A 72089-nucleotide genomic window follows, 5' to 3' on the forward strand; every position below is an offset into this window, starting at 1 on the left:
ATATTACTCCATAGTATTTTTCCAGTGTAGGAGCCAATTACTTTATTTGCCTGTTATTATTTAGAATACATATAAGAACATAAGAACATAAGAAAGTTTACAAACGAGAGGAGGCCATTCGAACCCATTCATGTCCATTAATATCTAAGTGATCCAAGGATATATTTTTATATTTTATTCTATGTATTTGTCTATTATTACGCATTTATATGTATTGCATAATAATATCTCTTTAAGAAAGCAAGCTTTTTTGTGTATGTTCTGTGGCTCGTGCGCCTCTGTATATGTTTAGAAAATAACTGACACTTTTAATACAGTTATTAGTTTACCTATGGAGTTTAGCTATTGAGTCACCTTCATTAATTTTGGAAATCAACCTGTTAATAACTTTCTTAGTTTACTACGAAAATCCTTAAAAATAGCTTTAAATGCTGACCTGTGGAACCTATGGAATACAATTTCGATTGGCTTTATTTCACTTTGGAGTCGGTGGAGTGGATAAGTGATGCGTGTCAACCACACCAGCCCAAGCTAAACTGTCTTTGCTGCTTTGGAGCTCAGCTGTTGTGCTAGTTTATGACCTGCTTTCTTGCTTTATACAGACGGAGAACATGACTGCAGAACCCCCAGCAGGGCCCGGATAGGGTGGCCAAGAAAGTTGTACCCTACACCCCCACTAACTGGCAAAGAAGACATCCCCTTCAGCTCAGCCAACCCGATGGACCGGGTATTTAAACTCTTGGTCTTCTAGCTCAGAGTTCAACCTCTTTCTTGTTGTCTCAACACACAGCTTCACTTTCAGCACATCGGTCTTGAGATTCCTTCAGCAGTCACACTAGGGTCTTCACGAAATTTAGAATGTGTTGAAATGTGTCTGCTATTGTCATTATTATAAATATCATTATCATCATCATTAATATCAACTTTGTTATGCTATCTAATGCATTGGACCTCCTGTGTGAAGATAAATGTCTTTGAAAAGTACATTTTGAACATTTGTATTTGTAAATAGACAGCTACACTTTAAGGTTCTAATAAGAACCTTTTAGGGTTCCTGGGGTTGATACTGTGGAGGCAAGCAAGCAAGGATCCTTAAAGAACCTTAAATGTATCTTGAATCAGCTGTGATCATGATAAAAAATTATCCCTTAAATGATACCTTGTGTTTACAATGGACCTCACGGTTCTTAAATAAACCTTTTAATGAAAATAAACTCACGAAGAACCCATAGAATAGAATATTAGAATAGAATATTTAGAGTGTATATAGATAGATTCCTTCATTCATCATATATGGCCTTCACCCAGCAGTGGATCAATATAGGCGGCTGATGAGATATAAATATAAAAATATATAGTTTCCTTTATCCATCTTTGATCTGTGCGTCTCACAATGTGTCCGGCCCATTGCAATTTTAACACAATTCTTTCTATTGTCACATTTTGGTTTGTTCTCGGATCTATTTGTGCATCCATCCATCTCTTCTAGTTATTCCAAGCATACAACTTTCCATTTTCTTAATTCTTTGTGAAGTGTTTGTAATGTGACTGCTCACTGTGCTTCATGTTTCATCTGTTAATGCTTTCCTCTCGTGTAGTCCCTGTTTTGTCTAAGGAAAATGGAAAAAATGACTTCCAACAATTGTCATGCTCACCCCATGTGTGTGTGCTCTGAGAATGTAAGAAAAAAAAGTAGTGTGTCCTTATGAATTAAAAGAATTTGATTTAGTAAGGATGATAACCATTTCTAATTGGCTATTATTCTGAACAGACATGTTAAGGTCAGTAGGGAAAATCAACAAAGCAGAGATCCTCACTGCTGGGCAGACACCCAAACCACAAGCTTGTCACCCTTACAGATTCATGGCCATGGTTATAAGGGCTTAAGCATTAGACCATGTAATTACTTTGTCATGATTGCTTTGTATGTTCTTTATTTTCTCGCAGAAAAACTATTAAAAAACAAAATTGAATACGTAGTAAGGACCGTACTCTGGGGATAGTCACCAGAATCACCAGAGATTTAAAAATGGAGAAAGGAAGCTTGCACTTTAAAATGGAAATATTGCAAAAACAAATTGAAAATGCATAAAGCCCTATTGAGGATATCAGATCCCAATACCTATGTCAAAGAGTCCAACTTACACACTGCCTTCTGTAACCTTCATGCTTTTCCGTTGTCCGTGGAAACCTTTGCTGTCTTCTGATTACTATACAATCAATATAGATGTTTGTCTTTGTTTAAATAACAGAAATAGTCTTTTAACCTTGTTCAGTTGGGTCAGACTTTTTTTTAAATATTAGGTCTAGAGAAGAACGATTTTATAAGTGCATGTTAGCCTTCGTGTCATACAACAGACTGCAGCACAAATTAAAAACATGGGAGTGGGGGGGGGGGGGGGATTTACGTTTTCACGTCTGTAAATACAACTTCGTTTTCTGATGAGAAACCACTGTTGTGACTGATGGTGAAGGGGCTTAATGCTTGAAACACTAGCCGTCAGGAATTGGCTCGGGTCAGACTGAGACGGCCAAAGTGGAATGAGTCACTCTTCCCTGTTGTAACCACGGCTAAATGCGTGCTACTATAACAATCAGTCACCTAACAATGTGCACGAATTATAAGCTAACCATGAACGAGACGTGTGAATGAGTTACAAAGCAATTTACACCAGCAAACATAAAAACTGTCCCACTCCATTGACAAGAGAATTGATATATTAAACAGTTCAAGTTCTGTGAAGTGGAATCCCATTGACAGGACCTCAGGACTGCGGTGTATTTGCAAGAATGTAGCTGAGAAAAGGAAACTGTTCGCTCGTAAAACTGGGTCTGAGCCAGGCTGCCTTTGTAAAATTAATTACTTGTTTATTTTTTGGTAAAATCTTTTTGGAACTAAAATATAAATAAAAAACACATATCATAGTTTCCTAGTGCATTTTCTGGATGACTTTACTTTTTCTCAAGTTACCCCCCCCTCCCACGAGAACCACTATGAATTAATTTCCGTATATAAATAAATACATCACAATGAAAGTGTTTGCATATGATGTTACGTAACCTCTGTCTGTTTTTTGATTGTTTTTAAATCTGCTACAGAAGCTCTCACGTAACCTCCTTTACACTGACTTATATTATTTCTGCGCATCTGTTCACTAATACCGTGGGGAAGGTCTTTAGGAGCTGCATGTCCTACCGTGTGACTACAAAGACGAAGAATAAAAGGACAGGATGGTTGGATGCACACTTTTGCCACAAAATGTAGTTGTTGTGCCTTGTCATCGGTATAAAAAATTCCATTGTGTCACCTACCTTGCAGTTTTATTTTGGTTAACTTAATCATATTTTCCTGATTGATTTTACTACAGCACTTATAGATTAAACACTACCACGTCAATATTCAGTGTTTACTAAATATGACTTCAGTTTTTAAGGTTTTATGACTTTAAGGGCTGGTTTCACAGACCAAGATTAATCACAGGTCCTTGACTACCCAATGTTATTTTAGGTAGGGTAATCCCAGACTAATGCTCATCATGGTCTGTGAAACCTGCTGTCTGTTTGTTCTGTATTTTTATCATACTGTACTAATGAATTACCAAATGGTATATCTTAGTGATAGATATGAATAATGTATTAATGTATACATTCGACTTTCAAATATAGCTTAAATGTTGTGCTGCTTTAGTATTTTTGTTGTTAAAGGTGTGTTTATAACTGGAAAACATAAGTATCTCTTTTTTCCCCTGTAATGCTGCCAAATCCCTTTTCTGTTGTAAACATTCCTGAACATTAAACCCTTAGCACACTCCCTGTCAGAGGTTTCTTTCCTCTCCGTCAGTGAAAGATGCTATAAATAAGCTACCCAGCAACTTTTTCTTGCAGATCAAGCATATGTGTTCCAAAAGTTAAGCGACCCAAAATAACAATCAGACAACAAATTTGTCCCATTTGATGATGCCTTTCAGTCGCATTCCATTTTCTCTCTCAACTTTTGGAATGGCGTTTGGAAAGACAGGTGAAACTTTTACAGCTTTGATTTCAGAATGTCTGTGTTTGTGTTTGAAATGTGTTTACGTGAATAAAAATGGGCATGAAACTGCAAAACAAAAAAAAGTTAAATGACCAAAACTGTCCAGATGCAAACTTATTAAGGTCATGCAAATAACCTCATGAACAGACCTTCAAAATGCTATATATTCCCTCAGAAAATGTTCTTTTCCAGTCTCTTATGGGCTTTTCATCTTAAACCCTCTGGTTCCATGTGCTTTCTGAGTCTAATGCCCTTCAACACTACAATAACTTCTGCTGTGTGCCCCCCATACGTCAGTTTCTCAACGCTTTCACTGTCTACCTGCAGCGCTTTAGATTTGAATAGATTGCTACGTAATCCACAGTGCACTTCCATGGCATTACACGTTGCATGACTTTCGCTCCAAATAAAGACTTCAATGCAGTGGCTGGAGGATGCACTAAGGAACTACCTTATGCATAACTACTGTGCAGTCTTGCATGAACCTATTGTTAATTCATCTTTTCTTTTTTTTTCCTTTCATCACATGAATTTCTTCAAGTCGACGACTTGTGTCTTCAGGATGAATGTTCTATTAATAATGCATCACAAAAGTATTCAATTCATTCAAAATCTAAGAGCTGCTTAGAGCCACAGCTATTTAACCTGGCAGCGCCTTATACTTGAGTTATCAATGCACAATGCATTATTGGCCAAGCCATACAGCATAAGACATGGAAGACATTGCACCTTTTTCTAACATTTCTATGGTATGAAGAAGCATATTAATACCCAGTTCAGAGCTGGCTAGGATTTATAACTTTATTATATGTGCCGATCAATAAAATCATGCACATCATCACATTTCCAGTGTACTGCTACAATGACACAACCAAACAAGATAACAGCGCAGAGTACAGTACAATAACTGCCTCCCACGAGAAGTAGGAAAAAATAGAGTAACACTCGACGGCAGGGAATTCACGCTGTTGTAGTCAAATTACGAATCGCTTCTGTTTTTAAATATTTTGTTTCTATAATAGAACGCTACTCCTGCTTCAGCCGGTCTGTGGAGTTGGGTGGTCGAATGGAAAAATAGCGCCGTGCGATGCAAGCTCAGTGTCCTGATTTTCCATGTGTGCCAGTAATTACTATAAATTGTCACATAAAGGTATAGGCTTTACAGTGCATGTGCTTCTTATTTTGTTTCTCAATGTTAACAGGGTTTAAGCTTTTATTTCCAAGGCCGTGGCTATAAATGTGAGGGCTGGATCATGCCGTTTTAGAGGCAGGGGAACATTTGCTGTGGGTTAAACCCCGTCATTGGGTTCCTGTTGCACAGACCAGCTGTGAGTGTTGTCTGATCAAGGTCAAGTTAGCATTTGCCAGGATTGCCTGTATTAATAAACATGGGGTTTTTGTAGGACGTGCTTTTTTTTTAAAACAACAATACAAATTTGATAAGAGGGATAAAAGTTGACCTCAAGATAGTGGCGTATAAAAAAAAGAGGTTTTGAAAATCTTTTTTGAGTTCTCTGCTGGGGGTGCAGTGGCAAACCCTCATCCTTTGTTTATGTTCACTGATTTTATGAATCACGTGACATTGGAAAATGTTAAGTGCAAGAATTGTCCAGGTCTATTTTGTACCTGTTTTTCTTAATATGTAGGAGTTCTTCTTTTAACATGATCTTCTTGAAATGTAACAGATCTGAGGAAACCTCAAACAAGGTCTGCAAAACAGGCAGAACCCCATTTAACCCCTGCAGTACCTTTGTGTCTCAGGTCCGGGATGTTGGTGAGAGGGAGCGTGTTAATGAGCACACTGAATCTGACACAGCAGCACTCAACAATCAAGCAGCCTCTTAACACCTGACTCAGGGTGTTTGACTCTCTGCCCATCAGCCCCTGGAGGCATCATTCTGCCTCTTTGATTACGGGGTTAAATTGTTCACATCAGCTGTCAGGGCGATGGGCCTGTGTTGTGTGTTAGGTGTGTTAAATTGTTACTAATCCACTCAGGTTCTCACTCGGGAACGACCTGTGAAAGGTGAACTTGACACATATTCTCTTAAAGATCAACTGAAGAGTTTGAAGCAGTGGTTTATTTATTTTTTGGGTGGGTATGGTTTCATGTCTGTTGTGGGCTGCTGTGAATATAAATACATTACAAGCCTAATTGTGACAAAATAAGACTTATTTAAAAAATGTGACTTGAAAATAGAGGTTTCTCCACATTAATGGATTCGTTTTATTTAAATGGTGTTCTTTTCCTTTTGATATAGTCTTAGGCAGAACACTTCACGGTCATCGAAACCACTGGAATTCCATTAAGATGCCAATTTAATTTGTATACAACATCTTTCATGAAGGTGGATTTTCTCAGAAGAATAAGGAGTTGAGATGTCATTGACTCAATTGAATGGGGGGGACGTGTAATGTGGTTTCAGTTAGAACGCAGCACCTGGTTCAACAAGTTCCCAAATCCACAGGAGTCATATCTGTAGCCTTGGGCGAGAGCCAAGCAGCAGATGGAGGAAGCAGAGAGACTTCTTTTGGGGCAGAGCTTTGAATGCAAGTTCTCAGTGCAAAAAGCTTGGCCTTATTACGGCAAAGAAGGTTAAATCTGCAGTACCACATGGTTACATAGAGATCAGGGGAATTCTTCCTTAACTTATAAATAGCACAAATTTTATTTAAAGATGGTTAATTTTAACAGCAAAATAATTGTATTGGATAACATTAGTTAGAGCTGAAATACATTTGGTTTTACAGCAACCACAGGTGGTATTTATCTTCACTGCTGTGAATGTATTTCACCCTTTCATGTATGAATGAATGGTTCCATGAATAACTGCACGAATCCATAAATTAACCAGGTTTTAGGTGTCCACAGAGGGTCAGTTATCTAACCTCAATCATTTCAGAACAAATTCCTATATATCCTTTCCTCCATTCACAAATTTGTCATGGAAAATTCCAGCTGTGTTTCAGTGTTGTTTTATATTCAGAACCAATATAATGGATGTGTTCAATAAATGCTGTAGAGAGTATACATCAAAAACATGTATTTTAAAGTCAAAGTATGTATTGATGCCAGCAAAATACGTCATGCAATATCCCCTTTTGTCTTCTTGTGCTTTCCCAAATGATCACTGAGCATTGAATTCCAAAGAACAGAGGAAGTGGGGCACAGGGGAAAAGCATGGAAAAAACTTCTAAAAAAACTGCAGAAGGACAAAAGCCCTTTCACCTTTGAGCTGGGTGGTCAAGAGGGGATATGATCAAAAATAAAAATGCATAATGCAGGCCTGTTAAATATTTCTCAGGCTACAGCTCAATTGCATACTGAAAGAAGAGTAGATCTCTTAATACTCGCTCATTCCCCGTAGTCTCTAGTGCCATTTCAGAGTGAGCAAGAGGCCAGGACTGCTTTTAATCTCCACAAAAGGGACAGAGGCTGCACTCGGGGTAGGTCCTGGCTTTTGAAGTGCTCCTCCTGGGGAAGGTCCATGGAACATTCCTCCCCCCGATCGGGTAACAGCGCTCAATTACCGCTGTCTTCTGCTGGTGAAGGTCGGGCCGAGCATGCTCCTTCTCCGCTGCACTGTATCTTAATGTCCTGCTGAGGGACAGCTGTTCACTGGCTGTACGGGGACATAAAATGAGGCCTGGGGTAGTTCTCCTTGCACCGCCATCCCTTTGAATGAATTAGTGCACACATACCTGCACACGGCAGATGTCATCAGATGCTGCTCATCTGAAAGAGGGGAGACTTGCTTAGTAGTTAAAAGAAATCGGAAACTCAATTATTAACGTGTCCAGCTGCTGTGCCAGTGAAAACGGACATTGCAATTAAGGCTGTCTTTGTCAGTAATTGTCTGTGTGAAGGAAACCGTGTTGGGCAGCATCCTGTAGCTAATTGCCAGTATTTGGCTTATCTTACTATATAGGCCTCCTTTGGCTAACTTGTTGTATTTTGTTACATTGTATTCTATATTGATTAGTCATCAGTTTACCACATTGTAATGTTTCTTAAGGTAGATCACAAAAAGTGATTCCAAATGTTACATATTGCTTTTCAACATTTTAAAATTAATTTTATCCAAATACTTGTCATGTTTACTGTTTTGATTGGTTCTGGCAATTGTCACTTATTAGTATTATATAGATCAGCAGTTCCCTAGCCTTTTCACCCTGCAGCCCGGCTGTTTGTGGTGTTAAAGTATCACGGTCCACCACAATATGAACTATACAACCAACAAACCTTGTACTGCATTCAAAACATACATCTATGCACTCATAGAAAGGAAAACAATGCCATCACCAATAGAAAGACAATACAAAGACAGAATCATTGAACTTTTTTGTATTATTTACATAATATTGATGCATTTGTTTGTTTATAAATGTGTGATTCAAGATGAGTGTGATAGGGGGAAGGATGAAACGTGCCACAGACTGGCAATGGACTGGCAACCAGTGTTTGATGGCCCCTTCCTCAGTCCAGAACAAAGGGCAGGCTTGCTGTGCCATGACCTGTTGACAGCATGGAGCAGGAAAACGTGATACCAGAAGCAGACACAATAGAGCAGATTTCAAAGTTGACATTAAGCAAAAGTCTGCGGCTGACGTTCCCAGACAGTAGGAATCAATGGCATGTTCCGGCAACAGTATCAGTATTGTTCTTGCCCTTCTTCCATGGTGGGAATTTCTTTGTGGTTTAATCTTTTTTTATTTATTTGGGAATTGAAACTTGTTGCACCCGCATTAATTCAAATCAGTAAATTGCATGTTTCAGACAGTGTTAAGTAGTGAAACAGACTTTATTTTAATCCACACATTAATCTGATCTAGGATAAATCAACTCACTTTTACTCTCAAACGGATGGATACATTTTCCAAATTTGAAATCCTCCCCTTAGTTATTTAAGTGAAGGCGATACAAAACTCATTTGGGATCTCCTGGCTGTATTAGGCAGATTATGTCCTTGGCCTGTAGAGAAAGGTCAGTAATGGGCTGGGCTTTATGCTTGGGACTGTCACTGCTAGGCTTGTGAATGATTAAACTTTACTAATTGTCTATTTCTTTCAGGCAGTCTGTCATCAGATTATTAGTACATTTAAAAGCAGTTTAGAGTATCAGTGAAATTAAATGACGTGTCGGATCAGATTACTTTAAACTTTTATTTTTAACACGAAGGTCCCAATTCAATTGTCAAACTGTCTCTCATTTTTTTTTATCAGCATGGAAATAGCTGACTGTTTAAACCCCCACAGATTAAGATATCTAAAATTAAATCAAACATTTATTTTAGTCTTTCGTTGGAGTTATTCTTGTAAAATTGGATTGGACTGGATTATCACTTTTCTTTGTACATTTTCCAGTATTCTGACTTAATATATTTCTGTTGCTTTATTTTTATTTTTTTACCTAGGCAGGGGAGCTTTTGTTTTGTGTACCCATCTCTGTATTTTGAGATCTAGCAATATAAGCAAATATAGAGAGATAGAATATTGATTCCCGCCCAAGTATTAACGGTATATTAATTCCATTTATAATTCACAGATGGGTACTAACTAGCCCTCACATTCAGCTCTGCTGCTTTACAAACGTCTCAGCAGGGACCGTAGCCGTACATCGTAGTGTGCTGCTAACAATGCAAACATATTCTTCCTTTACAACAGGAAGAAAAGTCTCAATGTGCCTTTCCTGGTGAGCCCGTAAATTAATAAATTCAATAAATACATGCAGTATTAAATGGTGTGACCGGAAAACTGGATTCTGTATTCGCACTTTCCCACAAATTCAGTGGTCAGGGTTCTGTAGTCACATGCCCTGAAGCCCAGATCCCACACCCTGATAATGCTACGCAGTGCCACAAGAACGCCTGCCTGAGGTGCCGAATGAAATGAGTCGCCAGAGCCCAGGGGAACTCTTGTCATGTTTTTTTAAATATATGTACAGTTAGGTCCATAAATATTTGGACAGTGACACAATTGTCGTCATTTTGGCTCTGTACGCCACCACAATGGATTTGAAAGGAAATAATCAAGAAGTGCTTTAAGTGTAGACTTAAACACCGTTCACCCAATTGGATGTAACTACCCTCAAATTAAAGATGAAGGTCTACACTTGATTGTTTCCTTTCAAATCCATTGTGGTGGTGTACAGAGCCAAAATGATGACAATTGTGTCACGTCACTGTCCAAATATGTATGGACCTAACTGTATAAATATATATATATATATACACACACACATGTATATATGTATATGTGTACATGTATCTGCATATATTTTTTCATTGTGATATTCTGAGGAAAAGTGAAAGACTATAAAATTGCTGTCAAAATAAGAAAGGACCAGTAAGTGAAAGGTTGTGTATATAAGTTTTACATTCACTACCTGTCTGTCTAACCATTCAATAACAGATTTAACCACAAATAAATACCTCTGTGGTGAGAGAGTGGAGATAATGGATAAAAGATTGGATGCAGCCCGGCCTCTCGTGCTTTGTGTCCCTGCTCAGAGTGGGCAGCAGTGGCAGCCTTAGGGCTCCCTGTGTAACTGACGCAGTTGCAGTGCCTGGTCGATACAGGGGTTGATGATATTCTGAATGATCAGCTTTCCATCGGAATATACTAGATCGGGTAGTGTCAGGGCTGTGTCACGGCAGCATCACAGCTACGTTATGGGAAGAAATGAGGGATGGCTGATGCATTTACCGGTTGTCGATATTTAACGTTGGCTGCAGACATGGACAACACCTCTTTTGGAAAACAAGCTGCTGTGCACGTATCCTAATTGAACCCAGAAATCTGTGGAAGCTTTTAAGGGTGACTTTACCCATGCATTGAATTACATTAACATAGCAATATCCATTGACTAGACTATTCCAAACTGGAAGAAAGTGAAAGGAAGAATCCTTTTGTTTTTAAATGTCCCAATCAGAAGACGGGTCCCGGCAGTGACTCTGTGTCATGTTGCTGTCTAACCCCCCATATGCCAGAGTTGACTTTTGCCACCGGCCTTCCCATTTTGCATGCTCCCCTGTGACTCCTGGAATGGTCTGGTGGCGCACATTGAGTGGAAAATGGAATGAGACTTAGGCATTCTTTGGCTAAGATTAATTGTACAGTGATATTTTGGCTTTGTTAAAAAACCTTCTTTATTATCTTGTGTTTGTCCTTTGAGCTTCTTATTAAAACAAAGAGTGGTTATCGGAACAAAATGGTGATGCCAGATGTTCTAGTCCACATAGAAACACACAACTGTAGAGCAGAATGAAATGAAACCGTGCTGGTAATTAGTCCCTGTAAATGTTTCACTCGTACACTGTGTGAGTCAGGTACACACCACATATCTCTCATGATCTCTCACAACCCACATGTTCACGGGGTTTGGACAGAAGCACCAGAAGACAGATCAGATATAACCCTAACCCTATGAATGTCAGTGCATTCATATTGGCTGTTTCTCTGACACCACACAGGAAACACATTTTCATTGGATAATGTGGAAAACTCCTTGGGGCTCTCAGTGGGCTAAAAGTAGAACAAAATCAAAACTGTTCGTTGCATCGTCTCTCTGATCAATTCCGATGCCTGTGCTTACTGTGTGCAGTAATGTTGTCCAAAGTTATCCTCGTGCATTTCTCTGAAGTGTTCGCAACACATTTGGTCAGTGACCTCATAACTCTTAGAGTTTCCAGTGTTCTTTACAGCGGCATTAACACAGATTTAATGATGCCGCAGTTTAAAGCTGAAGCAAAATTAAAGTGGAAATTAGCTTATCAGTGTTTTAAAGTCACTGGTGCTGTTGGAGCCATGAATAACCGCCTTTCTGTACCTCCTAACAACGAACAAAAGGAAAGTTAGGCATCGGCGGGAGTGCCTTATCAATGTACAGTATTTTCTTGTGGGCCAGCATCACAGGAGCAGAATCAGATGACTATTAGCATGCCTACCAGATGGCACTGCCTACAGAACCACAAGTCACGTCCTCATGCTGTCCTATTGCATTTACAGTACACTCACAGTTTCAAGGAGAGGCAGATGAAGAATGGAGCGATCAGGGCATAAAATGGGTGGGGAGGAATAAATCTGGCGACCGCTGTATAATTAATATATTTTATTATGCCGCCAAATTATTCCATTCTGGTTCAGTTCTGTGCTGTTCCACCACACTCTTTTTAGTGTTCTTCAGACATGGGATAATGAAACTAAAAAGGCATATTTACTGTGACAGAAAACATACAATTTGGCAAGGAATGGAATGGTTTAATGAATGGAATTACTGTGTCCCAGAAAACGTTTCTCAAATGAACCATCATCTCATCGTATATCTTGTATTTTGATATACAGACTAACAGCATTGAAAAACGTGAACATGCATCAATAAATACAAAATGCAGATCCAATTACGATCAGATTTTTAGATTTGCATGGATTGTATCCACGGACCTGAAAGATGTCTAGGAATTTCCGTTATGGTCTTCTTAGCTGAGGCCCTAAATTCATTCCTGTCATCCGGAGAAACGATTGTCGTCATCCTTTTCAAAAATATACGTTTCTCTCCTCATACTGGGTTTTCTCAGTGTGACTGAGTGACAGAGTAAATGGTATCCTTGTTCACTGTCCTGCATTCCTCTTTTATTGAGGTCATTATTCTTGCAAATATTTAGATAGAAAATAATAATTTTTCATTCCTCTGTTTATTGATGCTGATGGATGTCTTCGGCTGTTTAATCATTGTCACTGACGGGTGAAAAATGGTATTGCTAGGGAGAAGGACACAAAGGGATCTAGTGAGACACTGATTGTGTTAATAAGGTTCGCCATTATGAGATGAAGCCTGCTGCCATGGGTAATTTAGTTTTACATTTGAATAATCCTCACTTTGGTTTGTAATGGTAATATAGTTTACCAAGTTTTTTTCTTTACATTCTATTCTAATCATGGATTTGTTTATATTATTTCTCTCTAAGCAAAATTAATCAAGAGTTTTGAATAATCTGCATACAATTTACATGATTCCACATAATAGTTTATTATTAAGCACATCTTGGGTTTGTCATAATAGCCAGACATAGTTTGCAGAAGACCACTGGCAAAGGTGATTGCTGGTTGTAGAATAACAAAAACTGATCAATTTTCAAATGGTCACTTATGGCTAAATGGCTACAAGGTGGGTTTTTTGTTTTGTAGCAGTAAGAGGTTTGTTTTACTGAGGAGCAGAACAGTGGGTGTTCTGAAAGGCATTTATTTTATGCAAATCTAGCACTGGGATTTCTCTTTCAGGATGAAATTCTGATTAGGAATAAACCCCCCAAGATGTGGCAATTAAATAATAACCAAATACAATAGCCTACAGGTCAAGCTATCATGCACAGTGGGAATTGGCAGGTTTTATAAACCCCTGTTAAAAAGGCCAGATCCATAGTCTTTACACGTCATTGATCTAGGTTTAAAGACTGTGACCCCTATCCATCATACATGATTTGGGTCTTTTAACATGTATTAATCCATTCAAGAAAAGAGAATTCAGCACTTGACTGGTAGATAGTTTAGGCTACAAATCAAAAGCCAAGTTTTGCATTAGTATTAAGCCTGTAATGATAACATGAAGAGAGGTTCTTATTCTCAGGTCTGCAAATGAGGCTTTAGTGAGGGGACTGCTTTCTGTCACAGCCGAGCCGTGCTGGAACTTCGGCCCCTGTAAGGAAGTGCTTTCGAAGGAATGGCAGCTGCTGCTTTAAATGCAATCTCGCAGAGTTTCTTTTTTTTTTTTAAATGTCTGTTTGAGAAATTCTGTGACAGTCTTTGCTTAGAACTGCATCTTTTCATTAGTTTTACACCGATTATTGCTTTTTTTGTGTATCCACTGAACTTGTGTGCCCCATTGCAAAGGTAATTTGAGAGATCAGGTGCAGTATAGTAAATAGCTGGATTGAGGTAAAGGTGATTAATAATTTTTAAGAGATTATGACCTTCTTAATTTCAAATTGCATCAAAAGATCTGTAATATGCTGGTTATGAATATGTACGTTTCGTAGACATTAGACACAACATCTGTCATTGTGCTTTCTCTGAATGTTAATCAAGTGAAAAATGTTCATGTTTTGTTGTATTTGTTTAATATTGAAACTTTAGATGGATTTAATGTGGAGACTGAAGCACACTTGATACAAGTTGATAAAGTTGTTTGGTTATAGTATTTAATATACTAATGACACATTCTTCCTCAATAATACAATTGTTTGCCTAAACCTCTCCAAGGGTGTTTACTACAGGTGTGCATTTTGTCATCTGAGCCGAAACTGATGTAATGACCTGTAAAGGCTGTTTTGTAAAAGATGTGTTTAGTGTAGCCATCCATACTGAGTATCCATTGTTATCTTACCTTATTGTTCAGCTGATTATTGCATTTACCAAAGCTGAGAAATGTGTCCAAGAACTGTTTTAAAATTAATCTGCCGTTCCCAGAAAAAACTCAAACCTTGCAATATATTTCCAGCTGCTCCACCCACACAACAAGTTAAAATGCTCAAGGGATCGTTGGACAAAAGATTAGTTAATCTTCATGCAAGCTCTTTATTTATCTGAGAAACCCTTGGATATTAAACACTGCTGTTGGATTATAAATATGTATAAATTCAGTGTCGGTGCACAATCTGAAATGTATATATTTTTAAAGGTGGTCATTTCAAAACCAACAGACCTTTTAATAATCCATTTTTGTTTTATTCAAAAATCAATAAAATAAGACATACAATAATAATAACAATAATAATATTAATAATATAAAAATCTATACATTCCATTGATTTTGAAGTACAATAGGAAGACTCTGATACAAAAAGACTGCAATTGGGAGGATTTATTTACAGAGACGGGGGGCAGGGGGAAATGCTGCCAAGGGCTGCCAGTCATTGATACAAAACAGGAGAATCATTTTGACAGCAATCTTCAATGCGTCACTACATTAAAACCCTAATGGCTCCAATAAGCCATAGAGTGAGAAGAGTACAGTACTTTTGGCTTTTAACCTTGTTGCCCCCAAAGTAACCCTAATGCAGAATAAAAATAAAAGGCTAGGTCATCCTGTGTCCTCATGCCGGACAGAATATCTAGAAAGCAAAGGGAAATGTAAACAGCTCATGTTGAACAACATTTTCAAATATGTCTTTAAACTAGAATCTTTGTACCCTGGTACAATTTATAAAATCAAAATCACCTTTTTCTTTTTTCTTCCCTTACAAAGCAGGTCATGTTAAGATGTTACTTGATAAAGTATTACTCCATTTTACTGTCTCCCAACATTCAAGGGGCCACTAGAGAATGTGGTGTCAGATACTTTCCGTTATAAGACTGAAATGTTTTAGCTGGATTTCTCAGAGCATCAATTGGTGAAAGACTGATCTGATATTTAATAAGTGAAACCCTGTATGTGTGCATAGTGCCCACACACACTTGGTTTGTCTCAACACACAAACATTGTCTGTAGCATCTGATTTGCCTTGCAGGTCTTCCAACCACTAGATCTCCATTCCTTTCCAGTTCTCACAAGATTCGGCTGTATGCTTTACCATGGTTACCTACACTTTACACTCGTCACCATTTACCTTTCATATTTATTGTTTAGTTCCTGGCATATGGCTCCTAGTGGAACTGGAATGGCCGTTTCCAGATAAGAGTGCAAAACTATTTCATACAAGACACGCATGATTGAGGGAGAGTGTAGGTGATGTGGAAACGAGAGTCAAATGGTGTATTGCAATGTAAAATACTGCCAAACCCTGTTCGGCTCTGCTCAGTCCCAGAGATTGGTTTGTAACGGAGTAATTTTAAATATCAGATGTAGCCTGTAGTGTTTGCCACCTTGTACAGGTCTGCAGCACTGTGGGGAGGAATAAGGATTTTCTGAAAGGTTTGGTACACAGGGATTTGCATTTTGCTCGCAAATAATGTTTTTCCACAACATTATTACAAATCCTTTTCATCTAGTCAATTTGAATATGAAAGTCATGCGTAGATAATAAATAAAGTCCATAGCAATAGGGTTTCTATAAGGCTTGAGAGGAGAGGGTGAAAAGTGTGCTAACCTGTAGCAACAATGATTTGCCTATATTAGGGTTGCAGAGCCCAAAGGCATTTTATCTTACAGTCTTATTTACATTTGGCTTTAAATATGAAAATATTTGATCAACTTATACATGTATTTAAAAAAAAAAAACTTTGTGAAACTAGTTTTCTCACTTTAAAAATAATGTGCACCATTTGGTTTTGTGGACTGAAAACTTTCAGCATGCTTTTTGATTGTAATAGTCTCCACTCTTTGTTAGTTCTTTTTTTTTTGTCTATGTGTGCGAGACAATGAATACTCTTTGGCTTTTTTTTAATCCTTACAATATGCAGTGTAGCAGCATTTCATAACATTCATTTGCTCAATTGTTTGTGACCAAGAAAGTTTGATTTACATCCTCCTAAAACATTCCTCATTTCACGGCTTCATGTGTTTTTGTTTTTCCTCAATAGAAGCAGACACGCTCTTTATACCCTTTGAAAACGTCATAGGCAACCATAAGACCAGGCTTGGATATCACTCTAGGAGCCAATGCTTATGTTAAAACAAATTCCACTGGGTTTTTTTGGAAGGAGGGTCTGAGACGGGGGTGGAGGCTCATGTTGCGAAAAGATGCTATACTTAGACAAGAACAAGATGGATTCGGCAGCATATAATGTGCACACGCTCATATGTTTTGCCTCTCTGAACATGCATATTTCTTGCTACTGCTTAAAACTGAACAAGACCATCTGTTTTCAAGCTGCAGCAATGCCACACATTGTGCAGCTTTCTTCAAAAGAATGACACAAGTGTTAACCAGACAGATTCTGCAGTTGAACAAAGAAAAGACCCTCTGTCTTAGAGACCTGCTCATCAACAGAGGAAGAGGATACACCTAGCCTACATTTAGGTTCAAAGCACAACTATAGGCAAAGGAATATATACATGCAGTGTTTATTGGCATATCGTAGTGCTGCTCTATCGCCTGCATAGAGGTGTTACTTCTTGGTAACAAATGTTTTGAAACTACAAAGGCGTTTGTTTATTTTTTCCCACATTCTTTTTCTTCAGTACTGGCCAAACAATTCCTATCATTTGGGAAAGGTTATGAAACATCTTCCCTGGACAGGACTCATTTAGTATGCACATTGGCCCAGCCCAGCCCAGCCCAGTCCTCGGAGTGAAACAGCTGAGCGTAGACAACAGGTGCAAGACCAAGTGTGCATTCATTGGAAAACGTGGTAGAAATTCCCCACTCTTAAAACCTCTTCTTACAGACAGCAGCTATGTAGTGTTGTTTTTTCTTTTTCTTTTTAAATAGAAAGGACTTCGGCTACTGCTTTCTAGTCTGGGATCTATTTTATGTGCAAAATAGCAAATTTCTTTGGTTTGAGCTGCAAAAGTTAGAGACGGCAAAATATGAGAATCTCTGAACGCAACCTCACAGTCTGAAGTGCTATATATCTCTCTCCTTTCATTAAGCATAAAATGCCTGAATTAAATATCTGCCTTTACTGTGAAAAAACATGTATCTTTTAATAGCAGCATTAAAAAACAATAAGGCAGATAAAAACCAGTAACATGCTACGTAACCCATCTTGTTCTTCTTGCGATTCTACTAGATAGATAACCAGAGACATGCCTGCTATTTTCAAGTTTTGAAAACATACCATCCCTTCCCCCTTAAGTCACAAGCAGAACCATTACCACTCTGTGTACTTTAAACAGTGTCACTCTCTCACTGGGCAGCCATTCAGATTTGTATTCATATACCTCATCACTTCATATCTGTGCTGTTTGTAAGAAAATAAATCCTATTCTAGTCCTTAATGCAAACCACTCACAGCAGTACCGTTGGCTGAAAACTGACTTCCCTTTTGGGCCCAGTTCAGCTCAGTGTGCCTTTTGAACAAGAGATTTCCGCAGACCTTTTCCCAAAGGTCATACAGTCATATTTCCGATTCTCGTCTCAAAGGCCTTGGCTCTAGAGGCACGGTGGCCTGAGTGTGGTCTGTGTCTGAGTTTGTGTCTGTGTTGGTGCCCTCGGGCCCTAAGCTGCTCCCAATGTCCTCCATGTCCTCCTTACTCAGGAGGGCAACCTCATTCTCGTAGCAGAAGGAGTTGGAGTTAGGTAGGATGTACTTCTTCTCAGCAAGGTCCCTGGCACTGCAGAGAGGGGTGCTCGGCACCTCGTAGGTTTTGTGGAAGCGTGAGTAGTCTACTTTGTAGTAGTTCTTCTCCTCAAACAAGACTGGCTCAAAGCGGTGACCCCAGAGGATCTCTCCTGCCAGGTAGGAACTGCGGCACTGGGTCGTCATGGCAGTGGCTTCCACCATACCCTCAAGGATGACCACAATCTCAAATTCAGAGGCCTCGAAATCCTGCTTGCTCATGCCATAGAAGGGGCTATCCTCATCGATCTCATGCACAATGGTGATTGGTGACACCAGGAAGATGCGGTCGATGCCGCTGTCGAAGCCAACGTCGATATCTATCTGGTCCAGAGGGATATATTCCCCCTCGGCAGTGGTCCTGGACTTGAGAAGCTGCGCCCTTACGTGGGCCTCCACCAGGTGACTCTTGCGCAGATTCCCCACGCGCCACATCAGGCACAGCTTGTTGTCTCGCATTGCCACCGTGGCATTGTGGCTGAAGATCAGGGTCTCATTCCTTTTCTTGGGCTTGGCCATTTTGGCCATCACGGCACCGATAATAAATGCGTCGATGATGCAGCCTACGATGCTCTGGAAAACCACCATGAATACGGCAACGGGGCACTCGTCCGTTACGTAGCGGAAACCGTATCCAATGGTGGTTTGCGTCTCGATGGAGAAAAGGAAGGCCGCCGTGAAGCTGCTGACGTTGGAGACACATTTCTGTGTGGTGTTATTCAGGTCCCCATGGAAGAGAGCCACCAGCCAGAAGACACAGCCAAAGAAAAGCCAGGAAAGCACGAAGGCCAGGCAGAAGATGACCAGCATCCAGCGCCAACGGATGTCCACGCAAGTCGTGAAGATGTCGGCCAGGTATCGCTGACCCTTCTCGCTCACATTGATGAACTGCACGTTGCAGTGGCCGTCCTTCTTGACAAAGCGACTCTGGCTCTGGTGCCGCGTGTGCACTTTGCCTTTGCCGTTCCCATAGCCATTGGGCACTGCCATCGTGGCCAGCTTCATTCCGTCTTCCTCGGATGACACGATGCTGTAGCGGTTAGCTCGCACGCTTCCCATCGCTTCTGCTTGGGACGGCTGTGCTTCTGCTTTGGAAAACAGTCTGAGTTTCTGGAAAAACCTTTGGAGAAACAGTTTTGAACGCTCTTGGGACCACACACGCAGGAAACAGGGTGAACTTTACAAAGGTGCTCTGCCCTCTGCTGCCCTTGGCTCCACCAAGGAAGGTCTGTGGAGTGAGGAGGGAGTTGATCAGTCCTCTCTCATTTGGTGTTTGGACCTCATCGGTGACGTGTCCTGTGAGAATGAGAAACAAAAAGAAATTATGTTAGACTAATTGGCATGAACAAGAAAAAACATCTGGTATTTTGTGTGTGACGCCCAAAATATTTGGATCGTTAAGAAACCATGCCAATTTATAAAACTGTCTTTATTCTCAAACATTAGGATTTACCCTTCTGTTGTCTTTTATCTTAAATAAACCCACTTCGTTTTAGTGCATCATAATTATTTAATTATGTGCAATTTTTGTTTTCTTTAACCTCTTTTTTTATTAAAAGGTTCGTCACTGAGCTCAGAGGTTGCAATATATACTTTTGAGCTGAAGCACTTTTGTTTGTTTGCAGAAAGAATTACATTTGCTGAAGCAGTCTCTGTTTCTTTCAGTTTTTCAGTACTGCATCAATGGAAGCTGACTCACTTAAAGTAGTTCATTAGACCCTTGTAACAAAGGGGGGGCATTTAAATTTCTGCTGAATAAACAGTAGCCTACATTCACAGGGTGCAGATATTTGGAGGACTTTAACCCTTCAAGAGAATATCCAGGAGAATGTGCACCTTCGTGGTTCATTGTAATCTTTTGGAAAATAAAAAATAAAAGCAATGTGTTTTGTTACTGTGAAATCATGCCAGTTCAGTTTTGTTTGTCATTCAATCTGAGAATTGTTTGTTCTCTCCCATTATTTATAGAATGTTTTTCTCAATGTTTTTTCATGTTCACAATACATAATTGCAACTCTCAGAGAAGGTTTGGTTGTTAATTTCGGCTAGGAAAGGTTAAGGAACTTAAAAGTAAAATGTGTCTTAAATAGAGATAAAGTTTAAACTCGCTATGATTGTTCCATGGGATTACTATTAAAAGGACTCGACTAATGAGAGAAATAATAAATACAATATTTACAGATTGTTATATGTGAACACAACAGAGTTTCAAAGCACTACACTGACTGTGTGCTGTATTTGTTTAGAATGTAAGAAGGACATTCAATTAACAATTGAATGGTTGACAAGTCCCATAGCCTGAGAAAACCTTTAGATGTACAGCAGGGTAAAAATAATCAAACCTGCTACAATATTTTATGTTGTGCCAAAATAACAGTGTGTAATCTACCCCTGTTCTGCCCAAATGTCTCCGACAGAGGTCACAGAGTCTGTGGGATATGTTCCAGCCGATTGGTGGCTCTAAAAAGCATATTTATTTTTGTTGGCTTTATTGGATAGAGCAGATAATATTACTGGGTTTGATGGTTATTCTCATTAGCAACACTCATAAGTCTTGCGGTTGTGTTTCCAAGGCCTGTGAAAATGTTACTTTCTGTCATTAGTTCAGTACGGTGATGTTAAAATACAAAACTGTGAAGAACAATACAATTGACCTTCATTTTAAACAGCACTGAATTCATAATACATCACATCATCTGACTCACTCCAGGATCCGGAGATTTGAAAGGTGGAGAAAAAAAAAAAAGAAAATCTGCCAGCTAGCTACAGTACACTTGTATATAAATGGTAACACTTACATCTTGCTTATGAAAAAGATTCCACTAACAGACTTAATATAAATACAAGAACGGCCTCTTGAAAATAATAATAATAATAATTAAAAAAACAATGTACATTGACAGCCAAGCATTTAACATGCAGTGTTTCATTGCTCACTGATGCATGCTTAATTTGCCATTTTACATGCCTTGTTTAATTATAGCCTGGAGAGACAGTCGAAAGTATTAGGCCAGAGATTTCTCAAACCCTCTGTGAACTGCGCACCAAAGAAAAGAAGGAATATACTTTATTTTTTGGTATTGAACAGTATGATCCATTATGATTTTGTATAATACAACATTTTCTACAAGCGTTTATCCCTTGGTCAACACAAAAAAAAAGATTATCCAATGATGCAATACACATAACCTACAAAGAAAATGTATTTATATTTAGAAATGTCAAGGTATAAGCATGATTAAAATCCCTGCGGCATCATACACTGTCCTTCCAATATTCATCTATTAAAATGTTCTAGACGGTCTAAAGAAAGGTCAAGAAACTTTGTATTCTGTTATTCAGTCAGCTTTTCTTTTGCAAGGATTCTTATTATCAGGATCACAATCCAAATGTCAGTGTAATTTCTCCCTATACAAATGATCAAACTTGCAAGCAATTGATTGAACTGTGGCAAAGTCCATTCACATGTGTTTTTTTTCTTCCAGCTTCTAAAAATCACTGATGACATTAGAATTGTTTTTAATTGCTTATGTTCTTATGTTCTTAATTGACCTCTTTACATTTGATACAGACAAACTTTCCTCCTACAGTGGTGCAGATAAAATGATCAAAATATCTGTGGTTATTATAACACATGGAACTGTTTCAATGTTTTAAAATCCTCTCTATGAAAGCTTGATTCCTCTGGAAAACAAAGTCCTTCTTTCAGCAGAAGTGTGAATTTGTTGCACTTGGGAACAACAAGACTTGTTGATTCACAGCGAGCCCTCAGGGATGTCGGCTTGTCGTTACAGCCGAGTGTTAGTCCTCTGAGTACTCTTAGAACTAAAGCACTCATTATAAATCTGCAAACTCGTATACTACTGGTCCGTTGCTGTCTTTTAACTACTTGACAACATCTACCTCTACGCAGTTTTCAAATTATACTGAGATACAGATACATTCTAATTGCCTCTAGTAACTGTGAACATAGTGTTCCTAACTGTGATCTTTCCCTGATTATTTAGATTTTTAGCTTCAACACTCATGATAGTATATTGTATTGTCTTTGCCTGTTATGTAATTTCAGTGCTATAATATTTCCATTGCTTTACAGTACATTTATTCTGAAGCAATACATGAGTGTTGGTTTGCAATTTCAACACAGTGACTACATTATTAATTGTTTGGTTGAAAGCAATGTACAACCCATCTATGGACAGAGGCTCTAAGGAATAAATAAAATGAACACGGTTTTCAAAAATGGTACAACAATCACTGACATTTGGTTTTGGATGTCAATGCAAATCGGATTCATTTCATTAAAAGGCTGTGACTATCACTAAAACTATCTTTCAGAGCATTGCCAGTTTCATTCAAATGATCTATGTTTTACGCACAGACACTTTCTGCTTGCAGGATTTTGCATTTTTATTAAATCATAAACCGTTGGTAACTTTACACATTCTTTCACTAAAACAGACACACACTGCTTTACTGAAATGAACAGTATGTATTCCCCTCCATTAAATTCATGTCTGAAACCTGTATGCCCCACCACTACCACTAATAAACACACATGCCAGCTCGTTGGAAGCAGTCAACCATGTGTACATGCATTAGGATACGTGTTAATGAGAATAAAAGCTCTTGCAGGATAATCATAAACTTGCATTGTATGAAAAGGTAATCGAAGGGGCTCTAGAAATGGCTGTATATATCTGTCTCAAAGAGTTGGGAGTTAATTGTGTTCCAGCTTCCCAGGTGAGAATACTTGCATCTTCTTGAACAAGAGTTTTAAGGGGGGATGAATAAAGTACATACAGTAGAACCCATTGCTGTAAAATCTAGAGAAGTGAAGGGACACTCTTCCACAACTGTGAAACAAAGAATATATACATGATCAAATAAACTCCCTTAACCTTTCTGTAATTCCTCTGTGGTTGTGTGAGTATTCAACGTTAGCCTCGACTTCATTCAGTGAGCTCTAGTGCCTTCTCAATCGCTGTTTTCAGTTGATACGTCCTCGTGATTTTAACCTTAACTAATGTCAGGCAACTGTATTTGCGAGGTGAAATCAATATGCATTCTGACTAGATACTTGTTTAGGCATGGCAATCGCTTAATGCTACCATGTATGGGAATTATTTGACCCTGGTATACACTCCCTAAGTCAGACTACAAAAAATACAACCATTTAAGTATTTATTTTCCTTCCATTTGTTTTTATTTACTTGGTGATGGAAGTGTAATGCAATAGGCCTTTAATTTGTTTGTGATGTTGTTTGTTTTGGTTTGGAGCAAATAAGGCGGAGGGAAAGCGAATGGAAAAAGTTGCATAAACCTCAATCTATATTTTAGATGAGATCGATATATTTCAGACCAGTATCCCATTAACCCTGTCCTTGCTGGTCCCCACACGACTGTGCTGGGATTGCTGAACAGGTCTTGTTTTCAAGACATTCCAGTTAAATCCACAGCTTTGAGGGCTTTTGGGAGTCCACAGTGACAGAGCCCTGAATGTGGACACTGCCTTCCCCTGAAGTCTACTGCTAATATAACCGCAGAAGAGTCTGTCAGAGTTCATTTTTTGCCGGGGTGGACTGTATCTGTGAATGCATAGGCACTGAAGGAAGGAGTGGGAGGAGTGGGAGCAGGTCTTAGAAAGTGTTAAAGACAATTCTGGAACAACAGACTAACAAGCTGTGATCAGTACACACATGGATGTTGTGTTTTATACGAGGGCTTGTATTGAAAGGGATACTGTAAAGGAGAGAAGGGGGCTACGGATCTCAACAAGGTCTGCACTGCCTAGCATTTGTGGAGCAGAACTGTTGCACTAGAGAACAAATAAGATTAGTTTTGCTGGATGTGAAAAAAACGAATTACAAGATTCACTGACACTCTCAGATGACTGGTCGTCATGGCATACTGTTACTACTTAGGTGAATTTCCATGACATCGTTATTAATTGCAATCTGCAGGTCTGTTTTTCCATGCATAGCAATTAGCAATATGGAAAGCACTATGATCACATAGAGAAGACTCCTCTTTACCGTTTGTAATATAATGCTCACTACATTTAAGCATTTTATAAATGTATGAGTCTTCCATATGGGATCATAATAATAAATCATAATAGTGTGTTGAATATTGTTGTGTGTGTTTGTATTCCAGTGTTGTTCTTCATTATGCCATGAACAACACCATGATAGCGCAGAGAAAAGCGAGCAGGTGCAGCACAATAAGAAAATAAATATTAGCCGGCAGCTTTCTGTTTGAAGGAGGAGGAGGAGGAGGAAGCGAGCTACGGAGGAGATAAACTTATGGAAACGTGATTCATTAAGCATACAAAAGCTCGGTAAACTAAATAATAACATTACGGGATTAAGATATCCATCAATGGCGACATGGCCGTTTTTAGAAGCCAGCATCTTAAGGAACAAGTTTTCGGAAAGTGATGCAACTTCAGCGGCGACTGATGTCACAAGTGTCGGACTGAGTTCACGCACTCGCGTCAGACTTACAGCCACAGAAATGGGAACATTTTCAAGATTTGAATAAAAAACTTGCCGGCAAAGCACCCGTTATTATTTCAGTTGGCTTTCAGTTTAAAGTAAGAAGCATAAATGGGATGCGATGTAATAGATTTAAACTGTAATGCTTTCCATCTTGAAAATAACTACAATATGCATAAACCATAAGCAGTTCAGAAGAGCTAAGGAAGCCTTAACAATGATATTTTTAAAAAACAATGCCAGGCAATAGGTACTTCGCGATGCACTGAAATGTAGGTTTCCCCTAATCATATGAAGACAAGACGTAGATTTACGCTGTAGATCAATCTCCCCAAACGCATGTATGTGTGAGCATATGTAAGCCATAGGTATACCATTTTGGACAGTACTTTTTAAAAAAACCTTGCGTTATATGCGTCACAAAGACATGCTACATCCCCACTTTACCATGCATCATCTTACTGTTACATTAAATATTGTGCAGATCACTGTTTTTATTTATTTAATTAGTAGTATTATGCATATGCATTTGTGTTCCTGGCCGATGACACTTAATAAGTAAATGGGTTTTGTATATAGATTGTAGTATAGCAGCTAGAGGTAAATTATACTAATCTAAAGTGCGTGACATGGTTACCTTTTTTAATGTAACCGAACCAGAAAAGTTATATTGGAACTTCTGTCGCTGACGTCACAGAGGCGCATTTCAGACCTATAGTTCCTGAAGACCCCCATCAGTTACCGTATTTACAGCCCTGCTGCGGTATCTCAATTACACCAGCGCTGCAGACTAAACCGCTTGCGGAAACTTAGAGAAACGAGATAAAAGCTTACCTGTTGCTCCTCGAAAGAAAAACACTGTGTTAATATATCCCAGATGCGTGTGTGCCTTGAATATCCAGAGTCGGGTTACTTTTTGGGTGTCCGTGCAGATGTGTGTTTTGAACTCTCGCTGTCCAAATTAATATCCCCATTAACTTCTGCTATGACTAAGAATGATACTCTGGCCAGCCGACAGTTTCCACAATGCATTTTAAATAGCATGTACCGGCTGGCCCCGCCCCCGGCACCGGCAGCCAATCGGACCGCGGAAGGGCAGGCGTGAGTCTGGGCCGCTTGTAAAGCGCTGTGCTCCGCCGCGCAGACCTTGGAGAGACCCGGGGAGGCATGGCTTCACATACACTTTCACACTAAAAAGTGCTTTTTCACATAGAAAAGTGCTAAATGCTCCTGCTCTGACAGAGATGTTAAATAGGCCACTAGCAAATCAGTCATTACTATTGCAAAGATGTGTTTTTGAACAGTGCACTTAACTATGTCCACTTGGGCTTTGTGTAAAAATGTGAAGCCAATTTTCCACAGCTAGTCTTTTTTATTTTTATGCACAATTGTGTATTTTTCTTATGTTCTTACATGTCTCTGTGTTAGTGTGCTCGCCTCCAGTCAAGCTCTCGTTGATTCCTGTCACTATCTGTCAATCATTCTAGTCGGTCTGTTTTAGCAGTCACACGCCTGACGATGACAAGAAAGCGTTTTCACTCTGAATCTGAACAGTTTTTGGCAACAATCCCTCTGTTTCTTTGTTCTAGACTTTCATTTGAAACATAGCCTGAGCAGCAACTTCTGACATGCATGATATTCCTCATTAAGTGTATTACCGGAACAGCTATTAGATTCCCTTGAAATAACTTCACAAAAAAGCAGCAGAGACTTATGTAGTCTAAGACATCCCTTATACATTGTCTAATTATCAAAATGCAAAATAATTCCTTGTGCTTTTAAAACTCTATCAAAGACAGAAAAGCTCTAGGGATCAGACGAGTGCAGTTATAATTAAAATGTAGAGCAATGATCACAAGTCGTGACGTCAGAGGCTTTGTTCGTGTACCTGACATACAGGTAATGTAGTTCTTCTGCAGCTTCAGTACTTTAATGTAGTAATACTTTAATTCTAAGTGCATTCGTTTAAGATATAGACTGTTATAATTACTTTAGAGAGGACGCGCACACACATAAGTTATAGGATGATTAACTTACTACTTCTGTATATGTTAACTTACTATATACGTACCAGATAATAATACATTTACGTCGAGTTGTATGTATTTTTTTAATCAGTCATTCACCAGACCTCACAAATCGTGTCAGTCCCACCATGTGTAGGCTGCTGTAACAATGAGTAAGGTTTGGGATATTCTTGGTATGTTTTGGTTCAATTATAAAAGCCAAGCTGTGCTGTTGTTTGAAAAAAAAAAAATCCAGAAATGTGCCGGGTGTTTATAAAACAAAGTAACAAATTATGCGTTTTACTGTACTGTACATTTAACCACCGTTATATAGGCTACCAGGCCAGTTACTCATCACCCGCAAGACAATGAAGCTTTGGCAGTCCTTCAAAACTTCACTTTGAATGTCTGAATCATGTAGTGTGTGTGTGTGTGTGTGTGTGTGTGTGTGTGTGTGTGTGTGTGTATATATATATATTACAAACTCTAAGCATATTCGAGACTCATGGTCAGTCTGAACTGATGGTATGCTGAGTCATGTTAAATCCATATAACAATAGAGTCCCACGGTGATTTTTGTTGGTTTTGGTTTATCTATTTATGGTGCATTCTTTCAAACCCTATAGTATGCCATTTCCATAATGGGGCGGGGGTTACCAGTTTTGTAAATGCTATCTGGACATATTCAGGGCTAGTACTCCAGGTATAAAAGCAAACCACAACAGTGCCAACAGAAAAAAAGGTTACAAAGTTTTGTTAATGCAAATAAAATGTGTAAGATTGAAACCGCCAGTGGAGGTGTTTGCGAATAACCTGCATGGAAAGCAGACCTTTCCCTATAACATGGAAAACGAAATGCATACATAAATACAAATACAACTTAAATGTATATTTGAAGTAAACGACATCCGCTTAATTATATTTTATTAAGTTTTGTTTATTTTCTCATGTGCCGTATTTAATATATATATATATATATATATATATATATATATATATATATATATATATATATATATATATATATATATATATAATTGTATGCAATTGGCCCTTTGTTTCTTTACTACACCAGCACTGTACAACGTGTATTCCTTTCAGGCTTTCCATTCACAGACACAAGACAGACCAGACATGAAACGCATCTGTGCACCTTTGATCAGGTGGGACGTGCAGCTGGTTTTCTTCTGAGTTTAAATACATGACTGTGTCTCTGATTTGATGAAGAACTCAGGCCTCACTACAGACAGGAGCACTTTGTTTCGCTACGCACAATTTCAGGTTTCTTTACTTTGTGCCTCAGTAGGCTGCACCGAGCCGGCTTCTGGGGAGTCTGATATCATGACACGCACACTGGTAATTAATTGGCACAAGTGGGCCGTGCACTGCCTCGGTTTTTCTTTCTCTGTACTTGTTTAGAAGTGATTATTTTTATAACATTTTCTCTTTTGCTATAAATAACGGGGATTATTTTTAGCCCGGGCATGCTGCGTGAGTTGGCTGCCTGCACCCGCGTGTTTGGTTTTCATGGACGATTAAAAGTTAGAGGGAATACGGTTAGTACTGCGTCAGGCCACAAGATGGAGAGCTAGAGGTTCATACCTTACACATAACTAGGATTGTTTGATCTGCTCCTAGTCTAAACAGGGAACGACAGTGTTTGTGCATGTTTTGGGATACATAGGGTTGTGTGAGCAGGATGAGGTGTACCTGTCTACTAAAGAATAGATAGTGTGTGTGTGTGTGTGTGTGTGTGTGTGTGTTTAAAATGGGCTAGACACATGGCAAGAAGAACATATCAAAGATAGACAATATTGAATGGATCCCACACACATATATAAGTGAGACTTGCATAAATAGTTGAAAACTACTTTGACCTCCCATGAAGCTATTATGATGACGCATGAATGATAATGACGATTAAACAGTGTACCATAAAGATTAGCATATTGAGAGCAAACAGGTGTGTGAAATTATGGTGCTCATGTCTGGAGTTAATCTTTTTTTTTTTCAGTATTATATTCTCTGTAATTAATCAGCTAATCACAACAAACCAGACTGAATCCAATGACTGTATATTATTACATTTTAATCCCACAATATCTACATTAACCAAAAGATAAAAAGGATACAAAACTCATACAATTTTCAACACTATGAATCCAATATACAAATAGATTACATTTCTTATTTTCTTAAAAAAGGAAACATGTTTATTAAGCAACATTATACTATTACTGCTGTGCTTTAAAAATCATGTTTATGGCATTACATTATCGAAAGGGGGATTGATATTATCCAAAGTATATTTATTTAAACAAAATTAATATTACATTTTTGGAAATATGAATTTTAAGTAACATTGGCTTTAAGTCAAAGTGCTATGTACACTAGTTGAATGTGACATTTCAGGAAAAATATGACCTTAAGCAAGCTATTGCATTTCTTTTATTAAGATTAAATGTAACTTCCAACAGCATACAGTACAAGTCCAACTGCATGATAAATAACCCACTGTAGTATATACCGTGATATTCTCTCCATTTGCAATTTGTATAAAGCATGTGAAGATTGTCATATTTGTGTCCCAGTTTTGACAATGATCAATTTAGGCTGAGAAGGGGTTACCGTTCAGCACCGAATTTCACTCCTGACAATAGAGAATTATCATCCTAAAATCAAACCACTTATTCTTACTGAAGTATGAAAGCCTACATTTATATTCTTAAATGTCATGTATTACTTTAGTTCAGTGGCAGATAGTTGAAGATCTGGCTGTTAAAACTTTTTTAAGTTGATATATTGAGGGAGTAATATGCCAGCTCTCCAAGTCTGGCCAATTCTCATTTGCATGTGCTGATGCACAGGACTTGCTGACTCATGCTTTGGACTCCCAAGTGGCTGAAAAGCCTTTACGGTCCTTTAAGATATTTCTAGTATGAAATTTGTCAAAACCAACAATGAGATTCCCCCAGGCACAGCCCAGCACTGATTGGACTAGAAGCTGTGAATGTTGTCTTTTCTCTCATGCTAGTACACAGGTTTGACACATGTCATTTTAAGATTTAGAAACCAGAATTCTATTATGTGATAGGAAGGCTATTCTGCTTTTGATTAGCAAAGGGGGTCTAGATCTGTCTCCCAGGCAGGTCTGACTGATTGATTGACCTGCATGAGCAGTTGAATTCAACATTATCACTAATGCATTAATCAGCCAATCGGACACCTAGAGGTACATCTCAAGTCTTACAGAAGGCCAAGTCAAGGCCTTGTTTGTCAGCTGAATTAGAGTTTTGGTTTGTGCAAGTTCAGTCTTGGCTTTAAGGTTTAGAGTAAAGTCTTTCATTTCATCCATACAATGTGCCCCTGCAACTTTTCTGACCTCACATGGCTGGCCTGCCATAGAAGGTTATACAACAACAACAAAAATTAAAAAGTAAAAGAAAAATAAGATTCTTATTTGGTTTTGCAAGTGACACATGCTTTCGTCCAGTTTATCTGAAATTCAGCTCTCCTTTGTTTTCCCCTTATCTTAATATCAGACATATATTTTTAGAACAATTATTTCATTAAACGTTAAAACCACACCCCTTAAAGCACTGAGGAATTACATTTCTGACCCTGGAGATACATTCTGCATTTGCCGAGTCCCTTTCGGACATTTGGCACCACACCGATTATCTCATGCCTGGTCTTCCAGTTCTGCCAGCAGTGCACAATTGCTTACGACCGTGCCAGCAGTGAGCGTGAGTTTTAAAGTCCCCTCGTGTGGCCGGTCATTTGTTAGACCCACACTGTTGCCACTGGTTTTGGGCTCATGCGCTAGGTTTTCCACAGAAATAGACGTTTGCTTTTTGACCTCATGTTTCTCTGAGCTGTCATCGGGGGTGTTCACTTTAATGGTCTGGTTGAACAGAGAGTAATCCACTTTGTAGTAACTGTCCTTTGGCTTCAGCATATCGAGAAACTGGTGGCCCCATCGGATCTCTGAGGGGGTGTAAGAGGTGCGGGTCTGATGTAGCATCCCTGTGGAGTCCCCCGTGTAGGTGAAGGTTACGACCAGCTCAAAGTCGTCTCGCTGCAGGTCCTGCCGGCTGAGTCTATACAGAGGGCTGTTAGACTCAATGTTATGGATAATCAAGGTTGGTGTGGCCAAAATGATCTCGTTGCAGCACAGATTGAGATCCCTGTAGGAGACGCTAACTTCCCCAGAGGGCTCCACCGTGTGACAGATTATCTGGGCCCTCGCTGTGCCTTCGACCATGTGGTTCCTACGGAAATCCCCGACGCGCCACATGAGTGACAGCTGTCCGTCTCTCATGTTGACCACCGCACAGGTGCTGAAGCCTACAGTCTGTGCCCTCTTGCGAGCAGATGCCATTTTAGCCACAGCTATCCCAATTATGAAGGTGTCAATGAAGCAGCTGAGGACATCCTGCACGGTCACGAGGACGATCGCCACCATGCACTCCTCGGTCATGCCTCGGAAGCCATAGCCAATCGTGGTCTGGGTTTCCAGGGAGAAGAGAAATGCCGCAGTGAAGGTGCGGACGTTGTCGACACACGGATTGTTGCCCACATCCTCCATGTCGCCGTGCCAGATTGCAATCAGCCAGTATAAGAGCCCGAAGAAGAGCCAGGACAAGATGTAGGATAGCGAGAAGATCAGGAACATGACCCGCCATCTGATCTCCACTAGGGTGGTGAATATGTCTGTTATGTAGAGGCCCCATTGTCCAGGGAGGTCTCGGAAAAGGACGTCGCAGTTGCCATCCTTTCGCATGTAGCGCCGCTTCTTCTGCACCCGTCCCTTCTCGGTCTGGACGCTGAACTGTATGGGTTCATCCGGCTGCACTATAGTGGCGTATCGAGCACTGTCTGCGATCATTTTACACACAGCTACACAAGAAGTCTGGGTCCTGCAAAATCACAACGTCTTGACGTGGTCTTGGTCTGTGAAAACCTGCAAGAAATGACACGGGAGAAATGTCAAGTTTCATTATAGCTTCATTATATTACATTTTAATGGATGTTTAAATGTAAGTGGCTGATCAATGGTCTAATATCAGTGTGGTTGTGGTTAGGTCTCTAGACTCTTGAGCAGAGGGTTGTGGTTTCAGTCCTAAATACAGTATGTTGTACCCTTGAGTAAGGTGCTTTACATAGATTGCTCCAGTAACCCAGCTGTATAAATGGGTAATTGTATGTACAAAGAATGTGATATATATAGTACCAATTGTAAGTCACCCTAGATAAGGACATCTACTAGGAAATGTAATAACAGAATATTGATTCTATAACCCTTATTTTATTAGGATACGTATTATTTTATGTATGTGAACAGCAAAAACAACATCAGCATAAAAACCCCCTGTGATGATTATACAAGCAATAAAGGGAAAATGTGTTGATATGTTTTGAAGTTGCTTATCATGGTTTGGGTGTTGAGTGTTGAGCCCAGTGATGAAACATCATCTGATTGCAATAAACAGGCAGTTGAGCGCTACACCCATGCTCTGTTGGGTCCCCTGATGACATTTTGCACGGATTACAAGGAACTGTGTCCACAACTTCATAATTGCAGCTCCTGCTGTGTCTCTCGGAGAATAAAACTGTGTCATGGGCAGGGTCCAATAAGGACAGTGTGCAGACCAATCTCACAAAGGGATTACAGTGAGACGTCTGGCAAATATTTACAAAAGCACTATCGGGTAAGGAGTAGGGCAGGTCGCTCCTGTCATAGACACTTGCAGAGCAGCATCAGAGAACCTCTCAAAACAGCTGCAAGTGACAGCAGGGCTGTGACACGAGTACGGCACACTGTCACCAACAAATGCACACTTGGCTCAGGGTGAAAAGGGCATACTTTGGAAGGAGCTACAAAAGATCATATGTTCTTGTGAGATGCAATTATTTGCTTTTCAGGAAGATATGTTACATGTCAGGCTGCTTAGGGTTTGAGGAAATACCTATTATTTGTCTGTGCATATTTCTTGATGGAAGTTATAGTCTTAGACTGAGATACTCCTAGCTCTTTATCACTTTTCTCATTCAGTTATCCAATAATTGCTTAGAAAATGGGGGTAAACTAGGTCTGAAAGAGTATACGTTTTTAATCCGTGTTAATTAGTGTTGTTAACCTGTTAATTCGGCATAAGAATTTTTTGTTTGTGGAAGATTAGAGAGAAATGTTTTAAGAATAGCCAGAAGGAAATCGAATTTAAGATTATTTTAGATTTTGTGATTATTGGATTTGTGAGTTAAAACGGCCCAGAAAATAAAAAAAAAGACGACTAAGATACTCTTCATTAATATTATTAGAAAATAAGATCTTGGGAATGCTTACATTAAATATATTAAAATGAACAATGTTATTAACAGCAACAAAAGAACAGTCAGGTAAAGCTTATTTTACTTTTTTGTTTTCACATGACAGCTTGCAAAGTAATTCAGTTGAAGCTTCCACATGCATTGTATTGGAGATTCAGATGAAACAGGCAGGGCTGCGCTGCACAGAGCTGAGCGGACTGTGAACCAGTACCTCCTAGTGTGTCACCCCAGCCACACACCAGCACTTACTTCTCAGTTCTAATAAGCAAGCCTAGGGTGAGAAATTGTTTTAAAATATAGAATTTCTCTTTAAACTGTCATGCAGAGTATTAAAAACTGGATTCGACAGTCTAAATTGGGCGAAGCAATGTTGAACCACTTTTTTTTACATCTATGGGAAGTTGACAAGGGCAAATTCCCTTTCTTGGAATCTAAGCATCAAAGTCTTCAGAGACGGCACACACAAGCACACACACACACACACACACACACACACACACACACACACACACACATACTCGCACACACACACACACGCAGACACACATAAACAAAACCACAGCCTGGATCGTGGCCAACTCATTGTGCAACCTGCTATCCTTCCATGTGATGACTCCTTGGTAAATGAATCAGAGACTTGGATGACAAACATAACACTTGCAAAACATTTGTAGGCCTCGCTGACGAGGAGGAACACACAGGCTGCGACTTCAGGCCCAACTGCACTGAGCCAGGATCAGTCTACTCCACACACATCCCTTGGCCTGCCTGTGGACACATTCCACATTATTTTCCACACTCCTGTAATGATAAGGAATGCCTTGTTTAACATAGCGGGGTCAAGAACGGATGCTTATAATTGTACTTGACGTATTACTTCTGTTTCATGTTTTTATTTTACTCCTTCGTGACTTCTGACCTTGCATTGCGTGTGCCTGCGCCTCAATAGGAGCTATATTTCCAGCTGGGCTGAGGGAATCGGAAGTGGAAAATCCAGCCCGGCATTTCTTGGAACAAAATATTTGGGTCTGTTTCTGAACTTATTCTAGCTCTGTGAATCAAAAACAAAACCTTTCTGAATGATTCCTTGCCTCTTTTTCTCTTCTCTAAAAAGTGGTGGCACCCGAAAGGGTGTTTGCGTACTGTCAGGCCCCATTCGTGTTGCGTATCACTCAGAAGTGTTCGTTTCACATCTGAAAATGCTGTTCGAATGTCACCAAATTTAGATTGTGATGTTTTGACCAAAGAATGGATGATTGGATAGATTAATTAATTAATTAATTAATTAATTAATTAATTAATTAATGAGAGAGCTCTGCAGCCTGGGGCCATTTAGGCTACATTTTAGATATAACTTAACTTATAATTGTAATTGTAAATAATTACTGCAATTACTCTAGCATAGTTGCAATTATATTTGGACAAAATAACACCAACCAACTAAGTCCAACTAACAATGTTGCTTATTAAAACTATAATTATTCCTGACCCCAGGTCTGCTACTGATTATTCAAAATCACTGGACCGGTCTTTACTGATGGACAGGGATTTCTCTATATTTGCATTTAAAACTTTGAGATCAGGCAGATTGATCAGGCAAAATGATTGCATTGTGTATTTTTGCCCTACTATATTCAACTTTTTTTTTTTTCCCCGTGTCTTCTTGATCAGCTGATGCACTATTCTTGCTCTAACATCTATTTTAAGATGTAAATCTGGGAATGTTTACCATTTTGCTTCTTTTTCTGCTCCCTCTGTGTGCTGTGTCAATATGGTTTATCATAAAAAGCCAGTTGCCAGGAGACAAAAACCAGTTGCAGAAGATTGCCATAGCTCTCTTTGTAGAGTTATTAGGTGGCACCAAAGATGCTGGACCCCTGTTGTTTGTGTTATGATTATTATTAATTAATGTATTTATTATTCTACTTCCAAAGCTTCTAAAACCCCCAGTGGTACTCCAAAATGTCATGTAACCTGCCTCACTTATAAACACCTGTGCAATCTTTTGCTTTTGACATGTTGAGAGTGATTGATGTAGCTCTTGTATATTTTTGTGTTCTCCTATGCTATGCTTGCTAGGCTGAATAACTGCTGCTTGCAGCTATCTTTAGCAACGTCAAGCGACCGTGCATGGATACTCTGCACAGACGCTGCTATGGCCTGAAAAGAAACACCAGGGGACCTCCATCACGCTGCTTGAGGTCAAGTTAATCGTTAGAACAGTCTAGCATTTCATGAGATTGTATCAGTGATGCCCTTTTTAAGACTAGTATGGCTAATATATTCAGGTCCAAATGAAGAGATCATCGCGACAGTGGTAATTCATAAGATGCAGAACTGTGGACCTCTGGGCAGATTGTGCTCAAGGCCACAAGAGAAGTGTATAACCTCTATTCTTTATCTACTCTATTATCATCCATCCATCTTCAAAAGGGTTGATGAGGGTTGCAGGGAAGCCAGAGCCAATCCCAGCAGGCATAGGGCACAAGGCAGGAATACACCCGGGACAGGACACCAGTCCATCACAAGGCAACACACACAGGGCAATTTAGAGTGACTGATCAACCTAACCCACATGTTTTTGGACAGTGGGAGAACATGCAAACTCCACCCCAAAATCCTGAACCCAGGACTCCAGAGCTGGGAAGCAGCAGCGCTAACCACCATGCCACCACTATTATACCATGCTACTCTATTATAATTAAAACACATCCAATGTTGGTAATTAGATAGTGTGACCAGTGCCAACATGTTTAGTAATCATCAACCAATTTCTTGGTTTGTTTGTGTATACTTTGGTTGTATAAAGTAAAGTGTTTGTAACTCAAATGGCAAGATTAGTGAATTTAAGTACAGCTAATTCACAGTACTCTATTCAACTATGTACTGCATGGATTATGGACAAATTACCTTTAACCATGCATTGTTCTTATCAGTTTTAAACATCTAACACATCTTTTACTAAGAGTTTGGAGTTCTTTTATAAAATATAATCAAAAATCTAGCTTTAAATATGGAAAATATCTGCCGCTCTGTCAAATTAGATTGTGGAGAAACTCTCAAACACAGTAGATAACCTGTAGCAACCTAAGAAAGAGAATAAACTGCCTGAGGCTCAGAATAATAAACCTACAGAATATTTTTTTTTTGTTTTTTCTTGGTCAACCTGTTTCAATGTGAAGACATTCTAATTGTGTGCATGATTAAGTGTTTCCAGCAGAATGAAAATTCAAAGACAGTTACATCATTGGTCCTCCTCACACTAAGGAGCTCTGTGAAGTTTTTTTTATCTTGTAAACACAAGTGATCACATCACCGAAAAATAATGCCTGGCACGCTTTGCTTCTCTTTGGCTCCTTTGCTGTTCCAGCCCAGCTACTCAGTCTTCAAGTAGATGGGAGGGGTTATTTTTCCATATTTGCTCCTGCTAATTGGTTGCGCTGCTTCCCGGGCCAGAAAGCTCAAGGTACTTTGTTCTTTAGAAAACACACGAGACGTGGAGTTCAAAAGTCACTCTGTGTTTTAATAGTAACCAATGATGACAGACATCGCATCGACAGGAGAGAAGGGGCTTCAGCAAGACAGTGTGGAACAGAAACCCCAGGAGCAGCCCTTAATGTTGGTCCACGTTAGTCTGCTCTTAGCTCTTAAAAGCGCAGTTGGAATGATCACTACCCATAGGAATGTTACTGGATTTGGTCTTGACAGATCTTACAAGATTTGCCAATATCTCGGACTGGGCTACGCCAGCGATTAGACTGTTTATTGAAATGGAGTAGTGCATGTCTGAAATGGCGCTGACATGAGCCAGATTTGGTGCTGGTGTGCATGTGGGAAGGTGGGGATTGGGGTATATGACTAAAACTGAACTGCAATTTGTGAAGACATTTCCTAGTGGTAAGACGGCCATATGATTATTTGAGTGTTCATTGATACTGGATACTTGTCCCAAACAAGTCTGTAATTTATTTATTTTTTAACAGTACTTTTCAGCGCAGAAGAACATTTGTGTTTTAGCAGGTATTTTCTTGATTGTTCTAGATAGGGGCTTGGTGCTATTTATATGGACTCCCACGTACAAACAGTAAAGTGCCTCAATAAAACCCGGCAGCTGCTTATCCAGAAGGGTAAAGGTTGACAAATCACTGGCCTAGTCTAGCAAACACGTTTATGGGATGAATCCAGATGTTGTCAGCCAGCCAGGATAGAAATCCCCTCTGTATGGACTTCATAGAAAAGATCCCTTGGAGACTTGGGCTGTTTCCTCATCAGGTGATCGCACAGGAAGTTGGTGTCAGGGGTAAACCTGTGAATATCTTGCGGATTTCTCCCTGAGAATAAACTGTCTGAATCACCACGACTGGACTTGCTGAGCTGGTGTGTTGTCACTACTTTACTTCCTTCTGGTTAAAGATTTTGTTTGTAGCTGAGAAAAAAAACAGAATGAAATTTACGGGAAAGTAGAAATGTATGTTGTCAACATTGTATTTGTTGTTCAGGTGCACAAGACCAGCGGCAGGATATTAATCCTTTTGATGGAGACGGTGATGATGTTGATAACACTATTAATAACAGCAGTAATAATAGTTATATTGATAGGAGGATGATGATACATTTAATTCAATTTTTGTTCCCATTAAATTAAGTATTTATCCCTTTGAACAGTTTAGCTCTGTGCTTACTCATCTCATAGTCATAGTCAAACAGATTCTATTTTTTTTAATAGATTAACATACGAACCCTATAGAATTAGTCTATGGACAATATGCTTTTCCTGTGCTATATCCTTCACCTTACAACTCAAATGAACCCGTTCAATGAAATGAATTACAATGAAAGAGAAGCACTCTCACTCTCACTCTCAGCATGTAATTGCAATTAATGTATTTCTGAAGAATTAACAAAATTAAGCTTTCCTGTAAAATCACGATATTGATCAAATGCTGGCAAGAGATATGGGGAGATTAGCTGGGATTAAGGGGGCTGGTTTTACAATTTCAGCCACAGAGAATCTTTCGACAGTCTGGAGCTTAACGCCAATTCTAACAAAAATAATACATCTTCGAGGTCCCCGTTTGCTGTAGTTATGAAATTGAAAATGTTTTGTAATGTTTTTTGTTTTCTGTTGGGAAATGGTAAGTATTGGTTATGTAAAAACAGTGATGGCCTGGCGTCCCATCCTGGGTGTATTCCTGCCTTGTGCCCTATGCCTGCCAGGATCGGCTCCGGCTTCCCTGCGACCCGATCACCAGGATAAGCGGTTTTGAAAATGGATGGATGGATGGATGGATGGTTATGTAAAAAGAGTACAACCGACCTTTGTTTTCTAATTTGAAAACTTTGTGTTCTGTATCAGACCAAATATCAATATCAGACATACTTATTTCACAGGCTTCTGTAAAGTTCAGGCCCGTCCTTGAGCAGCTGGCGCTTTCTTTTCTGTTTTTTAACATTACAGATATACTATTATATCTTTAGACAAGTATGTTTATAGTATAAAACACTCACTATGACTCTTTATGTATCTTAGGTAGTCAATAACAACAAAAATATAAATTTAATTTAGTCTCTGACAAGCCCATTGTGGTCTATTTTCTATGCAGGGTGATTTCTTGTAGAATAGTTACTTTGGAGAAAGGAAAGTGGATTTAGTTTACAAATTCTGTTCCTGGTAGTCTCTTAAATCTGTTCGGGCAGTTATTTGGCTTTACTGTGTTTGGGAGTGACAAAACAAGTATTTTTAGAGATTGATATTGATGATCATCAGGGAAAAACACAGTTGGTGACACGTTCTGCAAATTATCCATTACCTTGGCTAATTGGGGTGTTTGATGTGTTTAATGCTAAATGTCAAAGTATGTGATACATATATGGCATGATTCCAAAATATCAGCGTGTTGTCTGAAACTGGCACTGTCGTCACATGTCAAATATATTAAATCAGCAGCAAATCATGTTCTTTTTAGAAAAAAAAAATGCACAAACAAGCACTGATCTTTGTGATATTAGTTTCACATTACCACCTACGCTGGTTTGTATGATTTGGCTAATGCACAGTACTGTATGTTACACAGTGTGTGCGTGTGTGTGCATGTGTGCTTGTGTGTTGCAAGGTAAATGGTAACTTTCTTAGTCTAGTACAATCTACACTAAGTAATTTGTTTTTTCTTTTGCAATAATGTGGTGTTTAAGATAAACACTGTCCCAACACCACCTACAAATAATAGTAATGAGTTGTATCAGCACCATAAATATTGCCTGTGGATGTTATGACTTATCATGTTTTGTCCCAAGTGAAATGAAAACATTCACTTTTGTAGGTACTCAAATAGAACAAAAGCACACATCACAAAAAACTACCTAGTAACAAATGTTACTCAGTTTCTGCATTAATAATAATAACCAATATAACGGCGAAATCATGGTGTATGTGAAAACACCCATGCAAAAAATAAAAATATTATTCGTAGGTGGCGCAATCACCTCAGGCTGAATTGTTGGTACAGCATTTATCTTAAATGACCCTTGTTATTGCAAAAGATAAAACAAATTACTTTGTGCAGTTTATACTGGAATGAGAAATTTACTATTTATCTAGCTAACACACACACACACACACACACACTGTAGCATATTGTACTGTGCATTAGCCAATTCAAACAATTAATTGGTGAGTTGTACATTTGTACATTTGTAAAAGTTGCTAATATGATGGACTCTATCTGGAAGAGCAGTCTGTATTTTACCCCTGATTGTAGCACTGGCAGGACCTTTAATAGAAAGCTATGTAGTTAAATTAAGAGACAAACCTCTCTATTGGTCCATACCATGTTGGAATTGGGACTTTTTTCCCCGTATCCTCAGTGTGTTGACTCAAACATGGTAGATCCTCTGTCTTTCATTTGTCGATTTTTTAATTATGTTGCAATTACTATACTTCATAAATATACATGAAAACTTTGAGTAAGGTAGAATACTGCTTAAATGTAATATAATAGATTGTACTTGCAGTTATATCTTACTAGTGTTGGCATTCTCTGGAGCAGTGGTGGTAATATTTGAATAATACATATATTCTTTCGGTTGCAATTCTTAGTTCTCTGATAGGATGTTTGATTTGCCATATTTTCACTGCTAGTTTGGGCTTTATGTAACAGCCCAGCATGGTGCTGGTGTTTGGGTTTGAACTTAGTCGGTTTACAAAGCAGTGCTGATGTAAATAAAACCCTATCTCAATAGATAACTGTACACACACTCTCACTTCAGTGTCTCAGATGGGAAGAGGGTTTTTCCATGAGACAGTCAAACTTGTTGGCAAAATGCAGTGCTTGTGTGTTAAAGACTCCTCATCCCCTATAATTCAGCCCGTGTCTCTTGCTATTGCAAAAACACTGGAATTATGTGATAGTGTTGACAAAAATAAGGGTTTTCATGGAAAATCTGAAGAGGAGAAACATTAATCAAAGCTGGGACATTGTGTACAAGTACTGCTAATTTATTTATGTTGAAAAGATGTTCACCATAATTTACTACTGTTTAGGAATAAATAAATAATACGATTCAATGTATTGTACTTCGGAGTGCATTTCCAATGTGGCAGTGGTGTCTGATCACTCTGTTGTGTAGTGCTTGGGTTTTGTGTGTTGTTTTTATGCAATAAAGCTTCAAATCAGCACATAGACTATTTGCGGCTGCTGCGTTTACACCACATTTAAGATTAAGTGAAGGAACTTGTAATCCTTATCACAATAATCAAACTTTGTAATGTGACAAAATTATAAATTTCTACCTCTACACCAATACTGCAATTGTTCTGAAAAAACAAACAAACAAACAAACAAACAAACATAATCATCTTAGGACCCTTGTTATCACATTATAGTTCCTGACTAATCTTATATATATATATATATATATATATATATATATATATATATATATATATATATATTCCATTGAATGCAAATATCTTTCTGCAACTCTTACATTTTGGTTGAGTGGAACCAGCTCCTAAACAACTGACCCATTTATAGCCCGTGGCTACTCTTGAAATGACCTTCATCTTCTCCAGACACTACAGCAAAGCTTGAAGTGCATTTCGCGATTTTAACATGGCTAATATTTTGCCACAGCCGTAATGGTCGCAGGGAATGCTGCCTGTTTCAGTGTTGTAAAACAGCTGTTATGGAATGTTGTAATGGAGACATTACTGTGTGCCCGTGGCTGGAAAACAATCATTTATGTAAGTTATTCTGTGCAAGAATGTGTCGTACCACGAATAGGAAATGTTATCTTGCAATATCATTGTTCAATCATGCATTTTTGTAAAGAGAGAAATCTAATAATCATACAAAGGTGAAGCGAAAAATTTACAGAAATCTACAAAACAGTGCAGTTCAAAGTCAAGCATTTACATGTAATTTCAGGGAATTTAATTTGAAAATATATTTCCTCTGATGAATAAAGATTGAATTTCAGATTAGCTCTTCAAAAGATAGATTACAAATATACCTCTTTCATTCATAGCACATAAGATCTTAATCTAATTCTAATTTGCCATTTGGTCTGCAATCTACACAGAACTTTTTTACTTCTGCAGGCATTGTTTGTAAAATCAATAAACCTATATTTATAAAACATCGTATTTTCTGCTTGATCTGCAGTAGTAACGTCATAGACAGCGGCACACTGCTGCCCTAATAGGGGTTGGTATCTTTGCAACTAATGGTTTTCAGGTGGCTTTTTGAGGCTAGTATGAGGTTCAGAAGAGTCTTATTCTTGATACCTGTCATGTCTATGAATGTATGACAGTGGCCTCTGGGTCACAACTGTTGATCCGTCAATGGTCGAACGGCAGTCCTGTACACTGATGAATCCAAATAATGTGATTTCACTGACTGACTACACACTGGTACAGTTTGTGAATGTGTCTCCTGTGTCATATTTGCACAACCCCATAGATATGGAGGAGCGTCTGTAAATGTGTGGGATGGAATCGTCATATATTCATTCACACAGGTTCAAAGTCACAATTGCAAAGTCTGCTGAATTCAGAATGAAGCTTGGGGTGAGACCACATCAGAACTTTATAATCATTACACTTCTATAGCACTTTATTTAGAGACCCAAAGTGCTGTACATGTTATGGGGTCCCACCTCCACCACCACCAATCTATAGCACCCACCTGGATGATGCAATGGCAGTCTGCTCACCACAGGGGAGCAGAGGGAGATTAATGCCAATTGTTTATATTTTGATGGACAATTATTTAGGAGACCCTAAATTAGGGCCATAGTTGGAAATTTGGCCAGGACACCGAGGTAACACCCCTACATCCAAAGAACGGCACAGTGTGCCCATCCCAGTACTGGGGCCTTGGGATCCATACAGACCACAGGGTGAGCACCCCCTACTGTTCTCACCAACACCTTTTCCACCAGCAACCTTAGGTCTCACATTTTGATTTATAAGTAGTAGAAACTAGCTTCTAACAATAAATTAAACCGTTAATAAATCAGGTACAGATTTGTACTTTGCGATTTACATGTTTAGATTTAGGCTAGGCCTTAGTCTGGTAAACTCATCTCCATTGCATTTTTATAGATAAGCATGGGACAGCTGTTTCAGAATTGTGGGGCAGACTGGGTTTCCTTCAGAAGGGAGATCACAATCCATCAGAATTAAAATGGTCAAAATAATGTTAGTTAAGGCAGCCCTATTTGGTTCCTTAATAAAACTATCCCAATATGGTAACATTTTGATCAACTCTTAACAAATCAAACTCTTGTTTTCCTCCAAACAACATTGATGCCCAAGCCCTGGTTGTACAGGTGGAACTAATTTTCCACCTTGAGAAATTAACCGCTCCTTATTTCTGATTGTGGGCATATGATGGGCAGCCTGCCCACTCCAGAGTAAATTAATTAGAAGGGCAGTTTTCCCACAGTGGAAAATGAGGCTCAACTTCTATTTAGAGTCTGAAATCCATCTCTAATACTGCATTAGGGTTCTCTGCACTTTGCAAACAGACATCTTCTAGGAATTGGCATCTCTGATTGAAAGTTGATTTACTTAACAGACTCCAGTTGACCACCATATTATACTCAATAAGTGAAACCACATCTGACAACTAAGTCCATGACCACCTTGAGTGATATTTAGAGCAACATCCCTTGTCTTAAATTATTAGACATCATAGAAAGAATTATAAATACAGGTTGTGAAAAGTTGCTAAATTATTGTCTTTAATTATTATAAGACAGAACATCAGACTTTATTATGTCAGAATAATTTCAAAATAAATCAAAACGGTCATAATGTATTCTTCCCTTGTTCTGTCATTGTTCAACACTACTTAAATGCTGTCAAAAGTATATGTATATAAACCAGCCTGTTCGAGCTATTATCTCTATTGTCAGAAGATAACTGACACCATGATCTCATTTCATGTCTATTGTAAAGCTGCCTATGTTTTGCACCCCCGCCCCCAAAAAGAGTCGGCTCAAGTTTGCCATTGTCAATATCTGTGCTGAAGACAAACACTAAGTTCCTGATTCTTGTGCCTCATGTTAACCTTTTATTTCAGCTACCGTTTTGAAATCTGTAAAATATGTTTATGTATGTATATCTAAATACTCATATAAATATGCTGGACAACATTTTAGTTAGGACTGTTTTCCTTCCTCAGTATTGTACACTGCCCAAATAAATCAAAACCATCTTTGACTGCAGACTGAGTGATAATGCTAAACTTGCAAGGCATTTCCTGTTCTATCCAACCACCACGAAATGGACGTTTACTTTCTATTGTTTTGTCATCATTATTACTGGATGTAGCTGGAGCAGATTAGGACAGGTTTACATACATAAAAAAACACCACTGATCACAACTTCCAAAGAATCCCCTAGAGAGGGAGACGGGTAACGGTTTCATACCTGGACACCGTCTTGTAGTCTTGCAAGAACGGAAGGGAGGATTTAATCTCTGGGATGCAGCGGACGGCCTACTGGACCGGAGAGCAGTCTAGGTGAGAGTGATTGAGCTGCTGTTGGCTATACGAGTTAAATATTGACACCACCTCTAGGGCGTTGGTAGCAATTGCTTGTAATTGCTTGGAGGGTGGTGGTTTCGAATGTAACGGGAACTCGGGCGGCTTTGCTTCAGTGAGTTTTCCAAACTCCTACTGGTACAGTACTTTGTCAACAAACACTACCTGCATACCTTGTCATCCCACACAGGTAGTGGTGTCTCTCATACCCTGTGGGCTGACGTAGAGTCCACTCCTGCTGGGCCTGCAGCTGCAAGACTCTTCCATCACAGAGTTTAGACACTCGCAGGGTATAAATAAAACTATAGCTCCTAATCCACATAATCTCTCAGGATGGAATCAAAGCAGTGACCTGTTGGGTCTGAGCCAACAGTGCTGGTGTGGGGACTGAGAGCAGGGGGGGCGTAGGTTGACCGCTGACAATATATTATGCAGTTTAATTGCAGCTTTCTCAAGGCACATTTAGATGTCATATGAGTTCTACAGGTACAGTCCCAGCTAGTTATTGAACTTTTATTCTCTAGTAACCTTTTTTATGTTCATTATCCTCTGGGGGGAAACATACAGTTATCTCTCTCTCTCTCTCTCTCTCTCTCTCTCTCTCTCTCTCTCTCTCTCTCTCTCTCTCGCTCCCATATTGTGAAGGACGTGTGTGTCCAGGGATCATGGCTAGGTGTTTCAGACATCACTCTTCATGTAGCAGAGAGTCAGGGAGGGGCACATAATATACCAGCCTGTACAATTAAATTAACCCCTCTTCCAGGTCTGGGTACTCACTAATACTGTCTGAGGATCACTAGCTGTGCTCAGGACCCCCTGATCAAAACAAGGGGGCACAGCTTTCTGTCATTAGCTTTCTATGACGTCCCGTGGTCTCAAAACAAACAGTTTGGCAAAACGGGGCAGTCAATGACCAGTCTTCATGTCTCACACTCATTCTCACTCTTACACACACAAACACACACCCACAAACGCTTAAATTCGCACCCTGCAGTGAAGATGCCGCTGTGGTGCCCTTATGTGCGACTGCTTGACAAGCTGCAGGTGTGTTTAGCCATATCAGCTGATTTTTCCATGCTCTGGAGTCAAATACGGGAAGGTGGGGAGTGCTTCTTCTGTATATAACTACCATCTTGAACTACTCCCCACACGATAGATATATACAGTACTGTCCAAAAGTTTTAGGCAGGTGTGAAAAAAAGCTGTAAAGTAAGAAAGCTTGCTAATAGATTATATTTATCAATTAATAAAATGCAAAGTGAGTGAACAGAAGAAAAATCTACATCAAATCCATATTTGGTGTGGCCACCCTTTGCCTTCAAAACAGCAAACGAGATATAAGAGATTTCCACTTTTTTTTATTTTTAGCTTCTGTTTTCCACCTCATGCCTGCAATGTTTATTATCTCTCCATCTTTTATCTTTTATGTGGCCTTTCTCTTTTTCTATATTTTTCACTTTGACATTATGGACGTTTTATTTTTTGATCAGTTGCAGAAACTCCTTAAATCCATTCTGATTTCATGTTAAATGTGGAAAAGTCCAAGGGAGTGAATTCTTTTGAGAGCCACTGTACATATATTATTATATTTATATATACTCTATATATATAGAGTACTATATATACTCTATTACATATATATAACATAAATATATACACAGAACCCTTTACTGTGACCATATAATAGTTTAATTTAATCCAGAACCTATCAATCTTTTTGTTTGTACTATATCATTTTTTTCCCCCGATATATATATATATCACAGAAGGCATATAATAGCAATCCTTCACATTTTACAGTCAAATTGGTTTCACATTATCCATTGATTATCCATTGACAGCTTTGCTTTACTCAAGATGTTATAAAAGATGAATATTGGAAGCCTTCTTACTGTATGAGAATATAATCTTAGAATTTCCTGTTATGTTTTATAAATAATTTTGTACCTCATTAATGCCATTTCCATGATGAGAATTATACGTCTCATGATCACATATATATATAAAAATGTTTTATACAAAAAGTGCAGTTTTAAATGTAATGAGTTTACTGTATTATCTGAATGAATAGGGATGTGTTGTTATGCTTATCTTGGGACTTCCTTACTTTGATGTTACTTCACCCTTTAAATTCACACAGGACCACAGTTGCTTTCTGATCATTGAAGAACGAGAGAGAATTGGAAAAAGAAGGAGTCTGTTTAAGTTGATCTCACTCTCAGCTGATCTGTTCATGAACGTCATTTAGATGTGTCCTCCACTCTGTGCTGGAGTCTGTATTTATGGGGCCTGAAATGTTCTTGTCTTTAACTTGATAGAAATGTAACACTCTGAAGTGTCCTTCTTGTTGGCCACCTGAGATAGTGTGTTTCTATGGCAACTGTTTTATGTGATTGTTTGAATATAGGGAAAATACGTAATCTTTAAGGACTATATGTTCTGAGGCCTCAAGCTAAGGGAACAACTGCTGGATGAAGTCCTCCCCAAGATGTGTTAACTTATTTTAATGTACAGCATCACTTTTCCAGGTCACACAAGCTGATCCCATCTTTTAGGTTGTCTTCTTCTAGGTCTTTTTTAATCTCTTCGGATCTACACTCACCTAAAGGATTATTAGGAACACCTGTTCAATTTCTCATTAATGCAATTATCTAACCAACCAATCACATGGCAGTTGCTTCAATGCATTTAGGGGTGTGGTCCTGGTCAAGACAATCTCCTGAACTCCAAACTGAATGTCTGAATGGGAAAGAAAGGTGATTTAAGCAATTTTGAGCGTGGCATGGTTGTTGGTGCCAGACGGGCCGGTCTGAGTATTTCACAATCTGCTCAGTTACTGGGATTTTCACGCACAACCATTTCTAGGGTTTACAAAGAATGGTGTGAAAAGGGAAAAACATCCAGTATGCGGCAGTCCTGTGGGCGAAAATGCCTTGTTGATGCTAGAGGTCAGAGGAGAATGGGCCGACTGATTCAAGCTGATAGAAGAGCAACTTTGACTGAAATAACCACTCGTTACAACCGAGGTACGCAGCAAAGCATTTGTGAAGCCACAACACGTACAACCTTGAGGCGGATGGGCTACAACAGCAGAAGACCCCACCGGGTACCACTCATCTCCACTACAAATAGGAAAAAGAGGCTACAATTTGCACAAGCTCACCAAAATTGGACAGTTGAAGACTGGAAAAATGTTGCCTGGTCTGATGAGTCTCGATTTCTGTTGAGACATTCAGATGGTAGAGTCAGAATTTGGCGTAAACAGAATGAGAACATGGATCCATCATGCCTTGTTACCACTGTGCAGGCTGGTGGTGGTGGTGTAATGGTGTGGGGGATGTTTTCTTGGCACACTTTAGGCCCCTTAGTGCCAATTGGGCATCGTTTAAATGCCACGGCCTACCTGAGCATTGTTTCTGACTATGTCCATCCCTTTATGACCACCATGTACCCATCCTCTGATGGCTACTTCCAGCAGGATAATGCACCATGTCACAAAGGTCGAATCATTTCAAATTGGTTTCGTGAACATGACAATGAGTTCACTGTACTAAACTGGCCCCCACAGTCACCAGATCTCAACCCAATAGAGCATCTTTGGGATGTGGTGGAACGGGAGCTTCGTGCCCTGGATGTGCATCCCACAAATCTCCATCAACTGCAAGATGCTATCCTATCAATATGGGCCAACATTTCTAAAGAATGCTTTCAGCACCTTGTTGAATCAATGCCACGTAGAATTAAGGCAGTTCTGAAGGCGAAAGGGGGTCAAACACAGTATTAGTGTGGTGTTCCTAATAATCCTTTAGGTGAGTGTATACTACAGTTTATTTATGTCCATCTATGGTCTGTTCCTCTGGCAGTGTGTTGGGCCCAGGGCCATTTTAATTTTCACTCTTTCATAGATATATGATATAGATATAAAAGTGTTGTTCTTGGATCCATCTGATTGATTTTCTGTTTTGTAGGTTTTCCATGGTTCTTTGTGTCATTTCCAGTTTCTGTGCTGTTTTTGCATTACATACCAGGTTTCACAGCCACTGGTAGTATGCATTGATCAAATATGACTCTCTTCAAGCAAATGGGTACATTTTTTTATGATTCTTCAAGACTGATTTATTTGGGTCTGATACAATGGTGTCACTGCAATGCATTAATTCTTGATTGGGTAAACCTTTGCCAGTTTTAGTGATTGAAAGATTCCTAAAACCTGTATGTGTACTTTTCACCGTGCTGCACAGTTTTTTTAGGCAACCTTTTTGCTCAGAAAAGGTGCAGAATGCCGCAAGCCCCATTGCTCACACACGGCTCTTCGGGCGGGTCGGTCACTCAGTAATGTTTAGTAGGCTGTGTGTGGTATTGTTGCAGGTCATATTTCAGTGCAGCTATTAAACTTAGTATTTCAGTGCAGTGAGCTATCGTGCAAGGGGAATTCTGGCTGCATAAGCTCCAAACGGCCTAACGCTTGTCCATATGTATGGGTGTTGTCAGCAATATATTGTTGAAATTGTTGATATACAGCATGTGAATATATTTATTTTTTCCTATGAAATAGTTGATCCTGATCTTCACAACTGGAGCTAGTCCAGTGGCTTTTGACATCTGTCAAATATATTAACTACATAAATGACAAATACACACAAATCTCATGGACTTCCTCAGGATCAGGATCCAGGATCCAGGATCCAGACCACTTGCTCTTCCAGTGCCAGAACACTAACCCTGCCTCCTCTCCACTCCCCTTCCTCCAGAGCTGTTCCTTCTCATCCCTGGACCCTAAGTGGTGGAACGACCTTCCCACTGAAGTCAAAACAGCAGAGTCCTTGACCTCCTTCCGGCGCTTAATCAAGACACATCTTTTCAGACAGTACTTTTAATTTAGTCATTTACTCTCCTGTAAGATAGCACTTATACAACGTTTTATCATACTACTTGCTTTGCGTTACTAGTACTAGTACTAGTTACTTGTATGCTCCCTTTCCCTTGGCCCTTGACTGTGACCTAACATCTTGTCTGCACTCAGCTTTTACAATCCAGGATGTAAGACCTCATATATTGTATACACTTGAGTAAATTGGAATTTGTAAAATGTATTATGTTTGAATTGCACTGTATTATGTAAATTGGAATTTGGAATATGTTTTATGCCTTGAACTGCACTGTATTTTTGTACTTTGTATTGCACTTATATTTTGTAAGTTACCCTGGATAAATAATAATAATAATAATATTAATAATAATAATATTAATAATAATAATACATTTCTTGTCTTGTATACGATTATATACAGTAATTTAGTCTCTTCCATTGGTTTGCCTCAGTCCTACTATTAGGCTTAGTCTATGTTGCCAGGAAAGTCAAGGGCAATGATATTGTTCCCAGAACTGCAGCAAAGGGTGAATGAATACCTTTGACCAGGGTGTTGTTAGAGCTACCCTTTGTTACGGTTCTTAGAAAAAACAGGTAGAGAAAGCCACGGTCATCCTGTATATGACCTGTTCGGCCCAGTTCTTTAAATGGCTGTATTTAATCCTTTCGCTTCTGAGATTAAAAAATGTATTAGTACAGACTTACTGGCCTGCAATGTTTGTCATCCCAATGCCATTTCTACACCTGCTAAATTTTATTCAGTAACTATGTTTTGGGAGACAGACATAACAGGTGTGATTCTAGTCGAAAACATGATTACAGAGATTCCTGGTCCAGTATGAATTGTTACTATGAAAGATGATGTTTCTTGCAAATGCATAACTAAGAGAACCAGTATTTCTTTGCATCCCTACCCACCATTACATTAAACATATTTTCTGGAAGCCTAGCGATCTTAAACAAACATCTTGCCCATCTCACCTGCTGCGACAGCACAGGGAAGCTGCAGCGTGCATTAGCATTATATAAAGCAGAGTGAAGTCAGAGATGCGCTGTGTAAGCTCATCGGGTTTAAATTTATAATCAAAGGGTGCAAAGGGGCATCCATAGATTACATCTGTACGCAGTAGAGGGTCGATGAGCTGAACACAACATGCAATGCAACCTGCTTCCTTCACAGGTGTGTTACATAATCTGCAGAGAGCTCTGAGGACATATATAGGACAGGGAAGACTTAAATGAGATTCTCCTTCCAGACTCGCAAAGGGAAATTAAAATGAAATCTTATGCTGTCTCTGTGTATGTTTATGAGTTGACATTTAATGAGGTAGGATGGTGTTTTAGACAGCGTACAGCTTGTTTGAGAGGGAGGATATCCACGGACGAGTGGACAAGAGATTTCTAATGGGTCCACACATCGAGTGGCTTACTTTAAAATGGTCACGTGACTCAGAAATATAATCATTCTTCTGAAGATCCCTGTAAATGATGTTCTATAGACCATCCAGGGTAACTGGATGCTAAAAAGATCACCTAATCTGAAGGTAATTTATTCTCTTACTGGATGACTTTCTATGGTCTCTAGAAAAGTTTGGATATTATTTTTTGGGTGGTTTATTTTTTTTTATTATTATTTTTTCCTTTGAAAGGTAAGCAAGAAAGCACAAAGAAAAAATGAAATGGCATATGATTCTGCATCTAGCCTTGGTCTGAGATTTAAAGAGTGAGAGCCAGGCAATAAAATTTTAGGCTAAAAAAGGAAAGAAAAACAAAGTAATATAAACGATACACCTTTTCTAAGAATAGTGAAGTGAAAAGAATTTCATATTGGGTTACAAAGCAAAGGTTTACTTGTGTTATTTCCTTTGTTGCAACTCAATAGGAAGGCTTAAGACAAAATTCTTGTCTTGCTAGCAGGGGGGGGGTTTAAATGTTGACTATGTAAGACAGTGAAAACGGTGTGATATCCAAGAACACCAGGAGACTTTGTTCCCAATAAAATAGACCCACTAAAATTCACAAGCTTCAGGATTAAAGGCAGATCTCTGGCAATGGGGATTGAAGGTACCTGGAGGCATGTACGATTCCAGGGATCACTTTATTGCCATTTCTAAGTTTCGGTGTGGTCAAAATGTTTAATGGAGAAAAAGTATGAAGTCTGCATATGTGTCAAAAAGGCTTTTATTCCCTTTGTTTGATTTATTTCACTTGTAGATCAAATACTTAATCTACAAGTGTTTGTGTTGCAAAGGTTTGAGAAAATCTGACGACCAAACAGCAGGATTTGCAACAGGTAAGGTGTGGTTGTATTCTTGCACCTGCATCTTCAAGAATCTGCTCGAACATCAATACATGTTTTTGTTACATGAAGCAAGATAGTATAGATATGCATATTTTCTAAAATCATAAATTTAAGTGTTTGCAATTATATAGATTTTATCCCTTGCCCCTCTCACGGTTTGCCACTAATTTTTACATATTTTGGTCCTTACTGCAGATTCTTCAGTCTACTTTACTGTTGAGTCCAAAAGCGCCTACTCTTGCTAATGTGTTTGTATAGGAGATTATTAATCAAAGAACCTCATCAATTGGGCTTCTGGAGTATTGTCATGAGCGAGTATATTAGACTGGAGAGGGAATAAACAGCTTTCTTAGGAGTTTACATCCCACTGATAACCCACTCCTCCACGTGCCTATTCAACAGTCAAGCACAGTGACTCATTTAATTTGCCGTCTCTAATAGCCTCATTAAAACAGGGCTTTAGGATTTTCTTTTGTCTTTTAAGAACTTAATTTCAGCAGCACGATTTCACATTTGTTTGTTGTTCTGTTTAGACTGAGAGGGAAATTCCCTTTACACTCATTTGGTTTTCACTGAGGCATTTCTGCTGTTAGACTAATAAACTAGAGATGTTTTTTTTGCGGCTCATTTATAACGAGTGAAGTCTATAATGAACTGGCTGTTCTTGTAAACAGATATAACAGACAACAATGTAATTTCTGCCAGCTTCTCCTAATGTCTATTGAGACAAGTGACAATATATTTCAATATGAAAATACAAGCAAATTAATCAAGAGTTGGTCATTTGTTTCCCTGGGGGGCCAGACGTGAGGAACCAGAGAGATTCCAAGTTTGTTTTCTAAAATTCTCTGTGTTGAACTTTTATTTCATCCTAGATCAGAGGGGCTTTTTGTCATTCTCAAAATGTTGAATGTTTATGTAATGCCTGCATTCTATTTCCGTGACACAAATATAGTAGGTGAATTATAACATCCGAGAATAGATATTTCTAATTTCTAAACATCAGTCTTCTCTGATGTTTGCTTTGTTTTGTTCTGGCTGTTTTCACCAGAGGGATGTTATTTGCCAATAGAAATATTTGGTACGAGTCTTTTTTGTGTGAGATGTTCAAAGTGAGTCAGTCATCAACCCAAGTATGCTTTAACAGACTCTTTTAATCTTCTATTTTATGGAGCAACAGAGATTTTGCTGCTTTCAAAAAGTGGGTTAAGAGTTTATGTGCGTACACTCGCCTCGGACATGCAAGAAAACCATTGGCCAGTTAGAGTAATTAACCCTATTTTAGTGAGATGGTGGTTCTCTTTGTATTGTGTGTGAGATAAATAGTAGAAAGATGCATACATGCAATGCTTATTAACCCTTTTAATAACTCTAATTAACCCTGTACTTTTTATGTCCGTTTACTTATTTTCATTGGTTTATTGCATCCTTTCTAACTTGCCTGTCACCCAGCCAGCACTGACACTATGACCCTCAGTCCTTTGTCACGTTGTCACTCTGTCAGCCTGTTTCTGCGTCTGTACTGCTCGGCTAACCTGCCCCTCTACTCTCTCTCTCTATCTGCCGTCCCCTGCCTTGAAGTGCCAGACCCCTGTTTCTGGAGTTCGTTATGCTCTGCAGCCAGTGGGATAATTGACACGCAGGCTCATGCTGTTCCTTTTACACACACTCCAGTGAAAGGAAGCAATGAGTTTTTTTGTGTTTTTTTCATTCCACGATGAGAACGCCATATGGTTCGGCAGGAAAACTCACATCATAAAACCTAGAATGACCTCTGCGTTAAAAATCTCAAATTAAACTATGTGGTGCATTTTCTATACAGGGGACAAAGATGCTCTCTAAGGACTGGGTTTCTCTCCCCCCCCCCCCCACACACACACTATTTTGGCAGTTTGTTTTCAATTTATTTTCAATTTCTTTGCACTCCTATATAAAGTCTGTGAATATCTGATCTCTCCTGATTGTATTTGCAAAAGGCAATTATGACCGCAAGACTCCCAAGTACAGGAACATTTGATGGATAATACTGTGTAATCTTCTGCCTAGATAGTCCCAAATGCCTTTCTTGATGTTTGCTGCATCACCTGTTAACGATCCTTCACAGTTTCAGATGTCAGCATTAGTACTGTTTAAATACAGCTGGGTATGCTGGCAATACCACTTTTACCAGCACTGTAGTGCTTGACAGGCACGCGGTGTGAGAGAAAGCCCTCCCTGGTTCATAAAGAGAGCAGAATTCATCAGAGAAATGTTCACATGCTGTTCTGTATAATGTCACTGTAGAATAATGCTGTGAAAGGCATTATTCAAAGCAAGAACCCACTCTACCAAATATGCCAAAGTTTTTTCTATGTTTATTTGGCAAAAATAAGTAGATTGTAATGGTTGAGTTGCAGCAGTACACAGGAAGTAGGTAGTACTCGGTAGCAAGTTTTGATTCCTGTTTAGAGGACTGAAGGATGAAGTGCCTTTCTGAAATCCAATTAACTGAAGCCCTGACAAAAGAGGGAGGCAGAGAACACCCAACACTTCAGTGTAACCACTACTTAAAACTGCTCATCCTGCTCATTCAAGACGTTTTGATCTCTAAGACAATCGCGGACGAGCGGCGGCTCAGCCACACTCAGAGGCTTTCATAAACTCTTATGTCAAACCTCATGAAGCGCCAAAGTAACATTAATTTACCAGAGCAGTTAGAGGGGAAACAGCTACTTTATTCTGGCCCAATCGAGACCTGACCACTTGGCTCTCAACTTGCTTTTCCATCTGAGTTTTTTTCTTTTCTTTTCTTTCTTTTCTCTTTCTTTTTTTGTCAAGTAATTTAAACATGTATGCCTTATGCCCTCAGAGAGGTTACTGGCAGTTCTATGAAAAGTAAATAATTGTCTAAGAAAATGACAAACTACGCTCAACTTTTCTTTCATGGTAAATAGTTAACCTTCCAACTTTTCCTTCCATTGACTAATATCTTGCACTGTTTTGGTAAACATGATACGGTATAATATGGATACTCTGCCATACCACAGTAGCGTCTGGTAAATTAACTCCATGTACTTGGACTCTGTATTGTGACATGGTTTGTTCAGTTATTGATTACTGTCACATATTATAAACATACTGAGCACAAAACATACAGGAACATGAAAATTAAAATTAATTTCCATTTTTCCCTTTATCCCCCACAGTAAACCCCAGTTTACAAAACATAGTCTGCTGAGAGTATCAAGACAGAAATGTTAATGCATACAATAGGCGGTTACAATATACGTTTAAAAGTAATTTTTTGAAATTCAAACAATTTCTTCGTGATGGTGGGACAAAATACAGTGAGGGAAAAAAGTATTTGATCCCCTGCTGATTTTGTACGTTTGCCCACTGACAAAGAAATGATCAGTCTATAATTTTAATGGTAGGTGTATTTTAACAGTGAGAAACAGAATAACAACAAAAAAATCCAGAAAAACACATTTCAAAAAAGTAATAAATTGATTTGCATGTTAATGAGTGAAATAAGTATTTGATCCCCTATCAATCAGCAAGATTTCTGGCTCCCAGGTGTCTTTTATACAGTTAACGAGCTGAGATTAGGAGCACTCTCTTAAAGGGACTGCTCCTAATCTCAGCTCGTTACCTGTATAAAACACACCTGTCCACAGAAGCAATCAATCAATCAGATTCCAAACTCTCCACCATGGCCAAGACCAAAGAGCTGTCCAAGGATGTCAGGGACAAGATTGTAGACCTACACAAGGCTGGATTGGGCTACAAGACCATCGCCAAGCAGCTTGGTGAGAAGGTGACAACAGTTGGTGCGATTATTCGCAAATGGAAGAAACACAAAATAACTGTCAGTCTCCCTCGGTCTGGGGCTCCATGCAAGATCTCCACATAATTAACATTATGCTTTGGGGGTGTTTTTCTGCTAAGGGGACAGGACAACTGCACCACATTAAAGGGACGATGGACGAGGCCATGTACCGTCAAATCTTGGGTGAGAACCTCCTTCCCTCAGCCAGGGCATTGAAAATGGGTCGTGGATGGTTATTCCAGCATGACAATGACCCAAAACACACAGCCAAGGCAATAAAGGAGTGGCTCAAGAAGAAGCACATTAAGGTCCTGGAGTGGCCTAGCCAGTCTCCAGACCTTAATCCCATAGAAAATCTGTGGAGGGAGCTGAAGGTTCGAGTTGCCAAACGTCAGCCTCGAAACCTTAATGACTTGGAGAGGATCTGCAAAGAGGAGTGGGACAAAATCCCTCCTGAGATGTGTGCAAACCTGGTGGCCAACTACAAGAAACGTCTGACCTCTGTGATTGCCAACAAGGGTTTTGCCACCAAGTACCAAGTCAAAGGGGTCAAATACTTATTTCCCACATTAACATGCAAATCAATTTATTACTTTTTTTTAATGTGTTTTTCTGGATTTTTTTGTTGTTATTCTGTCTCCCACTGTTAAAATACACCTACCATTAAAATTATAGACTGATCATTTCTTTGTCAGTGGGCAAACGTACAAAATCAGCAGGGGATCAAATACTTTTTTCCCTCACTGTATTATACTTCTTGAAATGTACACCGTTTCGTACCGGTTTATTAGTTATGACCTCTTATTGATTATACTTTCTTTAGTTTGGTATCCAAATGCTTTTTTGACTTCTAGAAGAAGAAACATGTCATCAGCCAAACAGGTGTCATGTAACCATATACAAATGGCTCAACCAGGCCAACCCCATTCATTGTCTTTTAGCCATTGTCTCTTACTGTGAGGAATGATCTCCTAGACTGAACACAAACGATGAGGTAAACATCATGATGGGAACAACCAACAGAGAGGGCAGTTGGTGTAGGTACAAAACACAAACTAGGTCTCGGTTTCTACTCTCTTGTGTACAATGCACTGGGACATACACCTAATCTTTGGAAGAAGAATACAACCTTCTTTTCCACCACCTGTGTCCTTTGGGATATTGCCTAACCAGACAAACAAACTTACATATTGTTGATGTTGACTTGGATTTCCATATCCAAAAATCATTTCAGAAACATCGTAGTACAAAGTGAAGTGAAATCACTATGCTATCAAAGCACAGACCATGCGACATGGTCCTTTTACAGTTGTCTGATAGCACAGTCATTTTAAGATAGATATGTGAGTTAGCTTTTACTTGAATCGTGAAGAAGAATTAAATTGGATACATTTAATTTCATACCATCTAAAACAGGGCCCTTGTCTGTCTGGTGATTTTGATTGATTGATTTAAATTATTGTCGTATTTTAGACGTGTGGGAAAAGTCGCAGAAGACCAAGCACCTCAGTATCTCCTCATCAGATGCGGAGGAGTGATTTCCAGTGATGTAATTCTGTAAACAAAGCATAAATGTAATAACGCGTCATATGGAACATGACTTAATTAGCAAAGCAGCAAACTATTTACACTACTACATATGGTGACCTTTCTATATATATATGTGAGCGCAGAAAAACGCAAAGCCTAAAGGTTAGTCTCAGATTACTGCAATGCACACTCCACAAAGTCGGAACTGTAAAAATTTAATTAGACTCTTAAAATAATTGGGCTCTAATCATATGTTTTAGGCTTTTAAAGCTTTGTAAACACTTTCTTTTGTGGTTGACCCCCCTGGAGTTTATAACAATAAAATTTAAGTACCCCCAATTAACATTCCCTCAACTCAATGTAGTTTACCAAGTCTATTAGCACCTAGTGCCTGCTGTGGGGTAGCCAGCCTATAAACAGTTTTCTAATGTGCCTCTATAAAAAAGTATATATATACTTTCTCAGCCAGCCCACCTCAAAGAGGCTTGTGTAGGATCTTGTTTTGTACTTATTAATCTGTATAACTTTAACATGGATGCATAATTCACTTCTTTGAAGACTCTCACACCCAGCTTCATTGCTATAATTGTGCTGGTCTACTATTGGATCAGTGTGAGCCTCCTCATCTCAGTTTGACTCTTCACTTGTGAGAATTGAGCTTCTTGAGCTCTTCATATGTTAGCATCCATTATAAAGGCTACCAGTACCTGCCTGTTATATTGTAAAGTAAATGAGTTTCATTCAACTGTGACCCATTTGAACCAATGGCAGTAGGCTGTCATGGCTAGTGAAACATTTTATTTGTAGTACCTGCTAGTCTCTCTTACAGTGTTTTGTTTATTATCCATTAGTTGACATTACACCCCTTAAACAACATACACCCCTATTATTATGTGTTCTTTAATTTGTTAGATTTTTAAAGAAACAAGTGGTGTTTAGTAAGTATTAATTTCCTTCAGATTTATTTTGCCTGTATTTTATGGTATGTGAAAGCTCCCAAAACATATACTGTCAGACTACTATTTTCTAAGAGTGGTTTTAAAAAAATCCTGTTTATGGAAATGGTCCCAATTAAAATGTTCAGCTCCTATCCGTTCTGAAGATGCCAATAGTTTGGTTCACTTAGTATATCTGTGCAGTTTGGAAGACTTTTTGCTTGAGTTGGATGCATTGGTTGGGCTTTCAGTTTCCTCGACTAACAAAAGTCTTTGAAGATTCCCAATAAAGAAATCCCACAATGAACACGAACAATATTGCAATGAATGCTGTGTTTCTTTTACCCAGGGGTTGGAAAGTGTTTCCAAGGAAAAAATAAAACTCCTGAAAGGATTTTCTTTCTCTCGTACATTTGAGGAGATAAAAGATCTTCATTAACATTCATAGTTTCACTGAAGTCCAAGTTAGTTTGGGTTGGCTTAAGAGCATTGGACTTGCTCAACTGCTTCTATTAAATAGTTATTTATAAGCCAGAAACCTAAACCTGTGGTTCTGTGGACACAATCGAGCTAATGTTGTTTATTCGTATTTCACTAAGCCTGTGTAACCGCTGCAGGAGCTATCCTTTGATCAAGAGTTCATTGCAGCTGCAGCTGAAATGTATTTGATTAAGAACTTAATTAAAACATGTCTGTTTTCATATGCAAGCATATATAAAATTGATACACTATTGTAATCTTAAATAAATATATAAGAGTCTACTTACTTCAGCGTGAGAGAAAGGGAAGGTGAACTTCAGCCCTGACCGTGTGTCATGATGGTACAGCGCAGCAGGGATGTGTGGGAAGAGCTGGAAGCAAAGCAACAAAGTTGGGGAGAGAATAGCGTATTTTTATAATTGAAGGATAGGCCCGACTCTGGTCTGGGTTGGTTTGACAGCTGACTGGATTAGGGGCAAGTGTCAAAGTCTAACAGCCTACTGTGCCTGTTTTCTTCCTGGTGCAGTTAGATAATGCAGATTTAATATTTAAAAGGCTCTCTGAGAATTTGCATGTGAGGATCTGATACTGGTGAGAAATACCTGCTTGTTTTCTTTGACTTCCTTGTGAGAAAGGTAAATCTAGATCGAACAATTAGACTCCAGTTTCCCATCAAGCCAGATTTAAAGTGAAATAATCATAGAACACCATTTGAAACCCATAATTAAGTCACTATACTACTTTTATTCTAAGCAATGTACATTGTTGAACCCGCCATTCCCGTATTACATGATTAGAATACACTTTGCAGGTGATCATTCAGGCTTTTGAAGCATGAAATTCCTTTCATGAATTGTAAAACAAATAATTTTTTATAAAACCTGGAGTGGAAAACAATCAAATACTTGAGCACCAAAAATGTAACAAAAATAAATTCTCAGTTAATTGGCTTTAGAGTATATTTTGTATAAAATGCGGTTTGGGGTTTTGTGGCGATTTTGATTTTTGTTTTACTTAAATACGGTAATACAATCACTGTTGCCTGTAATATGATTAGAGCACATTCTTTTGAATTGTTCTAAATCATGGGTGACAGAAGTAGATTGTTGGCTGAGAAGGAATATGTGCCAAGTGGTCTTTGATGAAACAAAGGCAGTTTGTATCTTTAAACCAGTATGTTATATAACATTTAAAGCACTGCATTGGTGTCATGAGCGTGCATATTAACATGTATGTATAGTATGTGCTGAAGCATCATCGGGTTAAAGACGCAATTCCACTGGTCTTAATTTGGAGACTGTTCAAAGCCATTGTTTTTCTATCCTTCGACAAGTTTTTGTTTTCTCGTGTAAATGTTCTTGCAGCGCTAAAGGTTCAATAACTAAAACAAAAGAAAACTATTTTGTTTTAGGTCAGACTTGACATTTTTTCTTTTCTGATCTCCCTCTTAGGTTCACACTATAAACAACTGCTGGAACAACTGTAGTTCAGGTTAAGAGAAGGTTATCAAATAATACAGTACATTTACATATTTGTCTGAAAATACCTATCAATATTGCAGATGGTTTGAATCACTTACAATTGCGTGCTTCCCAAACTCTGAGGTTGACCTTATTAGTGTTTTGCAACACTATAACGTTTAGTATATAAGAGGGACGAGTCAAGTTAGTATAGTGCATTCTAATCAGAGCAATCAAGACAGATGACCATGCATACAGCTATATTTTTGATGTATTTTAGAACATTGATACTTAATGAACTTTGGAAAACCTGTATTTGTGGTAACATGCTTAAGCTGCATTTTAGTTTCCTCCTGTTTTTGTTTGGTACGAGTGTGTCTGCATGTGTGTTGTGTCATGTACACTTAAATGGAAAATTTAATTATTTAACTAAACAGTATGGTTCAATATGGCAATATTCACCAACTGCTCAATCAGAAAGTCTCTTGCATAACTCTGTCTGTCCAAAGTATTGAAATACCGATACCAAGCAATTATAAATCTGGAGGGATTGGCTTCCTGAAATAAGAGAATTTCTGAATAGTTTAATGACACAACTTGTTTTCAGAATGTGGTGTTTCAAATCTATATTGAATTACACTTGCTTGTCAAGGATGTTATACTGAACTAGAAAAAAATCTCCCCTCCCCCTACAGATGACACAGTTCTACTTTCTGAATCATCATAGTTTGTGAATCATTTATTTGTCTTATGTTCTGCGAGCTTTACAGTTTACCTGTAGGACTTCTTATATAGTTCCTGCATACATCACTGTACCCCTGTGTTGATAAATAGAGATTCTGCAGATCTTGAATTTCTCCCTGAAGGAAAGGGACTGGCATGAGATATTACAGTTGCTCACAGAATAGTCATTATTGTGCTCCTTATCTTCATGTGATAAAGTGAGCGGAAAAGCTAATGACTTGCAGCTAGAAACATCTGCTGTGATTACATTGTCATGCCTATTTCTTCCCTTTCTCTTGTAAATCCAATTTACAGCCCCCGTGCTGAATTTATTCATCAGAGGGCTGGGCTTGAACAGCATCAATCCCCTCTGCCTTGAACCATGTTTAGGGTTTATGTAAGTGCAATCAAGCAGCTGGCTTTGAATTGACGCCTTTATTGGTTCAGTTCACACATGCATCTTCTATACTTGCCCGCAAGGAGTAGACAAAAGCACACAAATAACAAAGTTGTGATTGGACACCTATGAATTGTGTAACCTTACGTAGCACTAACTGCATATAGATACTTTATGATGCTGCTGTTGCTTTGTGTGGTTGTACATGGTCTGTATATGCTATGGGTTGAGCTTTTAGCCACATGGTAGAACTAGACATTCTGCACAGTTAGATTAACGATTCAATTGAAGATTCAATATAGATACTGTATACAGTGCCTATAGAAAGTCTACACCCCCTTTCAAACTTTTCAACGTTTGGTACCTATACTGTATATATATATATATATATATATATATATACAGTGAGGGGAAAAAAGTATTTGATCCCCTGCTGATTTTGTACGTTTGCCCACTGACAAAGAAATGATCAGTCTATAATTTTAATGGTAGGTGTATTTTAACAGTGAGAGACAGAATAACAACAAAAAAATCCAGAAAAACGCATTTCAAAAAAGTAATAAATTGATTTGCATGTTAATGAGGGAAATAAATATTTGACCCCTTTGACTTAGTACTTGGTGGCAAAACCCTTGTTGGCAATCACAGAGGTCAGACATTTCTTGTAGTTGGCCACCAGGTTTGCACACATCTCAGGAGGGATTTTGTCCCACTTCTCTTTGCAGATCCTCTCCAAGTCATTAAGGTTTCGAGGCTGACGTTTGGCAACTCGAACCTTCAGCTCCCTCCACAGGGAAATAAGTATTTGATCCCCTATCAATCAGCAAGATTTCTGGCTCCCAGGTGTCTTTTATACAGGTAACGGGCTGAGATTAGGAGCACTCTATTAAAGGGAGTGCTCCTAATCTCAGCTCGTTACCTGTATAAAAGACACCTGTCCACAGAAGCAATCAATCAATCAGATTCCAAACTCTCCACCATGGCCAAGACCAAAGAGCTGTCCAAGGATGTCAGGGACAAGATTGTAGACCTACACAAGGCTGGAATGGGCTACAAGACCATCGCCAAGCAGCTTGGTGAGAAGGTGACAACAGTTGGTGCGATTATTCGCAAATGGAAGAAACACAAAATAACTGTCAGTCTCCCTCGGTCTGGGGCTCCATGCAAGATCTCACCTCGTGGAGTTTCAATGATCATAAGAACGGTGAGGAATCAGTCCAGAACTACACGGGAGGATCTTGTTAATGATCTCAAGGCAGCTGGGACCATAGTCACCAAGAAAACAATTGGTAACACACTACGCCGTGAAGGACTGAAATCCTGCAGCGCCCACAAGGTCCCCCTGCTCAAGAAAGCACATGTACAGGCCCGTCTGAAGTTTGCCGATGAACATCTGAATGATTCAGAGGAGAACTGGGTGAAAGTGTTGTGGTCAGATGAGACCAAAATCGAGCTCTTTGGCATCAACTCAACTCGCCGTGTTTGGAGGAGGAGGAATTACCTCAAGAACACCATCCCCACCGTCAAACATGGAGGTGGAAACATTATGCTTTGGGGGTGTTTTTCTGCTAAGGGGACAGGACAACTGCACCGCATCAAAGGGACAATGGATGGGGCCATGTACCGTCAAATCTTGGGTGAGAACCTCCTTCCCTCAGCCAAGGCATTGAAAATGGGTCGTGGATGGGTATTCCAGCATGACAATGACCCAAAACACACAGCCAAGGCAACAAAGGAGTGGCTCAAGAAGAAGCACATTAAGGTCCTGGAGTGGCCTAGCCAGTCTCCAGACCCTAATCCCATAGAAAATCTGTGGAGGGAGCTGAAGGTTCGAGTTGCCAAACGTCAGCCTCGAAACCTTAATGACTTGGAGAGGATCTGTAAAGAGGAGTGGGACAAAATCCCTCCTGATGTGTGCAAACCTGGTGGCCAACTACAAGAAATGTCTGACCTCTGTGATTGCCAACAAGGGTTTTGCCACCAAGTACTAAGTTGAAGGGGTCAAATACTTATTTCCCTCATTAACATGCAAATCAATTTTAACTTTATTGAAATGTGTTTTTCTGGATTTTTTTGTTGTTATTCTGTCTCTCACTGTTAAAATACAGCTACCATTACAATTATAGACTGATCATTTCTTTGTCAGTGGGCAAACGTACAAAATCAGCAGGGGATCAAATACTTTTTTCCCTCACTGTATATATATGGGGCAATGTTGTTGAAAGGCACAGATCAGGGGATGAGTATAAAACAATATCAAAGGCATTGAATATCCCTTGGAGCACGGTCAAGATGATTACTAAGAAGTGGAAGGTGTATGGCTCCACCAAACCCCGCCTAGATCAGTTCGTCCCTCCAAACTGGACCACCAAGCAAGAAGAAACTGATCAGAGAGGCTACCAAGAGGCAAATGGCAAATGTCCAAGAGCTACAGGCTTTTATGGCTGGTGCAAGTGACAATAACATAGTCCACTGATCTGGTCTGTATGGTACACAAGAAGGCTGATGTTTGTGGTGGTGTTGTATTTAATCTGAGACGGTCATAAATCATTTAATGCAGGTTCACCAGTGCACAATCATTGTGGAAGGATTCTTAGTCTATGATAGGGAACCATCTAATCTTATGGATTACTGCCAATGATCTGCGGCTTTGTGGAAAGGCTTGCGTCACACTTCCTTAATCAGCTTTACATAAGGGTTGGAGTTGAGAGTTGGAGATTAGGAAATTAGAAAGGAGATGCCCTGTGGGGGGCAACAAAATAGGATAACAGGAGTTGTTTCGGGCTGGAATATGGCACTCATGGGGAGTCCTGGACACTCGCCATCCCCTCACACTCAAAGCATCTGTTTTAACACTGTTTTAAGATGCATCCTTAGAGTCATGCATTGGGGAAGAACCTGTCATAAATGAGCACTTTCTGTATTCAATTCTCAATCTCTGAGGCCAGTTCATTGCCAGTTAAATACATGGCCCAAAGACACTACATATTAGGCTTATCTGGAAAAGGCCTACACACATGACTCATAATTTTCATAATTTTCTGTTTGTATTATTATTATTATTATTATTATTATTATTATTATTATTATTATTATTATTACAGTGATGATCTAGAATCCAACCCCAAGTGTTTGTAATTGTTGTGATTACCATGTGCTGATTTTAGGTGTGATCAGCAATGGTAACAGTTACCCCCATTTCTATTTTGGTTTAATAAGGTATTTTTTGTTTCTGTCTATTCCTTATCTGCTGAGGCAAATATATATAGCAGTAAGTAAGTGGCCCATCTTCTTAAAAGCTACAATACTTAAAAGCCACTCTTTACAATACAACATGTAAAAGATTTTAATTATAAGGATTTACATTTTAATTTAAATATTCTAATGAGCATTGCATCGCAGTGTAATCATTCTGGCTTGTGATGTCTCTAGTGTCTTTTGTGTGTGGGTTGTTTCACAGTAATACAATGAATCAGTAGTAAAAGTAAAATACAATGGCATAAAATCCTTAACCTGGAAATGAGAAAAGAACAAGAATGATGGATTCTAGTTTGGAAGTCTTTCAAGAAAATGAAGGAAGGGAAAAATAAATACACATATACAGGAAAAAGTAATAAAGGTACTGTTGAAAAGGAGATTTATTGACCTTGGAAAGTGATCTCTGTCATGATGCGCGCTTGGAGGAGTGAGGGGGAACGGGCCTGTGCAGTAGATATCTCGGCAGGAGTGATTACTGTACTCCTTACATCGTACAGTGGGGAGGATACGACAATGTGAGTGTGACCCCAGCAGCTCTGTCCCTGCCTGAACCGAGGATACTGGTCCTTCAGGGCTAACAGATCAGCTGTCTGGGGAAGGAGCCTGGCCAAGAGACAGGTCCTGGTCTTTTTGTCTGCGGAGTCAGAGCTCTCTGTTTCTCTCCAGCATCCTGTGCGGTTTGCCTTATCTCCAGTGGTGTTGACAGTCAAAGCCATGTGACGGCAAGTCTTTGAAATGGTCAAAAATGCATCCTGCCTTCAACTGTAAATTTCCCGGCCATTTTTTGCAGGTAAATTAAAATGCAGCTCCAGTTCCATTAACCCCTATATGCCCATCCCCATATGGATGGATAATAATAAATAAGTGCTGAAAAATGATTGTCATATCTTTGCCTTGCAGAACGTCTTTTCAAATAATGTCACCACTTCACGATGCAGTCATAGTAACAATAACATTACATTCCTATAAATATAAAGTTTAGTTTTAGGTTTTTGCAAAAATATTTTTTTGCTTAAATATTTACCTTTAAAAGATTAAAATGTGGTATTTATTACCACTGCAAACATATCTTACTATTTTAACAGCACATTGATAGGTAAATGGTAAATGGAGTTCTGCCAGTGCTTTGGGTGACACTTCTGCCCCAAAAGCAATTGTCTACTCCCCAGTGCATTGGACACTCGAGAGATGTTACCGAGCCACCGTCTGGGAGCTGTCAATCTAATCATGACCAGCCCTTTGACATTAATGAGCTCCTGCCTTTGAGTTAGTCTTTACAAACAGTGTCAAGCTCTTCTCTCTGTTGAATATTGAGGTCAAACTCGCCTATAAATACAAAAAAGACTGGGGAAAAATGACACATATTACAGTAGGCTATACAGACCATCTTCTTCATCTGTTTGTCAACTTAATGATCCAAGACCCACATCAGGTGACACAGTGTCCACAACCAAATACACCCACAACCCCTTGCAGAACTCATATGGAAACTCATAACTCATATGGCTCATACACGGTCCGGAATTGAGTTTTACCTTTCGATGTTTTAGAGGCATTTGTATTAGCCCTTCGGCAAAAGATATTACATGATTGAAAAGAAGAATGTATTGGATCGCATTGTACTTTATCAGAGTAGGGAACAACTTTGCAGTAAGCACAGTCATCACAACTCCAAAACGACTCTCTTTTTTGGTCTTCCAATAAAGGGGCACGTGACACGCGGGGGTGTGAGTCCACAGACAGCTAATGGACAGATAGATTAATAGATCTCAGATGTGTGACTGGTTCCAGTCTTGGCAGCACGTTTAATGGCTTTTGGCGTTTAAAACAAACATATTTATGAATATTTTGTTCGGCTTGATCCTCATAACTCTGACTTGAAATCATACTGCTCATTATAGTGATCGATAGGCTGCAGGGGGATTTGTTTTTAAAAGTGCATTTATTTATTTATTTATTTATTTATGAAGATTAATTTGACCCATATGTTGCTGAATATGCAGCATATTATTAGAATGTTGATGCCAGTTGACAATCTTTGTTACATATATATTGTAATAGTTCTCTCCTTCCCTGTCAGGGGTTCAGAATTAAGAGACTGACAATGTTAAACAATTCAATGCTCTTTATTTCTTACGTGCACTTACAACCCACCTTTAGAAAGGCAGGAATTGGCAGTAGAAAGAACTCGGGAATGACACATAATGTGGGGAGGGCTGTTTCCAGCCCAAACGAGGTGACTCAGTTGGGGGAACAGAGGGACACACACAGTGGGAGGACATGGGGGAACATAATGCAGTACAATAATAAACATTCCCAAACCCCAAACATCCTATACTAATGAGCCTGGGCGGTGCTGGCCCTCTGGTGGCTGTTACACAGCCCCCTACCCAGGGCCAAACGTCGGGCAATTCGCCCAGGCTGCAATCAAAATCCATCCGAGGATGGGGTTAATGCTGTTGCCCCTGGTGGAGCTCTCGATATCCTTTCGCAGGGGGGACCTCGTCTGGGCCCTCTGACTCGACAGCCGCTTCCATCTCCACTGGTGCCGCATGGCCCTGGCAATCATGGTGTAGGACCACCACTCGGCGATGCTTCCAGAGCCACACCCAATAGCACACCATCCCCACCACTTCTAGCACATCGCAGGGGCCCTCCCAGGTAGGGGTTAGTTTCGGGGAGAGTCCCTTCCGGCGGTGGGGATAGTAGACCCATACCTGGTCTCCGGCGGCGAATCCCAGGCCTCTGCTGTGCTGATCGTAATGTCGCTTTTGGTGGGCCCCAGCACTGGTGAGGTGGCTGCGGGTGAAGTTGTGTGCGTGGTGCAGCCGCTCCTGAAGCTCCCACACATAATCGGGCCCCACTGGGGGTCCTACTCTTGGGCCCGGAGGTGTGCCAAATGCCAGGTCCACTCCAACATCAGGGAGGCCAGTGTGCACCCTGTGGACTCCTGGACAAGGGGCAGATGGTGGTCCGAAACAAAAGTTTCCCCCACCTGGTGCTGTTAAAGCGGTGCCTGGGGCCGATCGTGTGGGCTTTCCTGCGCCAGACACACGTCGCAGGTCCTGCAGTAGTATGCCATGTTGCTATGGCTCCAGCCCCAGTAAAAATGCTTGCGGAGTGGCCGCAGGGTCTTGGCGACCCCGAAATTTCCTGTGCCTGGCTGGCCGTGCGTGCACCACCCGTAGTACACCTGCGTCCTTCTCCCTTCCATCAGAGGACCAGTCCGACTTCTGGGTCTTCCACCTGCAGGCGCGTCAGGTCTTTGGGTTGCAGCTCAGCCACCTCTTCAATTCCCAGTGGCTGTCGGTGGAACATGGGCGACGGGAGAGAGCGTCCTCATTGCCCTGCCATCTGGTGTTCAACCACAAAGTCGTAATGCTGGAAGGCCTCCAGCCAGCGGGCCAGCTGACCTTAAAGCTCCCGATTTATCACCAGGTGAGGGAGGCGTGGTTGGTCCACAGCCAGAACTGGGTGCCATAGAGGTAGGGGCGGAAGTGTCAGATGGCCAGGACCATGGCCAGGAGCTCATGCCACATGACGTGGTTCAGCTGCTTGTAATCGACACAGAACTGCCAGATTTCGTCTTTCTTCTTGACCAGCACCAACGGGGCTGACCACGGGCTGTCTGACAATTGGATCACCCCCGCAGCAGCCATCTCCCTGATTTTTGCCTCCGCAGCCGAACTCTTTGCCCACTCCATGCGCCAAGGAGGAATGCAGACGGGGGGGGGCTTTCCAGGTGTTAATGTTGTGCTGGACCAGGCTGGTGCACGTGCAGTCTTCGTCCCACACCACAAATACAGTGAGGGAAAAAAGTATTTGATCCCCTGCTGATTTTGTACGTTTGCCCACTGACAAAGAAATGATTAGTCTATAATTTTAATGGTAGGTGTATTTTAACAGTGGGAGACAGAATAACAACAAAAAAATCCAGAAAAACACATTAAAAAAAAGTAATAAATTGATTTGCATGTTAATGAGGGAAATAAGTATTTGACCCCTTTGACTTAGTACTTGGTGGCAAAACCCTTGTTGGCAATCACAGAGGTCAGATGTTTCTTGTAGTTGGCCACCAGGTTTGCACACATCTCAGGAGGGATTTTGTCCCACTCCTCTTTGCAGATCCTCTCCAAGTCATTAAGGTTTCGAGGCTGACATTTGGCAACTCGAACCTTCAGCTCCCTCCACAGATTTTCTATGGGAATAAGGTCTGGAGACTGGCTAGGCCACTCCAGGACCTTAATGTGCTTCTTCTTGAGCCACTCCTTTATTGCCTTGGCTGTGTGTTTTGGGTCATTGTCATGCTGGAATACCCATCCACGACCCATTTTCAATGCCCTGGCTGAGGGAAGGAGGTTTGACAGTACATGGCCCCGTCCATTGGTGCAGTTGTCCTGTCCCCTTAGCAGAAAAACACCCCCAAAGCATAATGTTTCCACCTCCATGTTTGACGGTGGGGATGGTGTTCTTGGGGTCATTCCTCCTCCTCCAAACACGGCGAGTTGAGTTGATGCCAAAGAGCTCGATTTTGGTCTCATCTGACCACAGCACTTTCACCCAGTTCTCCTCTGAATCATTCAGATGTTCAACTTCAGACGGGCCTGTACATGTGCAAGGGGGACTTTGCTGGCGCTGCAGGATTTCAGTCCTTCACGGCGTAGTGTGTTACCAATTGTTTTCTTGGTGACTATGGTCCCAGCTGCCTTGAAATCATTAACATGATCCTCCCGTGTAGTTCTGGGCTGATTCCTCACCGTTCTCATGATCATTGAAACTCATTTGCATTGCATGGAGCCCCAGACTGAGGGAGACTGACAGTTATTTTGTGTTTCTTCCATTTGCGAATAATCGCACCAACTGTTGTCACCTTCTCACCAAGCTGCTTGGCGATGGTCTTGTAGCCCATTCCAGCCTTGTGTAGGTCTACAATCTTGTCCCTGACATCCTTGGACAGCTCTTTGGTCTTGGCCATGGTGGAGAGTTTGGAATCTGATTGATTGATTGCTTCTGTGGACAGGTGTCTTTTATACAGGTAACGAGCTGAGATTAGGAGAACTCCCTTTAATAGAGTGCTCCTAATCTCAGCTCGTTACCTGTATAAAAGACACCTGGGAGCCAGAAATCTTGCTGATTGATAGGGGATCAAATACTTATTTCCCTCATTAACAAGCAAATCAATTTATAACTTTTTTGAAATGCGTTTTTATGGATTTGTGTGCAAACCTGGTAGCCAACTACAAGAAACGTCTGACCTCTGTGATTGCCAACAAGGGTTTTGCCACCAAGTACTAAGTCGAAGGGGTCTAATACTTATTTCCCTCATTAACATGCAAATCAATTTATTACTTTTTTGAAATCTGGTTTCCACTGATACCACGGTCTTGGCCTCGCAGGTCCCCCCGCAATTTGCGTTTGAGGGTACCGGATGGTCCCCCTGGGGCTGTGCTCGACGATTGTCAGTGGTGGCTTGCCGTGCTTGCTATCTGCTGCTTCCCTTTTTCCCTGCCTCTGCAGATGCTATGCTCTCACTGGCGTGGCAACCTGTCGGGAGGTCCCTTCATTGCCAGCATTCAAAAAGAGAGGGGCTCTGCCACCTGGAAACAGGAGTCGTGACGTGCGGAAGTCCAGCCTTGCCCCCAAGTTGGAGAAGAAGTCCAAGCCCAAGATGCTGGCTTCACGGATTGGGACCAGACAAAACTTATGCCGGAGCCGCTAGCCATCGACCTCCACCCACAGCATCTTGGTGCCCAGCATCCCATACTGTCCACTTTAATGTCCAGTGGGCTGCTTCCCAGCAGCCCCTACGCACGGTGCACATACTGATGGGCCTGGGTGGCTCCAACCCCCTGGTGGCCGTTATAATATTTTTGGTGAGGTAAAATAGAGAAAGAGAGAGAGAGAGAGAGAGAGAGAGAGAGAGAGAGAGAATGCACACAAAACTCCTCAGCACTGACCCACTGAAATCCAATGGTGTAAAAGAAGCCCCTTTAGGTTGAGGAGTGTTAAAGAGCCACACACATGGTTTTCCTAAGCTGTAAATTTTATGGATAATTTCTGATGTGGTTACAGATTTATACCCCCAACTAACCAGAGCAGCTGAAGGTAATTACTGGCCAGTCTGCCTCACTATGTCTTGGCTCCTGTGCTCGAACAAGCTGATTCCCAGATGGGATCCGGGCAGGACTAGGCAGAGATGTAGTTAAATTACCTCTCCCGTCTGCTGTGAAAAACTAGCTGCGTAATAATAGTGCAGTAGGTGTACAGTGTATACACACGTTTGAATAGGCTAAAAAATTTACTAAGCCGTACTAGAACGTCAATCAGCCTTAATAACATATTTTATTAGCAAATATATTTGCACAAAATGTATACATGCATGCATTTATCTCCATAGAGAATACACTCCCCTGATACGCTAAGCAGGTTCATTCAAGCAAGACTATCTGCACTTACTAACAGTTGTTCACCCGGATTCGCCCCAGCCTGCTCCGGTTTCTGCTTGGCATTCACTACGCATAATAAGGGCAGTATGTTTCATTAGGATTCGGTGGTGTTTTGTTAGAGTGAAAGCAAATGGTGAGCTGCAACCATTATATACCCCCCAACAGCATTCTAGTGACAAATGTTTTTGCTGTATGTTAGTGAAATGAGCGGCTAATTATCTGATCCTTTGCTGACATTTGCTCAGCTTTGGTCAATGACCTGCAATCTTTGTATGCTTCATATCACATTTTTTAATCACATACTCGTGTAATTTATGTTTGTAAAGCAAAAGGAAAACAAAGTAAGTATATGTGTATATATGAATGTGACATTCAGTCAGTTTTCATTTTATGGACCAAGAAGAGAAAAAAAAAACTAAAAGAACAGTTATATATACTCCAAGGTAGAGGAAGGTGTGATATTAATACTTTTGAATTCTCCTGATGTGCTCTTGTAAATGACAATACAGTGATTCTCTGTTGCTACAATCTTTGTGACAGTCATTCTAAAAGCAGATATTCAGAGTGCTTTGGAGGCCCTTAATGGTTTATAATTAACTCCACTGCTCAGCAATATATAGGTATCACACAGAGTTCATAGTGCCCCTGGAGCTTTGAAGCTGTGAATATTGAGTTCTGCTGTAAAGTTACCACATTTCATTAGATGTCCAGATGTATGCAGTCTGTTTAAACATATTATAGTACATTTAATTCTGCATATATAGACCTAAATTGAATTCAAGAGTCACAGGTTGAAGCCACTGTCTTCACTTTCACTTGTACAAAGTACAAAATACACTACCGGTCAAAAGTTTTAGAACACCTCAATTTTTCCAGTTTTTATTGAAATTTACACAGTTTAATGTCTCAATGTACTCTGAAATTAAAGCATAGAACAAATAAACAATTGGATATAATGGATTCATTTTGTTTAACAAAATGTAACTCCTTCAGCTGACAAACCCCTCGGGTACCCAAATCCATGTGCTTCTCTTTAATCCCATGTCATGTGCACTGCTGTGTTGTTTGCCAAGTGCTTGGTATCCCATGAAAGCTGTCACTGTTGTGAACATTTTGGTTTTTATGCCCCCCTACATTTACCCCCCCAACTCCTAATTCTGAAATTTGTGGGGTGGGTGTATACTTGGTCTGAGTAGGAATACAAAATCTCATAAAATATTGACAATTATGACATATTCTGGACCAGACAGTCTACTGATAAAAAGAAGACCATCCACGTTTTGGTAGAAGCAACACACACCCGTAGAGACTCAAAATAATTTCAAGGTGTAAAACTCTGTTTACAGTGTACTAATACACAACGATTGTACATAATTGGATCTGAACTTGATAATATATACTGGATTAATCGTTAAGTTGTTCTGAACAAAACAAGACCATTTGCAAATAAATACAATGAAAACTGAGTGATCTGTGACCGCCTGAATGAGACCCCCCCCGAGCAGACTGCGCGTTTACCCCCGGGCTCTGAATGACGGCAGAATGAGATTCCAAACGATTTGCGCATTGTAGGAATACAGTGTAACAGTGTAACTATGCACAGGAGCTGCGCGTAACACTGCCAAATAATGCTTAAGAGGGTGTAGTAACACAGTATATAACTCTGAAATGTACATTAATTTTCAATTTTTGGTAACCCAAACTTATTTTTTTAACCTCTGGCAATTTACCGCTTACCTTTGTACAAT

The 72089-nt window shown here is 39.7% G+C and overlaps 2 protein-coding genes across 4 annotated transcripts; both read right to left on the minus strand.

The window, feature by feature from the left end:
• Positions 1-14733: 14733 nt before the first annotated feature.
• Positions 14734-25737, minus strand: kcnj2a (potassium inwardly rectifying channel subfamily J member 2a). Its single transcript, XM_066704417.1, has 2 exons — positions 25582-25737; positions 14734-19546 (listed from the first exon to the last, which is right to left on the minus strand). Exon 2 carries the CDS (start codon positions 19307-19309, stop codon positions 18029-18031), a length of 1281 nt encoding a protein of 426 aa, XP_066560514.1. The 5' UTR covers positions 19310-19546; positions 25582-25737; the 3' UTR covers positions 14734-18028.
• A 3084-nt stretch (positions 25738-28821) lies between these two features.
• On the minus strand, positions 28822-58488 carry kcnj16a (potassium inwardly rectifying channel subfamily J member 16a). Of its 3 annotated transcripts, XM_066704420.1 has the most exons (3): positions 58345-58488; positions 56618-56667; positions 28822-31716 (listed from the first exon to the last, which is right to left on the minus strand). In XM_066704420.1, the coding sequence occupies exon 3, from the start codon at positions 31639-31641 to the stop codon at positions 30436-30438; it is 1206 nt and encodes a 401-aa protein (XP_066560517.1). In that variant the 5' UTR covers positions 31642-31716; positions 56618-56667; positions 58345-58488; the 3' UTR covers positions 28822-30435. The 3 variants fall into 3 exon arrangements, with proteins under 3 accessions (XP_066560517.1, XP_066560516.1, XP_066560515.1); XM_066704419.1 differs by lacking the exon at positions 56618-56667; XM_066704418.1 differs by lacking the exons at positions 56618-56667; positions 58345-58488 and adding an exon at positions 44020-44155.
• Between the last annotated feature and the right edge of the window lie 13601 nt (positions 58489-72089).

Source organism: Amia ocellicauda, chromosome 5 (genome assembly GCF_036373705.1).
Source record: "Amia ocellicauda isolate fAmiCal2 chromosome 5, fAmiCal2.hap1, whole genome shotgun sequence".
NCBI lineage: Eukaryota > Metazoa > Chordata > Actinopteri > Amiiformes > Amiidae > Amia > Amia ocellicauda.

Bases quoted from the DNA above. Each gene is read 5' to 3' on its own strand.
- kcnj2a (XM_066704417.1), bottom strand. From the start codon at position 19,309: ATGGGAAGCGTGCGAGCTAACCGCTACAGCATCGTGTCATCCGAGGAA.
- kcnj16a (XM_066704419.1), bottom strand. From the start codon at position 31,641: ATGATCGCAGACAGTGCTCGATACGCCACTATAGTGCAGCCGGATGAA.